General features: G+C 38.3%; 6 protein-coding genes and 1 pseudogene across 6 annotated transcripts in view; 4 read left to right on the forward strand and 3 right to left on the reverse strand.

The window, feature by feature from the left end:
- The window catches only part of LOC116646268 (olfactory receptor 51A4), a 934-nt gene extending 757 nt beyond the window's left edge, over window positions 1-177 (forward strand). The window contains 1 exon segment of the mRNA XM_032426854.1: window positions 1-177. This exon segment is cut by the window's left edge and continues 535 nt beyond it. Coding sequence (XP_032282745.1) covers window positions 1-177 — 177 coding nt within the window.
- A 10,052-nt stretch (window positions 178-10,229) lies between these two features.
- On the forward strand, window positions 10,230-11,232 carry LOC116646269 (olfactory receptor 51G1). Its single transcript, XM_032426856.1, has 2 exons — window positions 10,230-11,055; window positions 11,099-11,232. The coding sequence occupies exons 1-2, from the start codon at window positions 10,230-10,232 to the stop codon at window positions 11,230-11,232; spliced, it is 960 nt and encodes a 319-aa protein (XP_032282747.1).
- An 8,058-nt stretch (window positions 11,233-19,290) lies between these two features.
- Window positions 19,291-20,232, forward strand: LOC116646543 (olfactory receptor 51G2-like). The gene is given in 1 exon segment (XM_032427371.1): window positions 19,291-20,232. A coding segment is annotated over 1 exon segment (942 nt).
- Window positions 20,233-29,538: 9,306 nt separating this feature from the next.
- On the reverse strand, window positions 29,539-30,479 carry LOC116646288 (olfactory receptor 51A7). Its single transcript, XM_032426873.1, is given in 4 exon segments — window positions 29,539-29,750; window positions 29,753-30,161; window positions 30,163-30,387; window positions 30,390-30,479. Coding segments are annotated over 4 exon segments (936 nt in total).
- Window positions 30,480-49,845: 19,366 nt separating this feature from the next.
- LOC116646581 lies at window positions 49,846-50,783 on the forward strand (annotated as a pseudogene).
- Window positions 50,784-56,215: 5,432 nt separating this feature from the next.
- Window positions 56,216-57,243, reverse strand: LOC116646317 (olfactory receptor 51T1). Its single transcript, XM_032426918.1, has one exon. It carries the CDS (start codon window positions 57,197-57,199, stop codon window positions 56,216-56,218), a length of 984 nt encoding a protein of 327 aa, XP_032282809.1. The 5' UTR covers window positions 57,200-57,243.
- Window positions 57,244-64,585: 7,342 nt separating this feature from the next.
- On the reverse strand, window positions 64,586-65,527 carry LOC116646270 (olfactory receptor 51H1-like; the record flags this gene model as incomplete). The annotated part of the gene is given in 3 exon segments (XM_032426857.1): window positions 64,586-65,137; window positions 65,139-65,344; window positions 65,347-65,527. Coding segments are annotated over 3 exon segments (939 nt in total), but the record flags the coding sequence as incomplete, so codon positions are not given.
- Window positions 65,528-72,089: the final 6,562 nt, after the last annotated feature.

Consider the following 72,089-nt stretch of genomic DNA (forward strand, 5'->3'; position numbering starts at 1 on the left):
ATCAACCTTGCCACTGTCCATCGTTTTATCAGACATGTCTCACCTCTCTTCAATGCTCTCATGGCAAATGTTCTTTTACTTGTGCCTCCAATGATGAATCCCATCATGTACTGTGTGAAAATCAGGCAAATTAGAGTGAGAGTTCTAGCAAAATTATGTCAGAAGCAGATAGAATAGTCATATATTGGGACGCCTGGGTGGCTCAGTTGGTTAAGCGACTGCCTTCGGCTCAGGTCATGATCCTGGAGTCCCGGGATCGAGTCCCGCATCAGGCTCCCTGCTCGGCAGGGAGTCTGCTTCTCCCTCTGACCCTCCTCCCTCTCATGCTCTCTGTCTCTCATTCTCTCTCTCAAATAAATAAATAAAATCTTTAAAAAAAAAAAAAAAAGAATAGTCATATATTGTAGAAAACCTATCTTGGGAATGTCTTAGATAAGAGTTTAAAGGTGAGTTGAGAAAACCTAGTATTTGCCACAAAAAATCATCAATACTTTTTTCTTGTTATTATCATCAGATTTATTTTATTCAAACTGAATACTGAATAAGGACATAAAACAAGAAATAGGAAGTATGCTTTCTGAGGTTTCCATCCCAATTAAAAAAAAATGAAAATAGATGTCTCATGATGTCATCTCTGAAAAAAGCAATAAATTCCAATCAAGATAGTGATATGGTAGTTTATCTTTCTACCAGAAATGTATTTCTTAATCCCATATTCAATCTATCTATACTAAATTCTTTTGATTCTAGACCCAAATTACATCATAATTCATCTCCTCATTATCTCCTTTTTAATCCCCCTAGTGTGTCACCAGCATTTCTTTAGTAAATCATTTCAATAACCTCCATAGTTTCCAAATGTCTACTTTTGCTGCTTTCTAACTGATTTTCTTTTTAAAAGAAAGATGGAATGATATACTGTCTCTTTTAATTCTGCACTCTAACTTCTTTGGGATTAGAATTAAAACTATAAACACATACTAAAAATCTACACATGTCCATGGCCCTCTCTATCTCTCCAATATTATCAGATAAACTACAGCTACAGTGGCCTTCTAAAAATTTGTTGAATTTACAAATATTTCTGTTTCTTTCAGGTTTTCACATCTGACCCTTATTCTTAGATGCTTTTGTCCTCAATTTCATTTAACTTTATTATTCACCTTTTTAAAGTTTCAACATAATTTCATAATAGATTACCTGAGCTCTCAGTTCAAAGTATGACCCTCCTTTTTAAAAATCTTTTTATTACTTGTTTATTCTTTATTCTTCATGATACCTATTATTATTTGCAATTACAGATATAGCTTATGGGCTTTTTATTTCTACTTTCTAAATAGAGTGTGCTATTAATGGGAGGAAAGACCATATCTATTTTTTTTTATATCTCTGTGCCTATTATCTATGATAATTCTGGCACAGAATAGATCTCCAATAAATAACTGTTAACAAATGAATGTGGAAATGAGGTCATGTTTTATAAAGGGAATTGTTTGTTGAACAGTTCAAAAATACTCCATTTAGATGGGATATAACTTTCTTAAGTTGTTTATTTCAAAAGTAGGCATAGCACAGATGCTCACGGATTTTGAAAGTAGGAAAAAATAATATGGGATTAGGGAGGAATTTTTTGTTTTGGGTTTGATGGATGACTAATAGTCCAAATTCTCCTCCTAATGTGACTTAAAAACCTTGTGGATCATAGAAAAAGTTTCTTACATTTTCTTATCCCCACTCATTGACCCAAGTCCTCTCCACCACCCACACCAGTTCTAATCTCCTGCACTTTTATCCTCAGGTAAGTAGACAATTTCCAGCAGTGATAAATGCTTAGGATTTAATAATCAGCCTTTAAAGGGATAGTATCTCACAATTAATGAAAAACTTTCAGATACAAGCATTGCATTTGAAATGTTAAAATATGCAAAATATACTTCTAGGCATTTTCAGGCACACATTCTATTTTGATTCTCACAATACCCAATTTTATAAATCATTCTTCCTATTTTTCCATTGAAGAGACTGAGGTTCTGAGAGATTATCTTACTGAATTCCACACACACAGGAAATCAAAAGCTGGGAATCACACCTTATCTTTTATACCCCAGGATACCACTATTTGGCTACATTTTAGCTTTCACATTTAGCATTGCATCTCTTTCCACAATTCTATCATCGGATCTGGGAGCTAAGTGCTTCTGTGTCTGAGGTGCATAATTTTCCATAACCTCACAGATGTAGCCATGGGCACTGAGGGCTATAGCACAACAAAGCCCGTGTTGACATACTTTATTAATTGTAAGAAATGGAAGCACATATTTTCCCAGTGTGAAGACAGGCAGCACAAAGAAGGCTTTGACAGTGTCCGTTAATAAGAAGAGGGATAATAAAATGGATTTGAAGGCTATTAAATTATCATGGTTTATTGTATAGGCATGTCACACTCAGCACAATTTATGTTTCAGGTTGTTTCTGACCTCCTTAATAAAATAAGACAAAAGCAAGATAAAGCTACAAAAATGCCAGCAGGGTTAGGGGGACTTTATGGTCACCCTGATAATTTCCACATGTTCCTGGAGGAATGAAAGCCTAACTCTGGGCCTCCTAAAACAATGGTTCCCAACTGGGAACAATTTGGCCACCAGAAGACATTTAGCAATATCTCGAACAACCATTTTTGGTTGTTGCAGCCTGGGAGGTGAGGTGTGTTATCAACATCTACTGGGTAAAGATTAGGGATGCTGCCAACCCATTCTACAGGACTCACTCTACAATGCACAGTACAGTTGCTTACCAAAAATAACTATTCAGCCCAAATATCATAGTGTCGAAGATTATAAACCCTGGTCTAAATGTAACTGTCAAACAAGAAATGGCTACCCCATGGTTACCCAGATTGCCTTGAGCTAGACTACACAGCACTTGGGCATGATCTGCTGTCAGGGAAGTCCCTCAGAAAGGCACTCAGTGGAAGACTGAGAAAACTTCTGGAAAAGCAAAAGAATCCACTTTTAAGATGCTGAAAACCCTCTTCCTTTACAAGAAGAAAGAGCAAAGACATATGGAATGTATATAAACCTTATCAAGGGACAATAGTTTAAAGATTTTTAAAAATTGTATGTTTTATTTTTTGTTGTTTTTGTTTTGTTTGTCTATTGGATGTTGGCCAATTATGATAAATTTGGGGAAAACATTGCAAGGGATGGTACACTGTATAAAATTAAAAGGACAAAAAAGGGCCATTATTTCCTAGATGTATTATGCCTGAGAATCAGGCAGAACGAATATGTCTTTGTGATACTACAGTTACATGAGCACATTACTGTAATTTTCAAAATAGATGACTATTTGCCTGTGTAGCCTAAACATCTTAGTGTTATTAGGGCCCTTTCTTTAGCATATTTTCCTCAAAGATGACCTTATAAATTAAAACCTCAAGCAAATTGGAAGCCTACTCCTTTCTAGACTTCAATTCTGATGTGCAGAAGTGAGTGCCCAGTTGCATCAAATCAAAGACAGCACTGATTGTAAACTGCATTCCAATTTCAGAGATCTTAAAATGTGAAGAATGTGCATCTTAGAATACATAAAATATATTATTATTTATATACAGAAGTTGTTCCTGGTCATTTTGTCTAAGGACATTTTCAGACTTATGCAGGTTCTGTAAATCTTAAATTCATCAGTGGCAAGAGACTCAGAAATAAATGCCTCCATTTCTTGTACATGTTTAGAAAATAATTTCTTTGCAGTGTTCTCTTTTTCTATCTTTTTCCCTCTCTCACAGGCACTCTGTTTCTATTCCTGCATGACCATTCATCAATCAGTTGTTGTTATTTTTTTCCCTGAGATTCTTCAATTTCAGTTGGAGATGTTCTACATTTCCCTTTTGCCATCATAAGCTGTTTGATAAGTTGTTGATCAAAGAAACAGTCCAAGATTCTCATTATAACTGCATATTAAAGTGCTCAGTGAAGACACATTTAATTATTCAAAAGCCATTTGTTAAATACCTACTTTGTTTCAGTCACTTTACTACATGCTAATGAAAAAATGATTAATGCGATGAGAAAACATTCTATAATACATTTCAATTCATTGAGTATAATCAACCAAGTGAATTTAATTGTAGTATAAGCACTGTCAGCTGGTTTTCTTTTTTGTAATGCAACTCACTTAAGTTTGGTTGCCAAGGCAACCACTTCAAAGAGACAATCCACTTCAAAGATAAATGTATTGACAACCACTGAACTAGATAAATGCCAAGCTATCCACTCCAGTCCAGCCCTCACTTCTACCCACCAGGCTCCTTTGTTTTAGAGATCTTGATTGATTTCCGTAAGTGACCATTTGGGCCACTTATTTTTTCTCTACCTGCAATGTACATTCTGGCTCTTATGTTTTATTTTTTTTCCTGCCGCATGAGATTATTTTATTAAAAAACTCAAAGGAGCAGACTGGCTCTTATGTTTTAAAATCACAAATAAAGAGTGAGCACATAAAACCCTGAGCCCCAACAAGAGCAGAACCCCAGTCCTGTGCCATGTGCTGGCAAATGAGCCAAGAACAAAAGTTGATAAATAGCTGTTGAATATCAATAAGACCTCCAAGCTCTTATCATACTCAATTTTCTCTATCTGAGTTTATATTATGAGCTCAGGCCTAGATCCATGTCCCCTGAGTCAACCCCTTAGAAGAGTTTCCAGGAGGTGTGTGGTGTTATTCTCCAAAGAGCTCTTGCTTGTAGCCATCTCCAAGGACTCTCTTGGCTTCATAAGATATTGTCTACAAAGCACAAAGGGGAGTCTATACATTCTTCCCTGATTCTAATCTCTTCCTTTCCATTGACTTTGGGGTGGAGTGTTACATTGGTTTAAAAAAAGTCACAAAGGAGGTAAGATATAAATCTACTCTTTCAGAATATTTGACATCATTTGCATTCCATTCTCTATCTCTTTGGATCCTGAAAAGATGGGCTAGATGTTAAAACAAAAGTAAATCAGGGGGTGTCTGGGTAGCTCAGTCAGTTAAGTCTCTGACTCTTGGTTTTAGCTCAGGTCATGATCTCAGGGTTGTGAGATCGAGCTCCAAGTGGGGTTCCGCACTCAGTGTACAGTCTTCTTGGGATAACTCTCCCTTCTGGTCTGCTCCTCCGCCAGCTCTCTCTCTCTCCCTCCCTCCAATAAATACATACATACATATATACATAATACATACATACATGCATGCATACATAAAATCTTTTTAAAAAAGGCAAATCAGAAGATTTGCTCATGGAAATTGAGAATCTTTCAGAATTACCAAAGAGAGATAGAATGTACATGCTGATGGGAGTCTATCCAAGGAAATTTCAGAAATCCCCAGTCTGAATGAGATGTATGAGAAGTGTCTATATCTCAAATATTGCATGATTTTTTTCTTTATGTCCCAGTGGCAGATAGATACAGGACCTTGGACAAATTATTATACCTCGCTAAGATTTTTTTTTTAATCCATAAAACAGATAAAATTATAGCATAACAACATAAATGAGAAAATCTACCTAAATCATTTAGCAGGGTGTTATATTACTATATAAAACTTTAAAAATAATAAATATATGATAAAATAATTACACTTATGGATGCTTGTCATATACACTTAAATTAAATCTCAGTAATACCTAGTTCTAAAAAAAATATTCTTCAAGACAGTGGTGAGACCAATGGCAGAATACAAATGGTCAGTCTGTCAGTCTGTCATCATAAGATAATTTTGGTCAAATCTAGGAGTCAGAAAAGCAAGTAAGTTCTACGGCTCAGATAAGAGTTTCAGAAGATGGGCAAACTCATAAAATGGTGGATATAATGTACTTATTTTCAGCCTTGGTCTTTCTCTTGTGTCCTAAACACTCATCCTTAATAAGATACAGATCCCAACGAAACCAGGTCCTTGGACAATACTGTGGGTGTTCACTCATTTGGAGGTTGAGAAGAAGAGCAAAATCCAGCAAAAAAAGCAGCCAGTATGAAACTGAAACACTAAGAGATTATACTTTCTTAAAAGCCAAGGTTCTCCCATGTTCTTAACATTCTTGGAAAACTCTTAAGAGTCAATTCTAACAGGTAATTAAAAATGAAGGAGATTGTGTGGATGATTGCATGGAGAGTTAATAATGACTGATCATTAAGAAAACGGGGGGCAAAAACCAATAAAGTTAATGACTTTGGAAAAGACAGACACTCCTTTGGACGAACAGCCAAGGAATTGTGTTTTCATATGTTAACAAGCACAAATATTTGTTAGTAATGAGCACCAAATGAGGAATCTAAAGGAAAACAAAAGGTCAAAATTCACATATACGTTGTTTCACAAAATAAATGAAGTTTAGTCTAAAAGGAGACAGCTAATGGAAGAAAGCGTTACTGTCTTCAACTCTGGGGAATTACATTCAATTAAATAAACAATTATGAAGCTGCAACTGTGTTTCACTAGTAAAAATGCGAGGCACTGGAAATGCAGTAGTGACTGTGTGCCCATGATTCCCTACCCTTATATTCTAGCCGTAGGAGAAGACAGATATCAATCAGGAACTAATGGGGGAAATAATAAAGAAGTTATTTTGTGTAAATGGAATTATATTCTGTACCTGCAGAGGAAAAAAAATGAATTACATATAACACTTTGTGATAAAATGAAAAATATGGGACAGATTCCAAACTGGTTGGGAAACAAAAACAGTAAGTGTAAATTAGGCCCATTGTTGGCAAATTAGAATAACACTCACTCTACTAATTATTTTAATAATTGTGTTTACTGAGAATCCATTAAGTATCAGCTATTCTGTTCAGGTGTTCCCTCCAATTGTTAAAATCAATTCTGGAAGAACTCGATATACATGCTGGTAGTTAAAATGGGTTGATGAACTATTTTAAGGTATTAAACTGGTATTTGGAGTACAAGTTTCTGAATTATGACCCAAACCACATGTGTACTGAACAGAATATACAGGGAATGGCCAATAGTAATTAAGAAACTCATAGTTTATGACTGAAGGCCAAGGTGGACCTTTCTTCTCCCTAAACTCAAACCAAATTACACTAGCCAATAACTCTAAAACATGTCTGATTGTACCAGGCTCTGAATAAAAAGAAGAGGGAAGAGGTTCCCTTTTTAGAATATAAGGAAATAATTTTTCTGGCAGGTTAATTTTTCCTAGGTTGCATGGTCACATGGTTAGAAAGTATCAGAGATAAGGTTGGAATCAGCTTTATCTTTTATCTGAATCTGAATCAAAACACACTCTCTCTTGCAATACTGCACACCAAGCCACCTAGATCCTTCTTATCTAGTTTCAGAAAATGATATCTAGAACTAGAAGCATCCTAACATCTTGAAGTTATCCTTTGCCCACATACAGAATTGAAGTTTCTCAGCTTCCCATGGCCTCCGTCCTCAGCTAAGCATCTTGAGAAATCTTCAGGGAATTCTCAGCCTCAGCAGAGGTCCCGTGGGAGAAGCTGCTGGGCTCTTCAAAAAGACCCTGTATTTTAAGCAGATAATATTCTTGTAGCTGTGTTAGCACTCATCCTGAGTTCTAACTGGTCTCTCCAGCTTTTGGTATGCTCCTGTGTATATTGCAAGAAGAATCTGCAGATGGTCACCAACACAGATGCTGATAATCTTGAACACCTTTGTGTGAAACTATATGAGGAATAAGTCAGAGGAAGTCAGAGTGTCATTGAAATCACTGCTCAACACATCTCTCCTCTTTTCTGCCATAGACATTAGGATGACATCCCTGTAACCCCAATAAATTAAAGGAAGGGAGGATCAAGGATGTATGATATATTCTAGCCAACATTTCTCTGATCTGTTAATCTGGAGGTGAGTGCCTTGGAGAAGAAAATGTAGTCACTGCACTAAAAATTATGGTTTAATCCCTACTGCATCTCATCTCTTTTTTCCAACCACTCACTTATGCATTTATTCAGCAGACTTTATTAGGTTCCAAATCTGTACCAGGGTTGCAAGTCTCTAGTCAGTCATACAGCAATTCCATCTCTCCTGTGCTAGTTATGGCTTGCATTTGTTTCCCCTCCCATATCTGGCACACTTGCCTCTTACCCACCCCCAAAATATAATACGCAAGTAATATATTTGGAAGGCAAGATAATAGCAGGGTGAGAGATACAATGGATGCAACTCTTCACTAAGCAGCAGAATGATCTTCCCTGTCTGGAGATACAGGAGTGAAACACATTGCCTCTAAATGTTTCTTCTCTTTCACAAACTCTGAAATGGCTCAATATAAGATGCATGGAAACCAGCTTCACTGTGAGTCTGCTGGCTGAAAAGCTACACATATATTTAAACTCTTGTTTGCATCTCCCCTTAACTGATGGGAAAATTCCCCCTTCTTTCTTATCATTCCTTTTTAAAAATTCTGTTGCTATTTTCTGTCTTGGTATCGGAGCGAGATTGCATTGTCCCCTGTGCTGCCCACAGCCTACCCTGCAAATGCTGTGATGGTCCCTTTTCCTTCACAGCTCGTCTCCTTCCGGTCTCCACCTCTCTTCTTCATTCTCTTTCCCTTTTCTAACTCTGGCTGGAATCACAAAATAAGAGGGGTTTTATTATTATATTAATTATTGCATTATTATTTTATTATTCCTTGCTTTCATTAACACACGAATGGCAAAAGCTGGGTACAGGGTTTTCTTCTGTCTTTATCCTCACTCTTCAATGTCCCTTTACTTTACTGAGAAAAAGAAAAAGAAGCCTTCTGAAAGAGTACCCTGAACTCCCCATCTGTCCTCCTTAAAATATCCTGGTATCTTCACTCACCCTCTAAGATTTTCTCTTAGAGGAAAACTACAAACAACACTTTTTACTTATTCCTCCCCACCCACTGATAATTTCAGCCCTTATAATCTTTCTCCAATCTATCAAAATATTCTCTAAACAACTGGCGATGACCTCACCATCATGAGTGCAATGCCTTTTTAGAAACCCTTTTTCTCTTTTTGTAGTCACAGTGGTGACGTGACTTTAGTGATATAATACACTGCTATTTTTGTTATGTTTCCCTGATTCTCCATTCTCTGTCTCTTTTAGCTCTTTTAAGCTTTTTATGCATGTGATAAACAATATACTAGTCACACTGTATTAATATACATAGAACCCATTATAGTGTAATTGAATAATTAATTATTCAATTATAATTAATAATTGCAATTAATGTAATTGAATAAAAGTTCTGAAGGCAGAAGTTAAATAGAGCCCAGTTCAAGTATTACACAGACAGACCTATACCTGTGTGTCATATTGATCCAAACCCCAAAGGCATAGCTTACTCTGAGAGCCTTAAGGTTTAGTTTCCTCATTATAAGCTAAAGATTAGAGGCTTTTCCTGACCATTTTAGGTTTCTCTTTGTTATTTCTGTTTCAGATCTGATGCATCCTCATCTCTACATCTAACCCCAGCTTAACTGCCCTGATGTTGGAAACTCACATCTCTTCTGATAATCTCTCAGAACTAAGCCCCAATGTGCCCTTTCCTAGAATTACTTGTTTTCTGAAAATCCTGTTTCTTCTCAGAAATTTCTCAGTTCCAGACTTCAGATTTGCACAACATAACTTGCATCCTTAGTCAACAAAGGTTTTTACGTAGATTCAGGAAAGGCATCACTCTGGTCACAAGTTACAAGTTCAAAGAGTTCAATAAACATTTACTCAATGCTTCCTCTGCATTTCCCTGCAGGCTAGGCATTGTGGAATAAAGCACAATCCCCAGCCAAACTAAAAATACATTTGAAGGCATATTATATGCACTTGATCGTAGTACACAATTATGCAAAATGGTGTACAGTACTAATTCCCTACATATATGATACAGATTCTGAATTCTTTAGTGATTAAATTGGATTTTTCTCAGGGAGGAGCATATGAAAAAGGTGCCATCTGAGATGACCTCATTAAACTGCTGAGAGTCCCAACATTGGCAGACATACCACCATAAGGCTAAATCATATGGCATCCACAGACTACAGAAATCCCCTGTAAAAGTCCCCATCTTAGGCCCCCCAAAAAGGCTAATAGATCAAGTCCCCTAATTCTTTCTCATTTTATCTGCAGGCCCTTTCTCTCTCACTGGTCCCAGGACACTTTGGTGAGTGAGAATTCAGTTCTGTCACTTTCCAGGAATCCCATTCTCTATTGTAGGTTGGTGAATCCAAGATTGTAAAGCCATGACAATCTCTTATAATAGCAGCCTCCAAAAAGCCACTTTCTTTCTAACGGGCTTCCAAGGGCTGGAAGATCTCCATGGCTGGATCTCTATTCCTTTCTGCTTCATCTACTTGACAGTTATTGTAGGAAACCTTACGATCCTCCACGTCATCTGTACTGATGTCACCCTCCACGAACCCATGTACTATTTCTTGGCCATGCTGGCCCTGACAGACTTGGCCCTTTGTCTATTCACACTGCCCACTGTGTTGGGCATCTTCTGGTTTGATTCCAGAGAGATTGGCATCCCCGCCTGCTTAACTCAGCTCTTCTTCATCCATACCTTGTCTCTGGTAGAGTCTTCAGTTCTATTGTCCATGTCCATTGACCGCTATGTGGCCATCTGCAACCCACTGCGTTACTCCACAGTCTTGACACCCACATGTATTGTCAAGATGGGGCTGAGCTCAATGCTTAGAAGTGCCCTGCTCATCCTGCCCCTGCCATTCCTCCTTAAATACTTCCAGTACTGCCACTCCCATGTGCTGGCCCATGCCTATTGTCTGCACCTAGAGATCATGAAGTTGGCCTGCTCTAGCATCATTGTCAATCACATATATGGGCTATTTGTTGTGGCCTGCACTGTTGGTGTGGATTCACTGCTCATCTTCCTCTCCTATGCCCTCATCCTCCGCACTGTGCTAAGCATTGCCTCCAGCCAGGAGCGACTTCAAGCCCTCAACACCTGTGTCTCCCACATCTGTGCTCTGCTACTCTTCTACATTCCCATGATTGGCTTGTCCTTTGTGCACCGCTTTGGTGAACATCTGCCCTGTGCTGTACACCTCCTGTGTACTGTGTACATATATATATGTGCTGTACACATATATATATATGTCTTATGTGTATTTGCTGGTACCACCTCTCATGAACCCCATTGTCTATAGTATCAAGACCAAGCAAATCAGCATCCGCGTTGCTAAGAAGTTTGAGTTTGTAAAATCCCTTAGGGGTTTTCGATAGGACTGGAAGGGAGGGAGTTTGCGGCATAAAGCCTGTTGATATTTTTAGTTTCCAGTGAATCAATAGCAGATTACCTCCTCAAGCAGCTTCTAGAAACTCTCTGGTGATTCCAGCTGGTGCCTCAACTGCTCTCCAGAAAGTCAACAGTAACCCCCATAGGTGGCTTCTTGGAAAATTTCATCAGTCTTCCAGCAAGTGGTTCTCCACCAACCAGTCTCAGCCTAATTGTGGACCAGATCTGGCCCAGAACAACCTAGTGAACTCTCTGTCATTCAATAAGCTTCACTCACATTCTCTCCATCAACATCCAAACACTAGCTTTGGGGAGGATTCTTACCCTGAAAACTTGTTTCTTCCTTAGAAACTCTCCCTCAGCCCTAGAGTATCTTTTATGGTTCTTTCTTTCCCACTCTTAGTTGATTCCCTGTTACTGTAATCTTTTGTTAATAAATCCTTCTATGAAACTTTTCTGTTAAAAGTACTGTGTGGTTTCTGGGTGCCTGGGTGGCTCAGTTGGTTAAGCGACTGCCTTCAGCTCAGGTCATGATCTTGGAGTCCCAGGATCGAGTCCTGCATTCTGGCTCCCTGCTCAGCAGGGAGTCTGCTTCTCCCTCTGACCCTCCCCCCTCTTATGCTTGCTCTCATTCTCTCTCTCAAATAAATAAATAAAATCTTTAAAAAAAAGAAAAAAAAAGAACTGTGTGGTTTCTTTTCTTCTGATTGGACCCTAACTAACACCCCACTCAAAGTAAGTTTTTTGTTTTATCAGACCTACCCCACATTTTGATCTAGTACCTTAAAGGAACCAGTTAGCATCTAGGAACTGTGACTTGCCAAATGAATCCTATTTCTGTGTGAACTCATACTCTCTGGGTCTCAGACTAATCTCTCCTATGCTTCAGCCAGTTGAAGTTGAAGATTTTCTTCCAGAATCTTCCAGAGGCTTTGCACCACCCTTGGACTCATGTCTATTGAAGAGTTCTTACAAAACTAAATTTCAGAAGGCAGCTTAAAACCAAAGTTGATAAAAAAAATAATAATAACATCCTGTGTTGATGCCTGGATGTACATTCAAAATTCTGTCAGAGGACATACAAGTGTTGGGGATGTGGGAGCATTCTCTAATACGTATACATTTTAACTTTCAAAATAAACAGAACACCCTGTATTTCCTCCCTACCTCCAGCTTTCTTAATGATTATCTGGGAGATAACAATTAAAAATAATAGTGACAATTGTGGCAATAGCACCTAACAATTATTGAGCATCTACTATATACTACAGTCTCAATGCACTTACATGCAATATCCAATTTGACTCTCCTTTGGAAATTAAGATGGCAGAGTCAAAATTTTAAAATATTTTTGTCAGTTATAAAAACTTACTGCAAGAATGTGTTCTCCAAGTAGCAGCTAGGTGACTGCCATGTCCTGATTATTTAATTATTGACACATCAAAATTATGAATTTTCTTTTATACAGAACTATAACCTAGGATCCAGATCAAGAATTGGCATGTTTATTTCTGAAGAATGGCTTCCCAGACACTTAAGTAGGGTAGAAAAGACCTCATAGGAGTTAAAAAGGTATGTCTTATTAAAAACTTCAGGAATGTTAATTGAAAAGCATGCTTATAAGACACATTTTAAATGGTCATGATGTTTACCTAATTACTACAACACTGAATATCAATCATTTTGTTAAAATTTTAACTTCTCAAACTATTTTTATTCAGTGCTATCTTACCATTTAAGATAGCCAATTTCCTCTTAATTCTCATATAATCCTTTTAGATGGAGGTTCAATGAGGTAAGTTACTGTAGCCAATATCACATCTAATAAATGGAAAACCCAAAAACCACATTCAGGTCTGTCAGATCTCAAAACCTAAACTTTCGGCATTGTGCTGTTGAGAGTTTCTGGACTCTACTTTTCCCACATATGCTAAAATTTCAGATCAATGGGCACCTATTTTCCCTCAGTAGAGACAAAGGAAAAAAAGGATATGAAATAGCATGGCATGTTCCTGGGAACTATACATTGTGGATATTCTGTAAAGATAGATGGGCAACAACTTTATTCACACAACTAGGGTGCACAGGAGGAGGAATGTTACTTATTTTCTTTCTAAATCATCTGTCTTCTGCATAAACATCTGCCAACTAATTGTCATGGAAAAATTGCAATAACAACAATTTAAAAACCATACTGAAATTAAAAAAAAAGACAAATTTTTGCATCAGTTTGTCTAAGTCCAGTGCAATAATATTCTCCTTAGGTCCTTTTAGTCTCTCCTAGCTGGTCTCTCCTCCAGCCAGCATCTTTATGTTCAAGGTATTCCCTTACATTCTGCCTCTACCTTGTTTCTTTTCCCTACTCTTTTCTGGGCTAGGAGATATGAGCTTTTTTTTTTTTTTTTTGGTCTCTCCCCACATCGTATCCCATTTTTCCCTCATAGAAGCTGAATAGCTAAGATTTAAAGAAGGCAGGATATCTTCCCTGTAATATGATCAAACTCTATGCTCTTTCTAATCAAAGCCGTTCAAAGATTAATTCAGTCTCTCTCTCTCTCTTTCTCTCTCTCTCCATAACATCTGAGATTCAAACCTATTTTCTTCCAAAACATATCTAACAGTACTTCTCTTTTCTCAGTGCTTGGACTCAGAGGCTGTAAATAAATATTGCTTGTGTGTTTTTATGGAGGGAATAGGAGGAGTTATTTCTGTTATAAAATATTTGTTAAATAGGTGAAACACTGGGTGATAAGATGCATGGATAAACAGATATTATGGGCTGAATTGTGCCCCCTCCCCCCCAATTCATATGTTGAAATCCCAACCCCTAGTACCTCAGAAAGTAATTGCATTTGGGTAAGGTCTTTTAGGAGATAATTAAGTTAAAACGAGGCCTTTAGGGTTGGCCTTAATCCAATATGACTCATGTCCTTATAAGAACAAGAGACATCAAAGATATGCACAGAAGAAAGGCCATGTGAGGACACAGAGAGAAGGTGGCCATCTGCACGCCAAGGAGAGAGGCCTCAGAAGAAACCAAACCTGTCAACACCTTGATCTTGGACTTTGCTGGCCTCAAGACCTGTGAGAAAATAAATTTCTATTGTTAAAGCCACCCAGTCTGTGGTATTTTGTTATGGTGGTCCTAGCAAACTAACAAGAGGTAACTGTTTTTTTGTTGTTGTTTTTTGTTTGTTTGTTTTTTAAAGATTTTATTTATTTATTTGAGAGAGAGAATGAGATAGAGAGAGCATGAGAGGGGGGAGGGTCAGAGGGAGAAGCAGACTCCCTGCTGAGCAGGGAGCCCGATGCGGGACCCGATCCCGGGACTCCAGGATCATGACCTGAGCCGAAGGCAGTCGCTTAACCAACTGAGCCACCCAGGCGCCCCAAGAGGTAACTGTTTTGAAATGAATTCCAGGTTAAAGGTGAAGATGTATTTTTAATTATAGAGGGAATAAAAAATTCTGGAATCAGAATTGAAAACAAATCATAAAGACAAGGATATATGAAAATTCTTAGACTTTTGTGGTTGTCACTAATGTTAGTTTCTGATTCTGCACTACACAGCTAAGTCCCAGAAATCTGCATTTTTAACAAGCATTACAGGTGATTCTGATCCTGATTATCTGGGGACTCTGATTTGAGAAATACTGTTCATAACAATCAAATGTGTCTACAATGTGCTTGACCAAAAATTAAGGGAATGTGGCCACAAGAGGAAGCCCAGAACATTCTAAGGGGACCAATCAGGCCAATTAATTGGAATAACCTCTTATGGTTGGTGTGGGGATCTGGACATTCCTTAATATTTATACCTTTATAATCCCAAATTAGATTCATTAAGCTGGATACTAATTAGGTGAGTAATGAAAACAATGAAATGGCCCTCCCTTCCTCTCTCCAAAATGCCTTGCCCATCAGCTTTCAAAGTCTAAAAAACGGATGATTAACACTTCATATCCCTGTATTGACATATAAAAGTCCCTGGTTTAACTATCCTGCACAGGGGCTCATGTTGCCCAGAAGGCTCTAAGAATGAATTTGTTTCTCCAGTTAGCGCCGGGAAGTCTGGAAACAAAGGGCTGAGTCCTGTGTCTGTGTCGATCAGAGACAGGAAGAGAAAATGGAGTCCCTCAATGTAGGCAGGAGTCAGGAGCATATATAGGGTTACTTGGGGCATCAAGAATCAATGCTATCACAATATTTCCAGGAACTTGGTCTGACTCCTTTCTTGCCCTTTAGTGATGGGAGAAGCATTGAATTAAAAAGCCCCTTTTAATGTTACATAAGGTTATATATACCCAGATACACACACCTGTCACACCTGATGTGCTTAACTATACAGTTATGATACATTATATATAAAAGACTATCAACAACACCCACTATGCTTTTCTGAAGTTGTGGAGTTGTTCAAAATTTCATGAGATCTTTAAAAAGTAGCTACAGTGTGTAACATCTTCCCATGTAGGTATCTTATAAGACTATTCTCTTCTCCTCTTTCCCTTATCCCCAGAGTATAAGATAATGAGGTCTAGGGAGCCAGTCCTAGTAGGGAATTCATTAAAGATTCTTGAAAGAATCTCAGTGGGGACCTCAGCAATTTCATAAAAATCAGGGAGTTCAAAATCCACCCTCCAGTCTCTCCATATCCCTCAGAGCCTCTAGTTTTAGCCTTCCTTCTCCCCTGTTGCAAGGCCCAGAGGCTCTGGGCCTAGCTTTGATAGGTGAGACAGGTGTCTGGTGCTGAGTTGTGGAGCCAGGAGGAGGTCCCAGAAAGCTCAGTCTGAGCTCTGGAAAGGGAGAGGATAGAAGGGCATTTGAGGCACAAGAAAGGCTATAGAGGGTGCCTGTGGAAGGTGGTGACCACTGCAGTCAGATCTCACTGACTAAACCCAGGTCTGGTTTTAACACTAGCTTAGCAAAGAGACAGCTGCTTTCTCACACTCATTCACTTCCTTGATTTCCTGCCCAGAGAGTGGCAGTATGGGAGTATTACTGAGACCCAGGGAGACAGACAAATTAGGCAGACAAAACTGAGATGCAGGAGTGAGATGAGCTATAGGTTGGTGTCTACCCCTTAGCCTCAGACACAAGGTTAGCAGAATCAGGAGTTATTTCTAAGAAGCAGAGACAGAGGGGTAGGAAGTAGAGTGATCCTCTAAAAGAAAAGCTTGTCTGCGACATGAAATGACATTTTCCTGAGTGACCACAGAGTCTAAGCGTTAGAATTAGAAGTAGCCATTGAACTTGCCCAAATCCCTCTAGGAAGTATTCTCCAAGAACAACTACAAGCAGGCCATTTGTTAAATTTCCAACTCCCCTCTACCCTAGACAGCTGCTTTTTGAACTGATCAGGAAAAACAATCCTCACCAAATCTGATAATGGATACTCTGAAGACCTTTAAATAAGAAGACCTTAGAAGAGTTACCTCACTAAGACCTCCCCAGTCAACAGGCTAAAGGTGATCTTTCCCTGGCAGATAACTCCTGGCTTCACTATTTTGGATTTTCTTTTATGTCCAGGTCCCTCCCTTCAACTTATTCTAACTCTCTCTCTGATTCCTATTCTGCCCTACGCCCTTTAAAATGTGAGGCACAAACTGATTCCAAAGAGAGTCCATCTTGAGCTAAAAGAAGGTGGGGCACAAAGACTTTTGATATTTCTATCATTTGTCATTCAATCTTCACCCATTTCAAGCTATCTCAGCTTAAAAAAACTGCCTGAGGGGCCCCTGGGTGGCTCAGTCGTTAAGCGTCTGCCTTCGGCTCAGGTCATGATCCCAGGGTCCTGGGATTGAGCCCCATATGGGGCTCCCTGCTCAGCGGGAAGCCTACTTCTCCCTCTCTCACTCCTCCTGCTTGTGTTCCTTCTCTCGCTTTGTCTCTCTCTGTCAAATAAATAAATAAAATCTTAAAAAAAAAAAAAAAAAGAAAAGAAAAGAAAACTGCCTGGATATATTAACCTAAATGCTTCCAGATTTTCAGAATGTTCCTTGGAGCTCCAGAGATTTAAGTTTGAATTCCAGCTCTGTCAATGATTGACGGTATGACTTTATGCACATTATCAAATTCTGTAAGCCTCTCTCCTCATTTGCAAATCAAGGTAATACTACTAACTTGCAAGGTTTTTCTAAGGTCTAAATGGTATTTCTTTTGCAATGCTCCTAGTACAGCATCTGGCAAACAGTAGATGTTCATCAGGTATTATAAATAAACTTTTATATTATTAAATAATGTATATTCTTTCTTCATTACCCTACTTCGTTTTCATGTCAAAACATTTTCTGCCTTAAGTTTTCTGATGTATATTGTTAACCACCATGTAGCTTGCCTGTCCCTGACAGGTAAGTTTATCACAGCTCTTCTGAATTCACTTTGATGAATGATGTGGTGACCACTGATCACGGCCGAAGCAGAAGCTGAGGAACAACACACAGGAGCCAAGCTGACCTTCAAGTGGAGAGTGAGTTAATGACACTGGCTACAAATTTCACTGGTATTTGGAATGAGGAAAAAGTGAATACATATATATTTGTGTGTATGTCTCTAGTAAGTTTATTAATTTAGCTAAAGAGTAAGCACTTTTTTGGGAGGTTTATTAAGCCCTTGATTTTATGCTCGCTGCTTCTAGTTGACAGTGAATTGTCCTCTATGCAGGACGAAAGTGTAATGGTTGTTGAGATCCTGGAATCTAGAGAAAAATCAGATCTTGGTTCAAATCCCATTTTGGCTCTTTCTTATATCTTTGATCTTAGAAATATTAATTTTCTCTAAACTTCTGTTTCGTCATCTATAGTATGGTACTATTAATAGAACTTTATTCACAAGATTTTTTAAAATATACACCAAGTTAGTCACAGCTAACTAAATAAATTTAACTTTTATTCATGCATAAAAAAAAGTGCTGAGTGCCTACTCTGTACCCAGGCACATTCTAAGCACTGTCTTTACAGAAGTAAACAAAGCAAAACCTCTGCCCTTTTTGAGCTCACATTCTAGTGGAATTATTAACTGGAAGTGGGCAGATTAGTGTTCTGAAAGTCAGGAGGCTTAAACTGACATAAGACCTCTGCCCAGTGACTGTACTTTCCTGAGCCTTCATTTCCTAATCTAGAGAAGAATAAGTCCTACCAGCATTATTGCCTTCTATTCTGTGGACTGTCATGGACTCTGTCTTGCAACTGGGGGTGTAGCCATGGTTGATGATGCTTCAGTCTTTCCTCCCACCTAGGTTCATAGCAGTTGAATTCTAGATCTCTAGGGAATGCAGGTTGCTGACTAATAGGAGAATCAGAGCTTTGATATGACACTTCAACAGTCAAGAATAACTTTACAAATAGTCATTCATTCACTCTCCAGTTCTTACTGGAATTATGTGAGCTGAGTAGTACATATGAGCTGTCTGGATCAAGCTAGGCTTCCATAACTGGAAGATCAGATGAGAAGGTGAGTGAAGGACTCATCTGTGTCTATAACACAAAGGTGAAGAAAGAAAGAAAGAAAAAGAAAGAAAGAAAGAAGAGAAAAAAGAAAAGAGGAATGAAAGAAAGGAAGGAAAGAGGAAGGAAAGAAAGAAAGGGGGAGGAGGGAAGGTAGAGAGGGAGAGGGAGGGAGTAAGGAAGGAAGGAGGTAAAAGAATAGCAAAGGAAGTAAAGGAAGAGAAGGGAAAGGAAGAGAAGTTGAAACAAAGGTTGGAACGTTAATGAGAGTCCTGGCAGAAGAAAGGCGAGTGAGGAGTGTTTACTTAAAGATCTCCTCAAAAGGGGTAGGCAAGTTTAGGTATAACCAACAAGAATAGTGAAGATTCTCAGACCTCTTAGTTTGAAGGAGAAAGAAAGAAAAAAAAAAATTCTAAAACAATGTTCAGAGGATTAAGGGGCCAGAAGGAAATGACCTCTGGAAGAGCTGTACAGTTCTGGGTCTAGTTGATTCTAATGTTTTGTTTGGTTTCTAATTTCTTCCCAGGTACAACCCCTAGCTTTTTCTGAATTCATTTTAAGAATTTGGGGAATCCAACTTTCCTCTTCCCTCCACACACAATGACTTTGGGATCCCTGGAAAGCAGCAGCAACATTTCCTCCACCTTTCTGCTCAGTGGCATTCCTGGGCTGGAGCACATGCACATCTGGATCTCCATCCCATTGTGCTGTATATACCTGGTTTCCATCCTGGGCAACTGTACAATCTTTTTTATCATTAAAACAGAGCCCTCGCTCCATGAGCCTATGTACCTCTTCTTATCCATGCTGGCTGTGACTGACCTGGGTCTATCTCTTTGCACCCTCCCTACAGTGCTAGGCATCTTTTGGATTGGGGCATGAGATATTGGTCATGATGCCTGTTTTGCCCAGCTCTTTTTCATTCACTGCTTGTCCTTCCTGGAGTCCTCTGTGCTACTGTCTATGGCCTTTGACCGCTTTGTGGCCATTTGTCGCCCCTTGCACTATGCTTCCATTCTCACCAACACGGTCATTGGCAGGATTGGCCTAGCTTCCCTGGGCCGCAGCGTAGCACTCATTTTCCCATTGCCTTTTATGCTCAAAAGATTCCCCTACTGTGGTTCCCCAGTTCTCTCACATTCCTATTGTCTCCACCAGGAAGTGATGAAATTGGCCTGTGCCGACATCAAAGCCAACAGTGTCTATGGCATGTTTGTCATTGTTTCAACAGTGGGTATAGACTCACTGCTCATTCTCGTCTCCTATGCCCTGATCCTGCATACTGTGCTATCCATTGCATCCAGGGCTGAGAGATTCAAAGCTCTTAACACCTGTGTTTCCCACATATGTGTTGTGCTCCTCTTCTACACTCCCATGATTGGCTTATCCATTATCCACCGCTTTGGGAAGCAGGCACCTCATCCGGTCCAGGTGATCATGGGCTTTGTGTACCTTCTATTCCCTCCCCTGATGAACCCCATCGTTTACAGTGTGAAGACCAAACAGATCCGAGATCGTATAACCCATGCCTTTTGTTGCTAGCTGGGTCTTGTCTTAGAGGCATTAATTCATTAAGTGTACCCTTACTCCTCTATCCTTTATAATATCCAATGTGCATGAAATGGAGGAGACTGTTATTTATTTACTCAACAAATACATAAAGGAATGATCAAGAAGTCACAGCTCTTGCAGAATTATCTCTGCTCTGGTGGGGGGGAAACACAATGCAGTATGATATGGGAGATTTCATTTTCCAAAAATTGCCACAGAGGTATTTCTAATCCTACATTCTCCTCCAGAAACTTGTCACTCCCCCTCATCAAGAGATGAAGTCCATTTTTTCTCTCCTTGTAACTGTGTAGGCCTTTCTACAGTCATGTGTTACTTGTGTTGCTCAAAGTAAAAATAAGTTGATATAGGAGCAAAAAGAGAAATATTTTCTTCTAGCTGGGAGAACAGAGTGTCAGGAAAGATTTCCTTGAGTTGACACAGTAGCCAGCCATAAGGAACATATTGGAGTGTGGCAGTCAGACTGGAAAATTATGGTCTTATCTGAAGGAATAGAATCTGCAAAGCTGAGGCAGAGGTGAGAGAGAGAACAATGCATCCAAAGAGATATCTTAAGTTGTTTTTGTCGTCATTGTCCTCTAGCATGTCAGGGAAAAGTAGAGAACAGGGGGGTTGGAGGAAGGGGAGGTGGTAAGTAGAAAGAGGTTGAGGCTCTGGCCATATCAGAAAGGTCATAAACCAATGAACCAAAAATAGATAATTCCTTATACCCTTTTATCTGTCCATTACAATTTTGCCACCACTTTGCCCAAGAAAAAAAAATATCTTTCAAGACCTAAATGTGAGACTTGAAACCATAAAAATCCTAGAAGAGAGCACAGGCAGTAATTTCTCTGACATCAGCCACAGCAACATTTTTCTAGATATGCCTCCTGAGGCAAGGGAAATAAAAACAAAAATAAACTATTGGGACTACATCAAAATAAAAAGCTTCTGCATAGTGAATGAAACAATCAACAAAACTAAAAGGCAACCTACAGAATGAGAGAAGATATTTGAAAATGACATATCTGATACAGGTTAGTATCCAAATTATATAAAGAACTGTTGCAAATCAACACCCAAAAACCAAATAATCCAATTAAAAATGGGCAGAAGACATGAACAGACATTTCTCCAAAGAAGACATACAGAGGGCCAATAGACACATGAAAAGATGCTCAACATCATTCATCATCAGGGAAATGCAAATCAAAACTACAATGAGATATCACCTCACACTTGTCAGAATGGTTAAAATAAAAAATACAAGAAACAACAAGTGTTGGCAAGAATGTGGAGAAACAGGAACCCTCTTACATTGTTGGTGGGAATGCAAACTGGTGCAGCCACTGTGGAAAACAGTATGGAGGTTCCTCAAAAAGTTAAAAAGGGAAGTATTCTATAATCCAGTAATTGCACTACTGGGTATTTACCCCCAATATACAAAATCACTAATACAAAGGGATACATGCACCCCTATGTTTATGACCACATTATTTACAATAGTCAAATTATAGAAACAGCTCAAGTGTCCATCAATGGATGAATAGATAAAGAAGATGTAATACACACACACACACACACACACACACACACAATGGAATATTATTCGTCCATAAAAAATAAAATCTTGCCATTTACAACATGAATGGAGCTAGAGAGTATAATGTTAAGTGAAATAAGACAGTCAGAGAAAGACTAATTCCATATTATTTTACTCATACGCAGAACTTAAAACACAAAACAAACAAAACAAAGCAAATGGGAAAAAAAGAAGAGAGACAAACCAAGAAACAGGCTCTTAACTATAGAAAACAAACTGATGGTTACCAGAGCGGAGATGGGTGGGGGGATGGGTTAAATAGGTGATGGGGACTAAGAGTACACTTATTGTGATGTGCATTGAATAATGTATAGAACTGTTGAATCACTATATTGTACACCTGAAACTAATATAACACTGTATGTTAACTATACTGGAATTAAAATAAAAACTTAATAAAAAATTATCTTTTGAGTAATATATGTCAATATAGTATTTGTAATTTTGTCTTGGAGGTATCTTTGAGGAAAGCAAGTCTGGATAAAATGCTATTAAGTAGGGTTTGAACATCTAGGGGGAAGATTGAGGATGTCATGTTCCTGCACAGCACAGGATCAAGAAAGGGAGTAGCAGAGGGCTAAAGATAAAACCTCTATTACAGGGTTTATGTGGAGTGAGTTCTCATTTGAAGTTGGACTTAATCTGAGGCTATCTGGCACACCTGACATTTAACTCTTGACAGGTTATGCCTTCCCAACCAGTGTCTCATTCTGTCTGACATAAGAAAGCTGTTTCTGCAATGATGGGGTATATGTGAACCTTGAGTGTTATATGAGGAAGATCCAAGGGTACTTATGCAAAACAAATAGAATAAAATAGAATATATGTGTGAGTGTCATGGGTGGTTTGCATTTTGGGTGTCTGGGTACACACAAAACTTCAGGAAAACCATAAAGCCACATGCCTCTATTTCTATCAGTACTACTTTAAGTTTAATATTATCTATCACTTGAACTACTGTGTCTCTTCTGTTTTCCCACCTTCCAGTCTTTTCAGCTTTATTGAGGTATACTTGACAAATAAAACTTGTATATATTTTAGGTGTACAATATGATGTTTTGATATATGAATTGTGAAATGATTATACAATAGTCCATAATTGTGTGTGTGTGATAAGAACACTTAAAATCAATTCTCTTGGGGCACCTGGGTGGCTCAGTTAGGGAAGTATCTGACTCTTGGATTAGTCTCAGGTCATGAGCTCAGGGTTGTGGGATCCAGCCCCACATTGGGCTCTGTGCTCCACGTGGAGTCTGCTGGAGATCCTCTCTCTCCCTCTGCCCCTACCCCTGCTCATGCTCTCTCTCTCTGTCTCTAAATAAATAAATAAAATCTTAAAAAAAAAAAAAAGATCAACTCTCTTGGCAAATGTTAAGCATACAATACAGTATCATTAATTATAGTCACCATGCCATATATTAGATCTCCAGGAAGGAAAGAATGAAGATTACTTCCTGGTTTGAGTTTGGAAGAATTAAGTGTATGAGACTTCTACTTAGTGAGATAAAGAATACTTTATAAGGAACAGGCTTAAAGGGAGGAATTAATTAATTGCATTTTTAAGATATTGAGCTCTAGTTGTCTATGTAACACAGAGAGTGTGTAGTGGTTAAGAACTCCAACTCAGGAATAAATCGGCCTGAGATGAATCCAAATTACATCACTTACTAGCTGTGTGTCCAGGAAAGTTTTTTTTTTAACCCCTACAAGCTCCTACTTTCTCATCTGTCAAATAACGATAGATAATAATACCTCTTAATGGGTTAACAGAGGAATAAATGAAATAAGGTACCTTATATTATGTAAAGCATTTGGTACAATATATGGTACTTAGTAAATGATCAATAATTGTGAAGTATTTTATTATTATCATGATTCTCATTAAAAAGTAGAATCAATTAGGCATTTGGATCTATGGCCCTGGAGTCTGGAAGAGAAGGCAATGCTGTGGAAATAAATTCATGACCTGGAGTTATATATTAAACCTATAATAAGGCAAGACTACTCTCATTTACCTCTCTCAAAGAAAATTTAGAACTGGAGTCATAAACTCAAATCCCTGTGAAGGTCACCTAGTAAGGTAAATGAATGAGGAAAAATTGTGGAAGACAAATAGCAAGTGGTAGGGTCTGATCTCCTGGAAACCCTGTCTTAAGGGACATGACTACTTGGCTCCAGAATACTGGGCTGATAGTACTATATGTGCTGACTTTTAAAAAGAAAATAAAAATCTGGTCCTCTGCCCTTTTTAAAATCAGATTATTCAGGGGGTTTTCTTGAGGCTGAGTTGTATAAATTCTTTATGTATTTAGGATATTAATCCCTTATCAGACACATCATTTGTAAGTATCTTCTCCCATTTAGTAGGTTGCTTTTTTGTTTTGTTGATAGTTTCCTTTGCTATGCAAAAGCTTTTTATTTTGATGAGGTTCCAATAGTTTATTTTTGCTTTTGTTTCCCTTACCTGAGAAGACACCTAGAAAAATGCTTCTACAGCTGATGTCAAAGAAATTTCAGTCTATGTTTTCTTCTAGTTATATGGTTTCAGGTCTCACATTTAAGTCTTTAATTCATTTTGAGTTTATGGTGTAAGAATGTGGTCCAGTTTCATTCTTTTGCATGTAGTTGTCCAGTTTTCCCACCATTTATTGAAGAGATTGTCTTTTCCCCATTGTATATTCTTGCCTCCTTTGTCACAGATAATTGACCATAAATCACTATGTTGTACACTTGAAACTAATAAAATGTTGTGTGTCAACTATACTAAAAAAAATTATAGGATTAGAAATAATCAAGTATATTATTGTATATGAATAGCACAAAGTCAAAATGTTGCTTTGGAAGAATATTTGATAAAACATGAAAATAAATTCTTTACAATGTAACATAAAAAATATCCAGATTCTTATGTAAAATATCATGGGGTTTTTTAAAAGATTTTATTTATTTATTTGACAGAAAGAGACACAGCGAAAGAGGGAACACAAGCAGGGGGAGTGGGAGAGGGAGAAGCAGGCTTCCCGCGGAGCAGGGAGCCCAATGTGGGGCTCGATCCCAGGACCCTGGGATCATGACCTGAGCCGAAGGCAGACGCTTAACGACTGAGCCACCCAGGCGCCCCTAAAATTTCATGATTTTTAAAGATTGAGAACTAGTTCAGTTTTTAAATAATTCACAGTTATATGGATGAAATAAAGCCTTATTCTGTAAGCTTTGTCCTGTGGACCACCACTTCGCACATCTGGCCTACCAGCATCCCCCAAACAGCCAATTTCTCTCATTTGTTCTTTTTCATTTATATCCTGGACAATGATGTAACATAAGGCTTTAGACCAAAGGCAAGTGGCCCCAAAGAGACCTGAGCCCAGTCCTCAGGCCTGCAATTTTAGTAATCACTCAATTTCTCTAAGCCATAAATTTTGGACAAGAGTAATATCTATTTCAGATATTTACAACAAAGATTAAATGAGATATTGTGCATAATATATTTGGTACAGTATGGACAAATAATACATCATCAATTAAGTGTATACAATATATTTGCCTTTCAGATATATGACCTAATCTCTCCAAAGCACTAAATTAATCTATCGAAGATCTTATTCCCTCCTACCAATCTGACCACACATGAAAGAGGGTGAAATCCCAACACCTTCCTTCCCTCATTGTTCATGGCTTCAATTCTTCCAGCTACCACACCCAGGACCAACCCTACAGTGCCCTCACCTTTGGAAGTCTAGAAAAGAGGCTTAGGTCCGACATGTTCTTTAACCCAAAAAAAGTAATTCTCTTTTCTTCCAATTTCTCCCTTCTTTTACCCCATTGGATTTTTTTTCAGAATTTTTGGGGGCTTATAATAATATCTACTTTAATAAGTTGAAGTTAAGACTCAAAACAAATGACTGTATGGAAATATTCTGAACTTCATTTATAACCATTTCAGTTATCATTTGTTGTGTGGCCTTAAGAAAGGCATTGCATTTTTATGGGCTCTGGTTCTTTATTTGCAAATCAGAAACTTGTAATCAATGAATTCCATGGCTCCTTCCCATTTGTAAGAGTCTTTGTTCTCTGGCTATTGTCTGTTTATCCTTGCCTGAGTTTTCATCAGGCTTACAGCAAAGAGGTCCAGCTCTTTTCAGCCTCTTGACCCAAGGTAAGGCAGAAAAAGACACAGCAGCCAGATCGTGGCTGGGGGGGTGGGGATTCTTTAGGGCCATGAACTTTGTTCTTTACCGCAGTTGTAGTAAGAAAGAATAGGAGTGTTTTAAGTGAGTGGATAACATAAGGTGTTTTACGAAAGGTCACTCTGGCTGCAAAGTGGAGAATAAACTGGAGGGTGAGAAAAAAGGAAGGGTCCAAATTAGGAGCCGATAAAAAAGTTCTTGCATAGGAGGATGGCGATTTGGATGGGAATTATGGCAAAAGAGATAGATCAGGAAAAATTGATAGATGGTTGGGAGAAAATCTTCTATAGGTCTTCATGTCAGTTTGGATGTGGTAAATAGTGAGATAGTGGACCCTGGTGTAAGAATAGATTTGAGTTGAGAGAAATAATAGGGGAGGCAGTTCTTCACCTTTCATAAAGCAGACAGCAAAGTTCTGGTAGACATTATAGCCTTTTCTTTAGGCTTGGCATGATTGTAGGACAGGAACTGCCTGAGGAAGGGGTCACATGCTCTAATCTGTAGTGATTGACACGGTATAATTTCAGGCCTCTGTCCACAGAGATGTTCAGGATTTTTTTTTTAAATAATTTATTTCTTGGGGCCCCTGGGTGGCTCAGTCGTTAAGCGTCTGCCTTCGGCTCAGGTCATGATCCCGGAGTCCTGGGATCGAGCCCTGCACGGTGCTCCCTGCTCTGCGGGAAGCCTGCTTCTCCCTCTCCCACTCCCCCTGCTTGTGTTCCCTCTCTCACTGTGTCTCTCTCTCTCAAATAAATAAATAAAATCTTTTAAAAAGAATTTACTCCTTTATTTCTATATCTTAATCTCTGAAATTTATGAATATATTACCATATCTGGCAAAAAACACTCTGTAGATGTAATTAGGGTTAGATACCTTGAGATAGGGAGAGCATCCTGGATTATCGGGGGGCCCAATCTCATTACATGAATCCTCAAAAGCAGAGAACCTTTCCTAGTTATGGTCATTTGAGAGTTATTTGAGAGAGAGAGAACACACACGTGGGGAGGGGAGGAGGGAGAAGGAGAGAGAAATTTTAGCAGACTCATTGCTGAACCCAATGCAGAGTTTGATCTCAGGACCCTGAGATCACGACCTCAGCTGAAACCAAGAGTTGGATGCTTAAACAACTGCACCACCCAGAGGCCCCAAAATGCTCAGGGGTTTAAGCTTAGGAAATGAGCAGCAATTTTATTCAATGATGGTCACTCATGAACTCACAAACTTATCAACAAATATTGAGTGCTTCATTGTCCAAGTATGTGTTAAGCAACTTGGATGCAAAAATAAGTAAGTCTTACAAACATTTGTAGATCACAGGATTTACACTTTGGCAAAAGCAAACAACCTTAAAACAAGTAAGAGTTAATGCTTGTTGAAATTATGTTGTAGAAATCAGTACACTGTGAGAGGGAACAAAATTCAGACATGAATTTATTATACTTGGAGCAGAAGGGCGTCAGCCAAGTATTAATAGAGGAAGTATATTGCTACCGAATTGTTAAATGGGACAGATTCAAAGAGTTGAAGAAATGTATTTTTCTTAGCAGAATAATATTCCCCCAAAAGATGTCAATGTCTTAATCTCTGAAATTTATGAATATATTACCATATCTGGCAAAAAACACTCTGTAGATGTAATTAGGGTTAGATACCTTGAGATAGGGAGAGCATCCTGGATTATCGGGGGGCCCAATCTAATTACATGAATCCTCAAAAGCAGAGAACCTTTCCTAGTTATGGTCAGGGGAGATGTGACAACGGAAGAAAGGCACAGGAGATGTAATATTGCTGGCTTTGCATATGGAGGAAGGGAGCCTTGAATCAAAAAATGCAGGTGGCCTCAGAAGCTGGAAAAACTCCAGAAAGAAATGCAGGCTTGCCAACACCTTGACCTCAGCCGAGTAAAACTCATGTCAGACCTCTAACCTATAGAATTGTAAAATAATAAATTTGTGTTGTTTCAAGCCATTAGTTTTATGATAATTTGTTATGCAGCAATAAAAAACTAATACAGCATTCCTGACATAGAACACACCATAAGCAAAGGATTAGGTATAAGTAACAGTGTAATGTATTTATATTACACCAATCAAGTGCAAGACAGAGTATTAACAGACAAAGTAGTATTTAATAATGGAAAGCCTTTGTGCAAATATGGAGGCTTACCATTATCTTGTAACTTATTGGACATCTATTGAAGGATTTTAAGTGTGGCGACAGTTACATTTTTAAAAGATCCCTCAAACAGTTCATCTCAACATACAGGATGATGGGATAATCCAGGGGTAATTTTAAATCTGGACTAAAACAGCTGCAGAGGGAATCAATGAATGAAAAAAAAAATATTTGAGGTAGCTTAATAAGGAGGATCTTCACAGTTTGATGATTGAAACTTGTTTAAAATATATGTTTATTTATTTATTTTTAAAGATTTTATTTATTTATTTGACAGACAGAGACACAGCAAGAGAGGGAACACAAGCAGGGGGAGTGGGAGAGGGAGAAGCAGGCTTCCCGCTGAGCAGGACCCTGGGATCATGACCTGAGCCAAAGGCAGACGCTTAACGACTGAGCCACCCAGATGCCCCAAAATATATATTTACTTCCATGTCTACAACTAAGTATTGTTGTCTTACAAATACCTTTCTAGTCTTGGCAGATAAACAGTATGCCAGCCTCCTCTTTCAGCTTGTCTGTCTCCGAATATTCAGTCACATATGTATGTACACTCGTTGTTTAGTGGAATTTGTGAATGTCTTATAAACTATGTTTGTTGTATAGCAACAACAAAAACAACAACAAAAAGCAACCTAAATGATTTTATTCTGTCTCTGCCCCTTCCCAGAATCACTTCATAGTGGGATTGTTGCTGCGGCCTCCTGTCAATGCCCTCTTCATCTCTCTCAATATCAATCCATCTTGCTCATGCTTTCAGACATGCCATTCATACCATTTGATTTATCATGTTAGCTGTTTGCTGTAGAGATTAAATTGTCTCCCCAGTACCTCCTGCATTTAGACTTTTCAAGGCTTTTATAGGTACTCCAAAATCTGATTCACTCACACTATTCAAAATTATCCCTATTTGCCCAATCATACTCTTTATTCCAGCCAGACTAACATCCTTTATGGCTACTATGTGCTAGTTCATTTCTCCTTGATAGTATAGTGAGTGTACATTGTAAATATGTAAATTTAATAAATGCTGCTTGAGTAATGATCTCAATCTGTCCAATTTTATCCATTATTTAAGGGATGACTCAAGCCCAACTACTCCATTATATAGTGTTTTGTTTCAACTACTCAAAATATGAATTAATCCTCTGTGAATCATCATCTATCACCTGATTATTTCATCTTTCTTGTTCAATAATGTATTCTTGACTTTATTGTAAATTCTTTTTGCTCTCCCACAGTCCTCCACTAGATAGTGACCACTGTGGCACTGAAATAGGTGCCAATTCACACTTACCAGTTGATAATTTATTACTTCCATATTCAAATTTTTATCTCTTACATATGTTAAGCAACTTTCCCAAGACCTTTTCCCAGATTTGTTGAGTTTTTACACAATACACAATGGGGCTCATTAGGGGTAGCAACAACAAGAATATATCTGCAACAGGGATTACAACTAGAGGGCTTTTGTGCTTGGCAAAGTGGTGCATGGCAGCCAGGGTAATGATGGGTACATAGAAAACGAGCATAGCACAGATTGGGAGACCCAGGTCTTGAGGGCCCTGAGCCTTTCTGCCAGAGATGCAATGCTGAGTACTGTCTTCAAGATCAGCATATATGACAGAAAAATTAATGCCAAGTCCAGCATAGTACAGAGAGCAACAAAGAAGCAATAGATAACATTGGTCTTGTTGTCAGAGCAAGCCAGCTTCATGGTATCCTGATGTAGACAGTATGAGTGGGAAAGGAAATTCTTCTGACAGTATTTTAATCTCCTTAGAGTGAAAGCAAATGCAAGCACTAAGAGAATGCTCCTGATGGCTAAAATCAATCCCATTTTAGCAACTCTGCTGCTAGTGAGGAAAGAACTGTATCTCAGGGGATTATGAATGGCAAGAAAGCGATCCAAAGACATAACTAGCAGCACTGAGGAGTCCATGACAGTGAATCCAATGGATGAAGAATTCTTGAGCAAAGCAGGTATTGGGTGAAATTCCCATGGAATTTAACAAGATGATTCTCAGCATGGTAGGAAGGGAGGAGAAGGACAGGCCCAGGTCAGAGATGACCAACAGGGCAAGGAAATAATACATGGGCTCATGAAGTGAGGGCTCTGTCTTAATGATAAAGAGAATGGTGCTGTTGCCCGTGATGGCAACCAGGTACATGAGGCAAATGATGGAATGGAGAGCCAGATGTGGGCATGTTCCAGTCCTGGCATTCCAATCAGAAGAAAAACCTGGACCTCAGAATTATTGAAAGAAGACATGAGTGGGAATAGGAGCTTTTTAGCCAGATCTGAAATCACATTTATAAAAAGCAGTCACACTTTTGGGTAAAATTCAGTGTTGTGGAGATAAGCAGCTCTTTTATATGCTATGCTGAGAAGCATATTTGGCATAATAGTAATAAAATGCAATTTTCAACATTTATCAAAAGTCCTTAAACATGTTTATATTCTCCAACATGGGAATTTCACTTATAACAATTTATCCTATGGTGGTGGTTTTCCAACACTTTTAGCCAAATATGAAATCATCATATCAAAACAGAGCTGCTTTGCTTGAATCAGTGATAGGCATTCAGAATCTTTCTCACTGTTTTCCACATGATCTTTAGTAGTTCTCTCATTGCTTTATAACAAGATCCTGACTTCATGTAAAAAAGTTAAAAATAATAGTCTAAGAAAATAATCAAATATCCCTGAAAATATCTACACTATGGTAAATATTAAATGCTAGAAAGTAAATTTATAGACTAATATGAAATGAAATAGTTCCTAGCTCAAGCATCCATGCACCACACTTCAGGTTATCGTGTTATTATTCCAAGGGAAAGTATAGGAAGCATGTTCATCATATCTCTCCTGATCAAATTATCTTCTATTTTATATTCATGACTGAATTAGTCAAAGAAATTCTAAATGAATAACATCCAATCATTCAGTTTCTCTTTGTAAAGTAAAAATTTTAAATCCACCTATATATTAAACTAAACCCTCATTTTATTGTTAGGTCTCTATTAAAGAGTTCACAAATTGTATTTTCCAAGGAAAAATATACAATCTTTCAACTTATTACAAACTTGTTGAGCTTCGGAATATCACGATGTTGAATCATCACCATAAACTGCTGGACAAATACACATATCTAAGATAACCACCATCAATCCCATCTATGTTTAGTAAGCATGATGAATATATACATAAGTAAATGAAAATTATTAAATTAATAATTTCAATTGCAAAAAAAATGGCCAACTGAAAAATGAAAGGAGAGCCAGTAGAAGGTTAGAGTTTACACACAATGCGAACCTCATTCCCCAAATTTTTTATAAGTTAAATGGCAATAGAAGAAAAATCAGTCTTCATTGGAAAATATAGGGGACACTGGAAATTATTGGGCTCCTCTAAATTGAAGTTTGATTGTGAATTGATATTTTATTTTGTAATTCTCTAGAGGATAACTACAGAAAACATAATATATAACAAGCAGTCCGCTACCAATATATTTGATATTTTCTGGGTACTATCGATGCAGATTTGTTTTGTCAGCTCATAAATTGAGCTGCAAATGCTAGACTGGGAGCTCCTAAACAGTTTGACATGTCTTATTTGTCTCCAACCATGGCAGTAAGCCTAATGCCAAGCCCAAAGAGTGTATATTTTGAGGATGGTAGTAGATTTTCAAATACCATGAAAATCATTCTGTATCTAATCTGTCAGACTGCCCAGTTAGCAAATTTTGTTCTGATCCCTCTTCCTCAGGAGTCATAAGAAAAGTCCTCATTTCCAAAAACACTTAATCTTTATACCCTTTTCTTTTCCTCTTTGGCTGAGGTCTTTCAGAGAATACTTCTGTTGTGCATCCTTTACAACAGTTTCTACACTATTTTATAATGTACTATTTTCATGTACCCCTCCCCAACCCAACCCCACCACCACCACATACACTGACTGCTAAATACTGAAAGGCACAGAAGAGATTTTTTTTTAATTTTTTATTGTTATGTTAATCCCCATACATTACATCATTAGTTTTAGATATAGTGTTCCATGATTCATTGTTTGTGCATAACACCCAGTGCTCCATGCAGAACGTGTCCTCCTCAATACCCATCACCAGGCTAACCCATCCTCCCACCCCCGTCCCGTCTAGAACCCTCAGATTGTTTTTCAGAGTCCATCGTCTCTCATGGTTCTTCTCCCCCTCCAATTCCCCCCCCCTTCATTCTTCCCCTCCTGCTACATTCTTCTTCTTCTTTTTTTCTTTCTTAACATATATTGCATTATTTGTTTCAGAGGTACAAATCTGTGATTCAACAGTCTTACACAATTCACAGTGCTCACCATAGCACATATCCTCCCCAATGTCTATCAACCAGCCACCCCATCCCTCCCACCCAACCCCCCACTCCAGCAACCCTCAGTTTGTTCCCTGAGATGAAGAATTCCTCATATCAATGAGGTCATATGATACATGTCTTTCTCTGATTGACTTATTTCACTCAGCATAACACCCTCCAGTTCCATCCATGTCGTTGCAAATGGCAAGATCTCATTCCTTTTGATGGCTGCATAATATTCCATTGTGTATATATACCACATCTTCTTTATCTAGTCATCTGTCGATGGACATCTTGGCTATTTCCACAGTTTGGCTGTTGTGGACATTGCTGCTATAAACATCAGGGTGCACGTACCCCTTCGGATCCCCACATTTGTATCTTTGGGGTAAATACCCAGTAGTGCAATTGCTGGGTCGAATGGTAGATCTATTTTCAACTTTTTGAGGAACCTCCATACTGTTTTCCAGAGTGGCTGCACCAGCTTGCATTCCCACCAACAGTGTAGGAGGGTTCCCCTTTCTCCACATCCCCGCCAACATCTGTCGTTTCCTGACTTGTTCATTTTAGCCATTCTGACTGGTGTGACATTGTATCTCACTGAGGTTTTGACTTGGATTTCCCTGATGCCCAGCGATGTTGAGCATTTTTTCATGTGTCTGTTGGCCATTTGGATGTCTTCTTTGGAAAAATGTCTATTCACATGTCTTCTGCCCATTTCTTGATTGGATCATTAGTTCTTTGGGTGTTGAGTTTGACAAGTTCTTTATAGATTTTGGATACTAGCCCTTTATCTGATATGTCATTTCCAAATATCTTCTCCCATTCTGTTGGTTGTCTTTTGGTTTTGTTGACTGTTTCCTTTGCTGTGCAAAAGCTTTTTATCTTGATGAAGTCCCAAGAGTTCATTTTTGCCCTTGCTTCCCTTGCCTTTGGCGATGTTTCTAGGAAGAAGTTGCTGCGGCTGAGGTCGAAGAGGTTGCTGCCTGTGTTCTCCTTTAGGATTTTGATGGACTCCTGTCTCACATTGAGGTCTTTCAACCATTTGGAGTCTATTTTTGTGTGTGGTGTAAGGAAATGGTCCAGTTTCATTCTTCTGCATGTGGCTGTCCAGTTTTCCCAACACCATTTGTTGAAGAAACTGTCTTTTTTCCATTGGACATTCTTTCCTGCTTTGTCAAAGATGAGTTGACCATAGAGTTCAGGGTCCATTTCTGGGCTCTCTATTCTGTTCCATTGATCTATGTGTCTGTTTTTGTGCCAGTACCATACTGTCTTGATGATGACAGCTTTGTAGTAGAGCTGGAAGTCAGGAATTGTGATGCTGCTAGCTTTGCTTTTCTTTTTCAACATTCCTCTGGCTATGCGGGGTCTTTTCTGGTTCCATACAAATTTTAGGATTATTTGTTCCATTTCTTTGAAAGAAGTGGATGGTATTTTGATGGGGATTGCATTGAATGTGTAGATTGCTCTAGGTAGCATTGACAGCTTCACAATATTTGTTCTTCTAATCCATGAGCATAGAACGCTTTTCCATTTCTTTGTGTCTCCTCAATTTCTTTCATGAGTATTTTATAGTTTTCTGAGTACAGATCCTTTGCCTCTTTGGTTAGATTTATGCCTAGGTATCTTATGGTTTTGGGTGCAATTGTAAATGGGATCGACTCCTTCATTTCCCTTTCTTCTGTCTTGTTGTTGGTGTATAGGAATGCCACTGATTTCTGTGCATTGATTTTATATCCTGTCACTTTACTGAATTTCTGTATGAGTTCTAGCAGTTTTGGGGTGGAGTCTTTTGGGTTTTCCACATAGAGTATCATATCATCTGCAAACAGTGAGAGTTTGACTTCTTCTTTGCCGATTTGGATGCCTTTTATTTCTTTTTGTTGTCTGATTGCTGTGGCTAGGACTTCTAATACTATGTTGAATAGCAGTGGTGATAGTGTTCTGCATTCCTGACCTTAGGGGGAAAGCTCTCAGTTTTTCCCCATTGAGAATGATATTCACTGTAGGTTTTTCATAGATGGCTTTTATGATATTGAGGTATGTGCCCTCTATCGCTGTACTCTGAAGAGTTTTGATCAAGAAAGGATGCTGTACTTGGTCAAATGCTTTTTCTGCATCTATTGAGGGGATCATATGATTCTTGTTCTTTCTTTTGTTAATGTATTGTATCACGTTGATTGATTTGCGGATGTTGAACCAATCTTGCAGCCCAGGGATAAACCCCACTTGGTCATGGTGAATAATCCTTTTGATGTACTGTTGGATCCTATTGGCTAGTATTTTGGTGAGAATTTTTGCATCCACGTTCATCAAGGATATTGGTCTGTAATTCTCCTTTTGGATGGGGTCTTTGTCTGGTTTGGGGATCAAGGTAATGGTGGCCTCGTAAAACTAGTTTGGAAGTTTTCCTCCCATTTCTATTTTTTGGAACAGTTTCAGAAGAATAGGTATTAATTCTTCTTTAAATGTTTGGTAGAATTCCCCCGGGAAGCCATCTGGCCCTGGGCTTTTGTTTATTGGGAGATTTTTGATGACTGCTTCAATTTCCTTAGTGGTTATAGGTCTGTTCAGGCTTTCTATTTCTTCCTGGTTCAGTTTTGGTAGTTGATACATCTCTAGGAATGCACCCATTGCTTCCAGGTTATCTAATTTGCTGGCATAGAGTTGCTCATAATATGTTCTTATAATTGTTTGTATTTCTTTGGTGTTGGTTGTGATCTCTCCTCTTTCATTCATGATTTTGTTGATTTGGGTCATTTCTCTTTTCTTTTTGATAAGTCTGGCCAGGGGCTTATCAATCTTGTTAATTCTTTCAAAGAACCAGCTCCTAGTTTCATCGATCTGTTCTACTGTTCTTTTAGTTTCTATTTCATTGATTTCTGCTCTGATCTTTATTATTTCTCTTCTCCTGCTGGTTTTAGGCTTTATTTGCTGTTCTTTCTCCAGCTCCTTTAGGTGTAGGGTTAGGTTGTGTACTTGAGATCTTTCTTGTTTCTTGAGAAAGGCTTGTATTGCTATATGCTTTCCTCAGGACTAACTTTGCTGCATCCCAAAGATTTTGAACAGTTGTGTTTTCATTTTTATTTGTTTCCATGAATTTTTTTAATTCTTCTTTAATTTCCTGGTTCCCCCATTCATTCTTTAGTAGGATGCTCTTTAGCCTCCATGTATTTGAGTTCTTTCCGACTTTCCTCTTGTGATTGAGTTCTAGTTTCAAAGCATTGTGGTCTGAAAATAGGCAGGGAATGATCCCAATCTTTTGGTACTGGTTGAGACCTGATTTATGACCTAGGATGTGATCGATTCTGGAGAATGTTCCTTGGGCACTAGAGAAGAATGTGTATTCCATTGCTTTGGGATGGAATGTTCTGAATATATCTGTGAAGTCCATTTGGTCCAGTGTGTCATTTAAAGTCTTTATTTCCTTGTTGATCTTTTTCTTAGGTGATCTGTCCATTTCAGTGAGGGGGGTGTTAAAGTCCCCCACTATTAATGTATTGTTGTCAATGTGTTTCTTTGTTTTTGTTATTGATTGGTTTATATAATTGGCTGCTCCCATGTTAGGGGCATAGATATTTACAATTGTTAGATCTTCTTGTTGGATATACCCTTTAAGTAGGTTATAGTGTCCTTCCTCATCTCTTATTACAGTCTTGGTTTAAAATCTAATTTGTCTGATATAAGGATTGCCACCCCAGCTTTCTTTGGGTGTCCATTAGCATGGTAAATGGTTTTCCACCCCCTCACTTTCAATCTGGGGGTGTCTCTGGGTCTAAAATGAGTCTCTTGCAGACAGCATATCGATGGGTCTTGTTTTTTAATCCAATCTGATAGCCTGTGTCTTTTGATTGGGGCACTTAGCTCATTTACATTCAGGGTGACTATTGAAAGATAGGAATTTAGTGCCATTGTATTGCCTGGAAAGTGACTGTTACTGTATATTGTGTGTGTTCCTTTCTGGTCTATGTTACTTTTAGGCTCTCTCTTTGCTTAGAGGACCCCTTTCAAGATTTCTTGTAGGGCTGGTTTTGTGTTTGCAAATTCCTTTAGTTTTTGTTTGTCCTGGAAGCTTTTTATCTCTCCTTCTATTTTCAATGACAGCCTAGCTGGATATAGTATTCTTGGCTGCATATTTTTCTCATTTAGTGCTCTGAAGATATCCTACCAGTCGTTTCTGGCCTGCCAGGTCTCTGTGGATAGGTCTGTTGCCAATCTAATGTTTCTACCACTGTAGGTTATATATCTCTTCTCCTGAGCTGCTTTCAGGATTTTCTCTTTGTCTCTGAGAGTCGTAAGTTTTACTATTAGATGTCGGGGTGTTGACCTATTTTTATTGATTTTTGAGAGGAGTTCTCTGTGCTTCCTGGATTTTGATGCCTGTTTCCTTCCCCAATTTAGGGAAGTTCTCTGCTATAATTTGCTCCAATATACCTTCTGCCCCTCTCTCTTACTTCTTCTTCTGGAATCCCAATTATTCTAATGTTGTTTCATCTTATGGTATCGCTTATTTCTCGAATTCTGCCCTCGTGATCCAGTAGTTGTTTATCTCTCTTTTTCTCAGCTTCTTTATTTTCCATCATTTGGTCTTTTATCTCACTGATTCTTTCTTCTGCCTCATTTATCCTAGCAGTTAGCGCCCCTATTTTGATTGCACCTCATTAATAGCCTTTTTGATTTTGACTTGCTTAGATTTTAGTTCTTTTATTTCTCAAGAAAGTGTTTCTCTAATAACTTCCATGCTTTTTTCAAGAGAAGCTAGTATCTTTAAAGTGATGATTCTGAACTCCAGATCCGACATTGTACTAATGTCCATATTGAGTAGGTCCCTGGCAGTCAGTACTACCTCTTGTTCTTTTTGTTGAGGTGATTTTTTCTATCTTGTCATTTTGTCCAGAGGAGAATAGATGAATGAAAGAACAAAATGCTAACAGGGTAACAACGTCCCCAGAAAATATACTCTAAACAAATCAGAAAAGACCTGAAGCAGTGGGAAAAGAAAGGGAAACAAAGAAAAAAGAAAAGGAAAAAAAGAAAAAGACAAAGATAAAGATAAAAACAAACAAAAACAGAACAAAACAAGAAAAAAACAGAATACGATCAAATATGATCAGGCTGGGGGCGCCTGGGTGGCTCAGTTGGTTAAGCGACTGCCTTCGGCTCAGGTCATGATCCTGGAGTCCCGGGATCGAGTCCCACATCGGGCTCCCTGCTCGTCAGGGAGTCTGCTTCTCCCTCTGACCCTCCTCCCTCTCATGCTCTCTGTCTCTCATTCTCTCTCTCTCAAATAAATAAATAAAATCTTTAAAAAAAAAAAAAAAATATGATCAGGCTGGTGCATAGATCAGTACCACACACTAGATTTTGGGTGTATTTTGGTCTGTTAGAAGAAAGGGTCTCCCAAAATTTTAAAGAAAAAAAAACTTACATATGTACAAAAATAAGGGTTGATATGATGAAGGGATGGAATATGACTGTAAAGATGAAAATTATAAAAAATTTTATAAAGGGAATTGATAAGAAGTTGTTTGAAAAAAGAAAGAAGAGGATTTAAAAAAAAAAGAAAACAAAAAGGGAGAGAATGTGATCAGGCAGGAGAGTAGAAAAAACCATACACTAGAGATTTAGGGTATATTTTGATCTGTTAGAAGAAACTATCTCAAAATTTTAAAGAGAGAACAACTTACATATATATGCCAAAAATAAGGGTAACTACTATGAAGGGATAGAATATGACTCTAAAAATGAAAAATAAAAATGTTTTTTAAAAAGGGGATTGATAAGATGTTGGTTGAAAAAGGGAAAAAGAAAAATTCAAAAAAAAAAAAGTTAAAAAAAAAATTAACTTTGAAATCTAAAGAATCATGGTAAAAAAAAGCCATGGATTCTATGTGCAGTGTTCCCCTAGCGCTGAAGTTCTGCCATTCTCATTGACCGGTAAACTTGGTCTTGGCTGGCTGTTCTTGCTGACCTTCTGGGGGAGGGGCCTGTTGCTGTGGTTCTCAAATGTCTTTGCCAGAGGCGGAATTGCCCTGCCCTTGCCTGGTCCAGGCTAAGTAATCTGCTCGGGTTTGCTCTCAGAAGCTTTTGCTCCTTGCAAGCTTTCCGTTCGGCTTTGGAGGAGGAGAGTGAAAATGGCGGTCTCCCAATCTCCGCCCTGAGGAGCCGAGAACTCAGGGCCCCGCTCCTCAGTGTGCCCCCAGAGAAAAGCAGTTAGTCACTCCCGCCTCCCCGGTCTCCGGCCGCACTCTGTGCTCACCCGGCCTGTGACTGAGCATTTCTATCTCTGGCACCCGACCCTGAGTGGAGTCTCCAAACCCAGCAGATCCCTGCGGTGCACTCTCGCGCCGCTCCCCCAGGGAGGGGGAAGGGGAGTCTCCCCGGATCTGCCACTTGTTGGGTCCCTGCTGGAGGAGCAGTGGCCTGACTGTGCCGTGGATCACAGTTTATGGCAACCCCAAGCTGAGAGCCCATGCCTCGGCTCCGTCTCTGCAGCTGGTTTCCCCGCTCCGATACCTGGGAGCTCTGCCTCACTCAGGCACCCCCAGTCTTTCTGTGACCCCGAGGGTCCTGAGACCACACTGTCCCACGATGATTCTACCCCCCGCTTAGCCACTGGAGCGATGTCCCTCAGCGTAGCTGACTTCTAAAAGTTCCGATTTTGTGCTCCATAGCTCTGTCACTTGACAGAAGCGGCCGACGGAGGCCCCCTCCCCCGCCATCTATCCTCCCAAATATCGCCTCGGATTCACTTCTCCACACGTCCTACCTTCCAGAGAGTGGTCGCTTTTCTGTTCAGAGAGTTGTTGCTATTCTTTTCTTAGCTCTCTTGTTGAGTTTGTAGGTGTTCAGAATGGTTTGATCCCTATCCAGCTGAATTCCTGAGACCAGACGAAATCCAGGTCTCCTACTTCTACACCATCTTGCTCCGCCAACCCCTCCCCGCAAATTATCCTTCTAACCAACCAAGATTCCTCCACACCCCTACAGGCATTTTTACTGAAAGTCTACACACACACACATACACACACACACAGAGGGAGAGAGAGAGAGACAGAGAAAGAGAGAGAAAGAACTAAAAAGATATCCTTCATGCTAATCTCCATCTAAGAGTCTATTCTTGAATGAACCCTACCTTAAATAGCGTCAAAAACCAATAACTTCTGGGAGAGATGGATTTTGGAATTTCTTTTTAATGGAGAAGGTAAGTAAATGTATTTTATATGTTAAAGAACATACCCATGGACATTTCTGAGACAGATAAATAATGTATAGAAATCTATCTCTTTTGTTAAAATGTCTATATTACCCAAAGCAATCTACACATTTAATGGAATCTCTCCCAAAATACCACCAGCACTTTCCACAGAACTAGAACAAACAATCCTAAAATCTGTATGGAACCACAGAAGACCCTGAATAGCAAAAGCAACCTTGAAAAAGAAAAGCAAAGCTGGAGACATCACAATTCTGGACCTCAAGCTACATTACAAAGCTGTAGTGATCAAGACAGTATGGTCCTGACACAAAAATAGACACATGGATCAATAGAACAGAATAGAAAACTCAGAAATGGACCCTCAACTATATGGTCAGCTAATCTTCAACAAAACAGGAAAGAATATCCAATGGAAAAATGACAGTCTCTTCAACAGATGGTGTTGGGAAAACTGGACAATTACATGCAGAAGAATGAAACTGGACCACTTTCTTACACCATACACAAAAATTAATTCAAAATGGATGAAAGACCTAAATGTGAGACAGGAAACCATCAAAATCCTAGAGGAGAACACAGGCAGTAACCACCTTGACATTGGCCATAGCAACTTCTTACTAGATCTGTCTCCTGAGGCAAAGGAAATAAAAACAAAAATAAACTATTGGAACTTCATCAAAATAAAAAACTTCTGCACAGCAAAGGAAACAATCAACAAAACTACAGGGCAACCTACAGAATGGGAGAAGATATTCACAAAAGACATATCTGATAAAGGGTTAGTATCCAAAATATATAAAGAAGTAAAATTCAACCCCCCAAAAACAAATAATCCCTTAAAAATGGGCAGAAGACATGAACAGACATTTTTCCAAAGAAGACATACAGACAGCCAACAGACACATGAAAATATGCTCACCATCACTCATCATCAGGGAAATACGAATCAAAACTACAAAAAGATATCACCTCACAACAGTCAAAATGGCTAAAATTAACAATACAGGAAATGACAGGTGTTGGCAAGAATGTGGAGAAAGGGGAACCCTCTTATACTGTTGATAGGAATACAAATTGGTGTAGCCACTCTGAAAACCAATATGGAGGTTCCTCAGAAAGTTAAAAATAGATCTGCCCTACACTCCAGAAATTGCAATACTAGGTATTTACCCAAAAAAATACAAAAATATTATTCAAAGGGATATATGCACCCTGATATTTAGTAGCATCATCAACAATAGTCAAATTATGGACAGTCCAAATGTCCATCAACTGATGAATGGATAAAGAAGAGATATATACATACACACACACAATGGATTATTGTATATATACAATATACAATGGAATATTACTCAGCCATAAAAAAGAATGAAATCTTGCCATTTGCAATGACAAGGATGGAGCTAAAGACTATTAATTCTATGCAAAATAGGTCAGTCAGAGAAAGACAAATACTATATGATTTCACTCATATGTGAAATTTAAGAAACTAAACAAATGATCATGGGGAGAAAAAGAGAGAGCAAACCAAGAAACAGACTCTTAACTATAGAGAACGAACTGATGGTTACCAGAGGGGAGGTGGGTGACAGGGGTGGGTGAAATAGGTAATGGGGATTAAAGAGTGCACTTGCTGTAATGCTCATTACAGGTGTTGTATGTAAGTGTTGAATCTCAATACCAAGTGTTGTATGTAAGTGTTGAATCACTAAATTGTATACCTGAAACTAATATTACACTGTATGTTAACTAACTGGAATTTAAATTTAAAAAAAATCTATTTTCTCCTTATTTTTAATAATATAATTCAAAGACTTTTTTGTCCCTAATTAGAATGTGGAAAAATTTTAAATACATTAATTTATGTAAAAAATGCTAAAGGAAGTTTTCTAAGCTAAAGTAAAATAAAACTAGGTGGAAACTCAGATAAACAGGGAAGAATGAAGAATGCTCAAAAGAATGAATACACGAGTAAACATAAAATATTTTTTTTCTTTTCTTAATTTCTGTACACGATAATTTACTTTTTAAAGTAAAAGAATTACAATGTACTGAGAGATTTGTAACATAGATAGAAATATGTACTTGGCAATAACTGCATACAATTTTAAAATGAGATAAATGGAAGTATACTGTTAAAGGTTTCCTAAATAAACAAAATCTTTTAAAAAGGGAGGGGGGGTGCCTGGGTGGTTCAGTTGGTTGTGTCTGCCTTAAACTCAGGTCATGATCCAAGGGTCCTGGGATTGAGCCCTGTGTTGGGCTCCCTGCTCAGTGGGGAGTCTGCTTCTCCTTCTTTATCCCCCACCCCACTCGTGCTCACTCTTTCTTTCTCTCTCTCTCTTAAATAAGTAAATAAAATCTTTTTTAAAAAAAAGTTTCTTGCATTATCTGTGGGGAAGTATAATAAATTATTATATTTATTAATATAATAATTAATAGTTTAAATTAAAAATTTGCATACCATAATCCAAAGAGCGACTACAAAAAACAAAACCCAAAAAGTATAGCCAAAAACCCAACTGAGGAAATAAAATAGAATACTGAAACATATGTGAATTGATTTGATTTAAAGATTTTTTAAGAAGTGAGTAAAGCTATATAACAGAGAAGAGAAAACAGATGAGACAATGAGGGAACAAATAAAACATGATAAACATAAAACTAAATGTATTAATAATTACATTAAATATTATGGGCTAAAGACCCCAATTACAAAATAGCACCAGTCACACTGGATTAAAAAACATGCCAATTATAAACGTTTGGTATGAAATACAAAGACACAGATAGGTTAAGAGTAAAAAGAGGAAAGATGTACCATGCATACCAATATATATGGTGAATGTGGCCACATTATCAGAGCATATGCAGTTTAAAGCAAGACATAGCACCAAGAAAAAAGGAGACATTTTGTAATGATAAAAGGGTCAATTCATAAAGTCATAAAGTTATAACAACTTGAATGTTTATACATCTAATAAGAACGCTTCAAAATACACAAAGAAAAAGTAACAACTAAAAAGAAAAATTCATAATCAGATTTGGAGATTTTAGCACATCCTTGATTGTTACTTGGTTGCATGTGTAGGTAAAAATCAGAAATCTGTGTCTTTCTATATGTAAGTTATATTGCAATAATAAAGACAGGAAAAAACACTTTTCACCCATGAAAAAAAAGAAGAAACAAAGAAATGGTGAACCAAAAATAATATATCAATTAATTTGGAAGTAAATGATTTCTTGGAGCCTCAACTGCTTTCCCTAATCTCTGGGGCAGGCTCTCCTTGATATGTGCAGGTCTCCAGAATCTGTGGGACATCCCAGTCTGACCGTTTCATGGCCTTGTGGGAACCAACGAGTTAGAACTATGGTCCTGAACCAAGCCCTCTTCCAGGAATTCCTAGGAAATTTCTCAGGGAATTCATTTGTTTACAGAGGGTAGCAGAGCTGGAGGAATTGTTGTCCCATGAGTGCAAAACTCAGAAGACAGCTCAAAAAGTCTGTAATCTATAGATAAAGGTCTTAGTCAACAGATGTGGTACACTGAGGCTGAGAAGCCTGTGGCCTAAAGTCATTTCTGTTTCACTATGTGGTCAAATGGTAAGTGCAATGGGGCCCAACATAATTGTGCCTTATAATATGGCTTTGTATCCTGAAATGTGCCTGAAACTTGAGTACCCAAAGAACTGGGTACTGTGCATAAGGGGACTGTGAATGAGGAGCACTGCGTGGAAGCTGATATAAGGAGGGCTAAGAGGTGAAAAATAATTTAATTAATTAATTAGTTAATTAATAAGATTGCAAAGGGGGAAGGGAATGGAGGGAGCTTTTCTCAGAGCAGTGTTTGCCTGACAAGAGGGGAATTTAACTTAAATTTGGAGAAGAAGCTATGAAAATTTAAAATGTACTGAATCTTCTTTTAGTCATCCACTGGCACTGTTCACTTCACCCATCCGTGGTTCATCTGAGAAAGCATCCAGTTGTTCAGGCAGTTAGACAAAATGCTAGACAGAGTGAGAGAGGGACTGGGAAATAGGAAAACCAGTCTGATGAAAGCATAAAATTTATCTGGCTAGATAAAAACAGAGAGGGAGGTAAATCATAAGAGACTCTTAACTATAGTTCTAAGGAAGCTGATCTGAGGCATCTTCAGGTCACAAAGTGACGCCCTCGGAGAGCCTGCGCCCTTAGCGTCTCTGCTTGTGTTTCTCACTTAGAGGAACCCAACAGCAGCGCTCACGTGGACGGCCCGCTCCGCTCTGGGGTGTGGAGAGCGAGCCCCACCGAGCCTCCTCCGCGCCCCACCCCGCCAGCGAGGGGGCCCGGCCAAGCGGGGGGAGGAGGGGCAGACCTCGCGGCGCAGGGGTTGGCCACGCCTGGCATCTGTGGACAGCTCGTGTGGTGCCCTCTCTTTGTACAGAAACATTTTTGAAAAATTCTTTTCAATAAGAAGCAGAGTCCTCTCCAATTTTTCAACCTGATGTGATAAAATAATTTGATTTTGTTCTAGATTTCCTGTAGCTGTGAATTGTTCAAACGTGTCTGATTCAGGATAAAACGTAAACACGTCCTGCTGTTAACAATTTCTTGTGGATTTTACTGTTTTGCTTTCAAATAAAAACTTTTTTTAAAGACAAAAAAAGAGAGAGAGACTCTTAACTATAGAGAACAAACAGGGTTGCTGGAGGGGGGAATGGGTGGGGAATGGGGTAACTGGATGATGGGTTTTAAGGAGGGCACTTGTGATGAGCACTAGGTGTTACATGTAAGTGATGAATCACTAAATTCTACTCCTGAAACCAATACTACACTATATGTTAACTAACTTGAATTTAAATTAAAAAAAAAAAAAAATTATCTGCCTAAGCAAAGAATGGGAAGGCAGATATCCCAGTTGAGTCAGGCCATGGGTAATAGGGTCTAGTCTCCAGACTGGAATTACAGGAAGGGCTTTAGTGTTGGAAGAAAGAGCAGCTGAGATGACATTATAGTCTCAAGTTATTGGAAGAACTTTGGAACAGGGACCAGAGGACAACCTAGTTAAATTAAATGAGTCACAGGAGATTGGAGAGGAAGTAATATAAGGAGCAGTAGAAGGTAGTGCTTGGCATCTGGCAGGAGAATAAGACACACTTGGGTTTGAATTCCAGTTTCATCCTTTACTAGCTGTTTCTTTCTTTCCTAATTCATAAAACAGAAATAATAATAATACCTCCCTCATGGGGTTGCTCTGAGAATTAAATAAAATGATGTACATAAAGAGTTTAAGGTACCATTCATCTAAGAGGAAGTATTCCTGGATTTTAATTCTTATCAGTAATAACATTTAAGACTTTCTCTCAAGACAGTCAATTTACTGAAGAAATATTTCAGTAATGTCTCTGCATGAGGCACGGTACTTGAGAAACAAATGCATTGGGCCCTTTTTGATAACTATTGTTGCAGGATTTCTCCACCTTTAGTGCCTGCGGTTCTTGGTGACGCTGCTTCGAAGAATGAAGAGGTAGACCAGATGAAGAGTGGTGGGCAGCAAAGCAAAGTTTATGGAGCAATAGTACAAAACTCCCAAAGAAGGAGGGGACCTGAGAGGGTTGCCCTTGGAGTTTCTAAGTGTGGGGGTTTTTATGAGCTCTTTTGCAGAACTACCTTAAGCAATCAGGGTGTGCTGAGTCATGCCAATCAGAGCTTTGGTCACATTATCTATCTACCTATTAGGTTAATGTCTATGTGCCGATGGTCTTTTTTTTTTTGCTGCAATCTGGGGGCTTATGTCTTAACTGCCCCTTGCCCATGATACTGACAAATGCTTTGGGGTTAATTGACTTATTTTAGGACATTTTGCTGAAGTCATTTCTGCAAAGGCTGCAAAGCAGAATGGTAGTGCGGCCCTGTCTAAGCTATAGAACAGGATATTAGTGTTGTTTTATTTTAGCTGTCCTGACTCCATATTTCCTTGTTGGGGACCCTGGCCCTGACTACCTAACTGTCCAACTAACTCCTAACACTATTGCTGGTAGATTTATTTTGTTTCAGACTGATCAGGGCTTTGCCAGTAACCATATCTTCAAAGAAATTCTGCTACTTTGCTATCTCCTGTTCATCAGCAGGGCTGTGAGGCTTCACAGATATTTATTTCCAAGGTCACATAAAAGTTGAACAAAAATTTTGAAAGCAGAAATATCTACATGTAAAAATTGTCTAACACAATGTTTAACACATAGTAAAAGTTCCCAGTGCTTTCTTTTTTCCCTATTTTTAAAATATCTACACCTCTTTTCCCCCCTCAGCTTAAGAACCATCTCTTATCTTCCTCACCCCTTGATCTGGCTAAACAGGTACTGATTACATACTTTTGCCTTTACTGTTTCACAGTTGGTTCTATTTGCTGGATTTTGCTCTCAACAATCTCTATTAGCCTTTTATTTCTCATCTGAAGCAATTTTGTCAGAAATGAAATTGAAATGACTTATGTTGATTAAAATAGCTGTGGAGGTAACTCTATAGGGCACTGGAACTGGGATGCGATAAAGTTCAAGGCTTCAACCTTTCTTGCCATTTATATTACTTATTACCAACACTGATTTTTTATGTCTTCCATCAGAATGCAATTTCCTTGTGATGTCTTCAGTTTTTAAATTTATTAATTAACATGAGATAGGAAGCATGGTATAATTGAAAAAGCTTGAAATTCAAATGACATTGGTTCAAACTGTAAGGAGAAAGAGTCATGGGTCCCCAGAAAAAGAAAGACAAGATGCTGCATTCATGACACTAGAGAAGTCATTTTAGGCCCCCAGCTATTTTCGTGGGATCTACACCCTACTTGGCCAAGCACACTTCTTGCTAAGAACTTCCTAAAGAGTTGTCAGAATTACAAAGAAATGCAAAAACCTCAGTAGTTAAGGACTTTAAGGGAACAAAGGAAATAATGCAAAAACCAACAGTCTCTATGAGGCCAGGAAATAGCCTGACCAAATCAGGGACAATCAACCAGTGATAAAGCTCTTAGTGCTATTTCAAAACAGAGCAAGACCCTGCCTTCTTTACCCAAGATAAGGAGCCCAGTCAGTTTATACCTGCTCTCAAAGCTTGTCCTTAAGTCCCTTCCCTTCCTCTGACAGTTACCTCTGCTTCTTTATAATGTCCAAGTCTCTGCCTGAAAAAAAGCACAAGCTTCGCTGACTTAAGACAAGATGCATGCATGGGCATGTTTTCTAAGTACTCCTGCATCATTTTATGCCCTCCTTTACGTGCGATGACAAAACTCCCCTTTCTGAATATTCATCCTAAACCCTAAATAAAAGGAACCCACTCACCTCTGCTGGGTAGTCACTGCTTTGGAAGTTACTCCCCTTGATCTTATTTGCTGCAAATAAAGTTTCCTTGTGTGACAACTCGCCCTGGTGTAGTCTCCACCTGTTACTCACCAAGGAGCAAATTCATGTTAAGGTTACAACACCTTATGTCTGTTCATAACAATATACGTTTTTTCAAGAAATTAGTCTCTCTATGCTCCCATTTTCAAATTTGTCAATCAGGAATAATAATACCATATGAGGATTAAATGAAGTAGTAAGTATAAAACATCCAGCATAATTCAATAAATCCCTCCTGTTTCCCTATTTTCTCTTTCAATCCACTCTACTGTTCTTCCTTTCTTCTCTAGACTTTAGAATATGGGGATAAAATGAAGTATTATATCTGTCTTTCTATGAAGTGATTTATTTATGCATTTATTAATTACCTAATGACATACACAAAGGTTAATAAGCTATCTTGACAAGTGTATTTTTTAAGTATTTTATTTATTGCCCTTAAGTTCAATTATTTTAATATTTTATAAAGAATATACTTTTAAACTAATGCTAATCCCAAGATCTTCTAATAAAATGTATTTTCAAAATACAAAAAAGAATTTGTTACTTTAATAAATCCACTGATATTGTCCTTAAAAGATTTTTTTCATTTATGTAACAAATATTTGAGGATTTACTGTATGCCAGAGATAAACAAACTGAAGTTAATACTGTAACTGGATTTGAGCAAGGGAATAGAACAGGACCGAGGCAGCTAGGGTATTCAGGGAAGGCCTTTCTGAGGATGTGACTTCTGAGAAAGCTGTTAGAGCTGAGGAAAAGGCAAGTATATTAGGGAGATAGCAAAGCTGCTGCAATGTTTGAGGATATTTAACAGACAAATATTTAGGGGCATAAATGCTTTGTGAGTGAAAGAAACTAGTCACTGCAATATTGTGATTTATAATAAATATATTTGGTCTTCATGCCTGTTTTTGGCATTGATTTCCCTTGGAATTTGCTGTGTGATGAGAGAGAGAGAAAGTTGTCTTTTCTCATGTTAATGTGGTAACTTTTGGACCTCACCCAAGACTGGGGGCTGGTTGTCTGGGGAATCAACCAGGTGATAAAAGGGTTGGAATTCTCAGTCCCATCCCCTGACCTCCCAGAAGGAGAGAAGAAGATGAACTAATTGAAAAGCTTGTGTTTCTGATTCCTAATAGGCAAGAGTGCTCTGACAAAGCCCAAGCTTCTCAATTAAACCTCCCTTCTCTAGGCAAAGGGGTAGAAACCAATATGCTCGGTGTATCGTGGAACCTGTTGTCCCTGATTAACTTAATTCCATAAAGAAAGAGACAACTCTCAGGGTGCCTGGGTGGCTCAGTCAAGCGTCTGCCTTTGGCGCAGGTCATAATCCCAGGGTCCTGGGATAGAGCCCAACATCGGGCTTGCTGTTCAGCAGAGAGCCTGCTTCTCCCTCTCCCTCTGCTTGCCTCTCTGCCTACTTGTGCTCTCTCGCTATCTCTCTGTCAAATAAGTAAATAAAATCTTTAAAAAAAGAGAAAACTCTCAAAGGTACATAGTGAGATCAGTTGTCTATAAAAACAAACAAACTACAGTTGTAGAACATCTATTTACCTTATGGTGTCAGAAAAAAAAAAGGACAGAGAATACCAGTCTCCCTCATCACCAACATACTATGTCTCTCACCTTGCCACCCACCATGGCTGGCCTATAGTCCGAGTCACTTTGTGTTTATGAGAGTATATGTTGGCCTATAAAGCAAGTCTAAGAAAGTCTCTCTCCTCCCATGCTCATGGATGGAGAGCACTGATATGGATTACTCATTTTAAAGACCATTCTATCTGCTTCCATACAAGAAAATGGGATTTTCCACTATACTATAAGAGAGGGTTAACAGTCAAGCACACACGACCTATTTTCTGTCCTTTCTTTGTACCTCTTCCTATGGAGAGCTTGTGAGTAAGGTCAGCTTTAGAAGCTCAAGTCCTGGCCTGAAAAATGTTTGGAGGGAAAGACTATAGAAATTGGAGAAACCACTTAGTATCTGCTCTCTTAAAAATCTACTGATGGCAGTTTCCAGCTTTTTTTTTTTTTTAATTCTGGGCTCACTCTAAACCAAGCAAAAAGTGTTATCTATGGTTCAGCCTAACTGTATAAAATTTTTCATTGGATTGGGGTTGGGGAGGGGCAAATCCTAATAGAAAAGGGGGAATTTATTTGCAGGTCACTGCTCTTTATGTAGGTGTTTTTTTCTGAGGACTTTATGGAGAAATGTGATTGGTTAAGATAGTTCCTATATTCTTGGTTCTCCTTACCGATTAACATTATCTGACTCTATTATCAATAGCTTGTTCAGAAGAAATACTTCCTTCTTTTATTTCTTGATCTGAGTCTTTCAAAATTGCATTTCCTTTTTTTCTTTTTTTTTTTTTTTAAGATTTTAATTATTTATTTGACTGAAAGAGACACAGCTAGAGAGGGAACACAAGCAGGGGGAGTGGGAGAGGGAGAAGCAGGCTTCCCGTGGAGCAGGGAGCCCGATGCGGGGCTCGATCCCAGGACCCTGGGATCATGACCTGAGCCAAAGGCAGATGCTTAATGACTGAGCCACCCAGGTGCCCCTCAAAATTGCATTTTCTTTATGTCTCAGACAAAAGTGCTGAAAGGAGGGAAATGAGCATAATAGACTTATGTTGAAAGTGTCATTTCAGATCTGGGAATAAATACTTTCCAACTGATGCATCATGCACACTCTCAATTCCTCTAAAATTGAGATCACCACCTTCTTCCTGATTGGAATCCCAGGACTGGAGCATGTTCATGTTTGGATCTCTGTCCCCATCTGCCTTATGTACCTGGTGGCCATCCTTGGCAATTGCACCATCCTCTTTGTGATCAGGACAGAGCCCTCACTCCATGCCCCCATGTACTATTTCCTCTCCATGCTGGCTGTCTCTGACCTGGGCCTTTCCCTCTCATCCCTCCCTACTATGCTGAGGATCTTTGTTTTCAATGCTACAGGAATTTCTCCAAATGCCTGTTCTGCTCAAGAATTCTTTATCCATGGATTCACAGATATGGAGTCTTCAGTGCTCCTGGTCATGTCTTTTGACCGTTTTTTGGCCATACACAACCCTCTGAGATATAGCTCTATCCTCTACCAATGCCAGAGTTGCCAAAATGGGCCTGGTGTTTCTCATTAAAAGCATGCTTTTAGTGCTCCCATTTCCTTTCACTCTCAAAAAATTGACATATTGTAGGAAAAGCCTTCTTTCTCACTCTTATTGTCTGCACCAGGATGTCATGAAGCTGGCCTGCTCCGACAACATGGTCAACTTTTTCTATGGTTTCTTCATTGCCCTCTGTATGATGTCAGACAGTGTGTTCATTGCTGTGTCCTACATATTCATCCTGAAGACTGTGATGGGCATTGGATCCCATAAGGAGCGGCTCAAGGCCCTCAACACCTGTGTCTCCCACATCTGTGCTGTGCTCATCTTCTATGTGCCCATCATTGTCTTTGGCCTCCATGCACTGTTTTGGCAAGCACAAATCCCCAGTGGTCATGATCCTCATTGCTGACATTTTCTTGCTAGTACCACCTCTGATGAACCCCATTGTATACTGTGTGAAGACACGGCAAATTCATGAGAAGGTTTGGGGAATATTACATCTAAAATGAAGGTATGGGAAAAAGTAAGGCAAGGTCAGCCAAGATCAGAGAATAAAATAATATATTTCAGATAGCCACTGATAGTTAACAACAAGATAAAAACAACTATGGATATTTTTTCTTATTATGGATATTTATTATGCAAAGTATTATGGATATTTATTCTTATCTTCCTTAACCATTCTTATAATCACTACAACATATGAGCTGGGCACTGAGGTCTGTGAGCCTAGGACTGACATGGGCATTGACAGGTAAGTATGGAATAGTTTTGCAATACTATTTTTTAAAGATTTTTATTTATTTATTTATTTATTTGACACGGAGAGAGAGAGGAGTTTTGCAATACTATTAAAATCATGAATCAATATACTGATTTGGAATTTTAGTTACACTATTTATTACAGCACAAGGATAAATACACATGGGAGTAGAGCTTGTGCCCCCTTATAGAAAATGAATACTAAAGGAACTGGAAGTTAAACGATGTTACCCCAATCCAATTATGGATTTCTTTCAGGCAGTCTTCAGACATGTATCTGTTGAGGGGTCTTCAGTCTATTTAATGCAAATCCTTGATTTTCCATTTAAGGAAAGAAGTATATTGTCAAATGCAAATTGGTTAAAAATTTCCTCTTTGCTCTTTCCTTAGTAATCAAATAGAGACAATCAGTGATTCTCTTTTATGTTAGAGCTTTCATAGCCTTGAATTATGACAATAAGCTCTCTCATAACATTCTTTAAGACAGACCAGATTTTTTCTCCATATTACAACAGGGTTCCAAGAAATTATAGTTACTAAAAGGAGAAGAGAGGAACAATTCTACTATTGGTAGAAAACAAGAAAGCTAGTAGTTCAGTAATTTTTAAAACACTGATATTCTTGGGGCGCCTGGGTGGCTCAGTCATTAAGCGTCTGTCTTCGGCTCAGGTCATGATCCCAGGGTCCTGGGATCGAGCCCCACATCGGGCTCCCTGCTCTGCGGGAAGTCTGCTTCTCCCACTCCCACTCCCCCTGCTTGTGTTCCCTCTCTCACCGTGTCTCTCTCTGTCAAATAAATAAAATCTTTAAAAAAAATAAAAAAATAAAACACTGATATTCTTTACCACTTTAAAATAATGGATCTCATGCTTGTTTAAGCACTTGGTATTTTGAACTATGATATATTCAATAACACTAAACAAGCTAGCAGAAAATATGACCATATATTAAGCAATATAAAATGATATTCATACATATATGGTTCCATTTTTAAAAAATAGTCAACTAAATTAGATTGGCTATCTCAATATACTCTATAAAATTCATTTGTTTCCTGTTCATCTTTTATTTGTGAGTACTTCATAGCAGACAGAGGTATAAAACATAAAATTTAGAATAAGTCAACCAAAACCCTTAAAAAGTTTGTACTGTGAATTGGGAAAAAAACTATTGGTAATCAATTTCAATGTTTTATTGCCTCAGTTGAACTCACATATAGTATTATTTGTTCCAAAGAACCATTTTTGAAGAAGTTGTTCTCTGATGAATAAACATTCATATACATTTTATGTCCCCAGGTGAGTTAAACTGAGTTCTTATTGTTCAATAGCTGACCTTGTCTAGATGCTCATAGTTTAGTCAAGACAAACTTTTGGGCTTCCTCCCATGTTGTTTCCAATTATGTTCTTAGTTTACCTGTCTGTTTTTCTTACTTATATTTTGTTTCCTTAAAGAAACAGTATACATCAAATTTGTTGGCATATCTCCAGAGTTGTACGCTGTATATAAATGACATGTGGATAGTAGTCTGACACATCTCCCAACTTGTTTAGAAAAAAAGACCACACAGGCACACATACAAAAAAAACCTTTGACAATTCAGGATATGATAATAAATTACAAGCATACAGAACATCTAAAATGATTAAAAAAAAAAAAAACTATTGCCAAAATCAGTAAGGAATAACTATAAATTTTAAGTCAAAGAAGGTGCCCTGATAAATAGTTCATGTCCTGTGTAGCCACAAGGAAAAGCAAACAGGTTGTCATGAGAGAAACAAGGCAGAATATTTATCTTCCATTCTTTAGTATTTGCCCTCAACTCAGAAATTCAGATCTTTGCAAGAAGAAACTGCTCAAGTCATAAGGTGTCAATAAATGTTTTTCTGGATCATAAGAGTGAATAGGCTACAATCTGTTTTCCTCAATTATAATAGAGGTTTAATGCATTTCCAATCAAGCTTCCAGTAATATTTCATTGAGAATGTACCAAAATAATTTTAAAACAGATTTTCAACTGTCAACTGGGAATGTAAGAAAAAAATAAATAGCAACTGTAAAATAGTTTCATAAGATAGAGAAATTTATTAAACAGCTATAAAATTGTGTGTAGTTTGCTCAACAAATCAATGGGAAGAACAAAGAAGAATAAACACACTGCAATATACTCTAAATGATATGAAAATAATATATAATTAAAGAATATCAGAACCTCATTGAAAATAGGTTATTCAAATAATAGTGGTAGAAAAAATTACAACCTACTTTAGAAACCATATTTGTGTGTGATCTTTTGTTACACACAAAAATAAACTAAAATAGATTAGGAATTAAGTACAAAGATAAGTTTTTATTTAAATTCCAGTTAATTAACATACAGTATAATCCAACGTTCACCAGGTACCAGACATTGGGCTATATACTTACTTGTATAAACTCAATTAACTTTTGCAAGAATGTGGGAAGGCAGATTTTATTACTTCCTCCTTTTCATGGATTAAGAAGCTAAAGCTCTGAGAAGTTCAACAATTTTTCCAAAAACAAAGAACTATAAAGTGTTAGGAGCTTTATAAACCCAGATAGTACATTTCCAGAGCCTACAACCTCATGCACTACACCAGACCAACTATTATTTTGCTTCTTTCTAAATTTAATAATTCATATTCTAGGAATCTAAGAACATAATCAGAGGTGTGATCAAATATTTATTTATAATGTATATCAAGGATTATTTTCTATGATAAAAATACATAAACTACTGAAATATTAAGTAATAAATAACATAAACCATGATATACAAATAATAACAAATATTATTCACCTATGAAACACAGCATCAACAACTAAGTGGCATTTGCTAAGCATTGTATTAGATGTTAAGGATTAAATGAAACTTAAATTTAGGCTTGCTATCAAGGAGCTTACAGTCTGGTGGTGGGGAGATCAAGGAAATAAATAATTAAATTCACTGAGGAAAGTGTGGCAAGTTTAAGTACACATATAAGAAAGCAAATAAAAGACTGGTAACTGGCCTATTTTACTGGAGAATCAAAGGAGAGAGCTTCCTAGTGGAAGTAAAGTCTAATATAAAGTCTAATATAAAAATCTGATATATTATTAACAGAAAATGATAAATAATATCAAGCAAATAAGTAAGATATACATTTTGAGTATACACTAGTATCCTAGTTCATAAATGTATGTGTGTGCAGGGGTACCTGGGTAGCTCAGTCATTTGAGCATTCAACTCTTGATTTCTGCTCAGGTCATGATCTCAGGGTCCTGGGATCAAGCCCTGAGTTGGACTCCATGCTCAGTGGGGAGTCTGCTTGAGGATTCCCTCTCCTCCTCCATCTGCCCCTGCCCCCTGCATATGCTCTCTCTCTCAAATAAATAAATAAATCTTTAAAAAAAAAAGTATGTGTGCACACATATGTTGGCTACTAAAAAAAGATTCACTTATATATCATAAAATCTCTCATTAGTAGATTGTGAATGATTTTTGTTATCTTTTTAATCACAAAATTTTAATTATATATGTTATATATAGGTGTGTATAAGTATACATTTATAATCAGACATTTATAATCAGACATGACATTTATAATCCGAACAACCTCCAAATATATTAAATACATTCCTTGAAATAACAACAAAACAAATTCATGTCCTATTAACAATTGCTAGGGGGATGAAGAAGACTGATAAAAGTGTTTTTGGTATTGAGCAGGTGAGTTGCCTTTTGAGCTAGATATGAAAAGCACATTTGGAATAAAAAAAGATGAACACAAATGCAGCAGACTGCCTTAAATATTGACCATCATAAAACTGGAAGAATGCTTGCACATTTCTACAACTGTTCAACTAAAACTCTTGGAATTCAGAATTTTCTATACTCTAAAAAGGCCCTACAACCCTGAGGCATTACACTAGCTTGAGCTGAACAGAAGGCCGGGGCAAACACACCAGAGTTTGGAAATGGTATCCCCTGTCTGCCAGGAGTAGGAAGTTGATATAGGGAGAGGAGACAGGTGGCTCAGATCAGAATATCTGCTTGTTCTCCTGTGCTCAGACATGAATTATCCTGAGTGAAACAAAGTTTCATAACTCTGTGAAAGAAAACAGGAAAATTCCAACATCCTATCAACTTGATAGTGAGGTTACTTCTTGACAAAACAAATATTGTTAAGAAAGATACTCCAAAGATTTCCTACTAAGAAGCATCAAAGTCACTGTGCAATTCTACAATGACAAGTACACCAAAAGGTCGAGAAGCCCAACAGATAGGTAAAAAATTAACTACCCAAGAAACAAGGGCAAATAGAAAAAAAGGTGCTGTCCTGAGGCAGAGCTGACACGGAAGAGGTGTTACAGAATCAGAATCAGGAACTGTATTTAGATTATCTAGGCAATGGGAAAAATAACGAAAGGCAATATGTGACTTTAGATATTGGACTCACTGGAGGTGTAACAAGTAGCAATTAGTTCTGTGACAGTTTCACTTTTGCTAAGGAGAGAAAAGATTCAAGAAAAGATAGATGTTTGGGGAGTGCATCTGTAAGGAGATGGGGCTCCCTAGAGGTGACTTTAGGAACTGAAACCAGTGTGCAAAAATTTCCTAGTTAAATTACACAGTGCAATGTGCATGTCTTTGCACACACATAACTCTTTCATTTACCAGGTCAAGGAAAAATCTGTGATGCCCCCTGGGAAATTTGACCGCAGAAATGAATGATTTTTGGTCATCTGAGCGCAGACAGAAAATTATAGTCATTTATTTTTGGCCTAAGAATTATCATTTTTAAGCAGATAATTAAATTGTTCAACCAGAATAAAATGATCTTATTTTGTTTTTAATGTGCATTTATTTTTGGTCAAAGAGTTACCATTTCTAAGCAGATAATTAAATTATTCAACCAGAAGAAAATGATCTTATCATGCTTTTAATGTGCACAGGAGTTCCATGTAATTGTTTTAAATGTTTGAGGGGCAAACACAATTAATTTGGTTTTGAACTATAGTGTTGTTTTGTTTTGTTTAACTCTTCAGTAAGTTTAGGGGACATGTATTCTCCTCTTTCTGCTCCAGTGATTTAATTGAAACTGCCTTAGTAACCAAAATGCCTGAGGATGGCACAGACCCAAATCCCTCTCCTACTTAAATGTAACTTACCTCCCCTTCAATCCCACCGTCCTCTAAGATGCCTCACGCTGGGGCCCCGTGAGCCCTTAAACTGGAGCAGCTGGAGCATAGCCTGGCGGATCGCCTTGGTCTTCAAGCTATAAATGATAGGGTTCAGTACAGGTGGTAAAATCAAGTAAACATTGGCCAGAATGCTACAGACCACTCTTGGGGTGGAGCTGAGAAGGCGGTGTGTAAAGGACAGGCTGATCATGGGCACATAGAAAACAGTGACAGCACAGATGTGACAGACACAAGTGCTGAGAGCTTTTTGTTGCTTCTTAGGGGCCACGATTCTCAAGACGGTTCGGAGAATCAGAACGTAGGAGAAAAGAATGAACAGCAAGTCAGTGCCAGTCAGGTAGAGCTGAAGAAACATGCCCCAAAAATTGTTGATCCAGGAGCTGGAATATGTGTATTTGATCATATCTGGGTGGTAGCAAAATGGGTGGGAAAGCTCTTTGCCTGAATGGAAAGATACACTCTTCAAGACTAGAACCATGGGAAAGGTGAAAATAACTTGCCGCAGGCAGATGACCAGTCCAATCACCAGGATTATCATGTCTGTGAAGACAGTAGCATACTTCAGTGGGTTACAGATAGCCATATAGCGGTCAAAGGCCATGGCTACGAGCACTGAGGACTCCAGGAAGGAGAAGCCATGCACAAAGAACATTTGAATGAGGCAAGCTTTCAAGCTAATCTCCCGGGCATGAAACCAGAGAACCCCAAGCACAGTGGGAAGGGTTGAGATGGTCAGACATAGATCAACCGTTGACAGCATGGAGAGGAAATAGTACATAGGCTTGTGGAGACTCCTCTCAATGATGGTGACAAACAGAATCATGCTGTTTCCCAAGAGGGCAATGATGTAGAGACAGCAGACAGGGATGGAGATCCAAACGTGAGCAAGTTCCAGCCCAGGAAATGCAGTGAGTAGGAAGTTTGGGGAAGATGATGTGGTGTTATTAAAAATTACCATGGTGGATTGAGAACACACCCTGAAAAGAGAGACAACAAGGATAATGTTTGTCATAGTGATCATTTTTTCAAGTTCTAACTCATTTATAAACTCTTCCCAAATTACACAGTTGTTTCTCTATATTCAAAGCCCCCAGTCCAGTTATGGTACCTATCACATAATTCCACAGTATCGAATTTTTCTTGTCAAAACTTGGCCCCATTTTTCTTCCTCTACCCTCTCCCAACTATAACCATCAATCTCTTTAGGCTCATCCTCACCCTACTGCCCAGACTAGTCCTGAGGCTTGAAGTAGGAAATGCATATAGGCTTATGTCATACACATGCACACACACCAACAAAACAACAACAACCACAATTACAATTGATGGGTCTTTGCATTAAATCTCCAAGCTGTATAAATTGCTTAGGAAACAATGGACAAGCACACGAGAGCCACTGGGCATGTGTGATAGCATACTCCATAATGTCCTTGCTGGAAGCTGGTCTGGGATATTGTATCCAGAAGTATCCTTGTACTTCTATCATCAGCCACACCCTCCTAGTAGACTCTATTAGAAGTCTCCTTTTGGTATCAGGGTTTCTTTGTTCCTTTTCCTATAGTGGAATAGTCCCTATAATTTCTCCCTTCCCCACTCCACATGTGTATGGGACTTGAATTTATCTTGCGTTCTAATTCTGTTTCTCCATGTACTTCTCCAGGTATACTGAAAACAACTAGGTCTAGATCTCCTTTTCTTCATCTTACATCCTGGGATACTTGTTTCTACTCCTTTCCATGGATAGTTAAAATTAGCATGTGACTTTGGACCAACTCACTGTGAGCAGACTGCTCTAATGAATTCTGTGAAAAATCCTAAACAGTATTCTGGAATACATTTCGGGCATCCTAAGCTAGGCAAAGTAGGTAAGCCTAGACAAAACTCCAGTATGAAATTCATGGGAAGCACTCAGCAACATGTGATGAGTGACTTTGTAAAAAGCACGGGTGGGATGGAAGTAGGGACTAATAACTAAAAGGGAATCACTGCAGGACATGGAAGGCTGAGGTGACATCACAAGTTGGAATATCAAGTAGCTCACTGAGTGAGAAAGTACATAGAAGGGCAGCTGCACAGAAAAGAGAGATGGTGTTATAAAGGAGGCAGAATCTGGAATCCATATTTAAGATGACCATTGCAATTCTATTTAGGACTTGTTCACTGAATGCTGGTGCCATCATCGCTGATTTTAAAATTTGTACGTAGGGCATTGAATCATCAATGAAGAGCTAGCAAGGAATGATATACTCAGCCCATGTGTTGTGTGGATATGGCCAGCCATAAGTATTCTTATTTTTCAGTATGTAGGTTTGCTGTCTTGTGTCTGAGTGGATGCAAGTAATTTGCTAGTACCAGGCCCTGTCAGTTGCTATATAAACATAAACATAAATATAAGGGATTGTTGGTTATTTTCTCCCCCTCCTCCAGTCTACTGAAGATGGTGATAGAAAGGACCACTTGTTACTCCAGAGGGGAAAAGAAAAGACTAATTGCTTTTTCTGCTATAATATTTAATATTATTATATTATACATGGTTGAAAAAAAAACACTAAGAATCAGGAAAACTAATGCCAAATGAGATATGGATTACAAACATGCTGGCTTATGTCAGCCATTTAGACTCTAAATGATTATTTTAATGTCAGTTACTGCTGATGGCCAGGGAAACAGAAATGACTAAAGAACAGTTTCTGCATTCAAAACTCCCTCAACTCGGTGGAATGAATAGTGTCAGAAGCCAAGGCAAAATATTAATGAAGGGCTATTACCACATGGGGACACACGGGAAGACTAGCCAGACAGGAAAACAGAAGGCTGTTGAGATTTCTGTTTCATTCTTCTTCTTCTCAACCTGATGAACACAGATATTAAGAGTGAATCTCTACCCAACAATTACTATGTCATCACTGGTGAACTCATATGAGGGAACTTCAAGGTTGAGAGGTACAGGCCCTTCCTGATCCTGCCAGAAGTATCGTGAGTGTGACCCATGGCAGGGGTGGTTAGAGACCTGGACTCAAGTCCTAGGCTCCTTTCAGTCTTCACATCACCTCAGAAGACTTATAAGCATGCCTTCTGTCCTTAAGTTGGTTGATTTGAAATATTTAAGAATTGCTAATAATGTTTTTGCAAACATTAATGTGAAGTAAATTGAATTTAATGTTGAATGCTTTCAATCAGTCACCTAATAAAGCCACTGTTAAACATTAAAAAAAAAAAAAAAAAGAGTGAATCTCCTCTGTGAAAACCTTCCAAGAATCTCTCTGCAATACCAAATCACTCAATCTATTGACTCTCCTTCAATAGTACTTTATGTATTTTTTTTTTAAAGCACTAAAATTCTATTGCTTGATCACATTTCTTTCTCCCTCTAGAATGCTGGCTCTCTGGGAATATAAAACATATGTGTTCATCTTTGTATTTTCTCTAGAGACAAGCTTAGTGATTGGTACATGATAAAAACTCAAATAATCTAATTTACATTAGATGTATTGATGGGTAGATAAATAAATGACAGATGATAGAGCTATGGATAAAGACTAGATGAGAGAAATATATATTGAGCCTGGAAATTTTGAGGGAAGGATGAGCCTAGCCACTAGGGAAACTAAGGAGAGTAATATCCTCTCACTGATTGGAAGAAGGAGGGTAGGTTAAGAGAAAAGGAGATGAATTAAGAACCTCTGTATATGTCAACATTTACTAGCCATCTTATATATAATTTTATATAATCCCAGGAAAAATGGATATAGATGTTTTTATCCTATTTTAAAGAAAGGGAAGTGGCCTAGCAAGATAAAACAGTATAGCAAAGGTAAAATAGATACAGATTCAAAATTCAAAACCAGATTTACTAACTCTAAGGTCCATTATTTTTCATTAAACCATAAACCATTCAGAGAAGCTAAGCTTATGAGAGAAGTTGAGTAGTTGGACAGTGTGATTTCTTTCTTTTAAAATATAAGAATTATTTATACTCTGTTGTATATATATGTATATAATCATATATATGTATATATGATTTAGAGGAGCAATAGAGATGAGAAATCAGTAAAAGAGAAAACAATGTCCTCATGGCTTATTTAAAGAAGAATATTTGGGACATCCATGTGTGTTTAGAAATATGTGTGAATGTTTCTATGTTTATATTGTGTGTATCTCTCTGTGCTGGTATATGTAGAGAGGAGTTTTGGAATGGAAGAGTAATTGAGAGATAAGGTGATCATAAAACAGATTCCAGTTATCTTCTGTTCTTTGAATTGTATCACATAAAGGACCAAAAGATGACACTGGATGATGTGAGGGGGTAGAAGGAGAGGAGACAATGGCTCATTTTGCTGCTGGAGAACATATTTCCTATGGAATGTAGATATGTGGACAGGAGAAGGAGCAGAGGGCTTCCTCTCTGGTCCAGTGAACTCATATACTCTGGAACCAGTTGTAGGATAAAGTTCAGTGCCTCAGTTCATCAAGGTTTTCTCTGCATTGTCCACTAACCAGAAAAACAGGCTAGTGCTTTCTATTTTCAGTTCTCCATCTGAATAGTCAGAAAGTAATGTCTACAAATTCATATACAAAAGCCTAGATTATATGACTTGGATTAGATCCACCCAACTCAATAATTTAGTGATCCACAGGTCAACATCCCTGCTTTCCAGCATCAATAACGGTAAAAAGCAATCCATGTTATCTACCAATCTCAAACCTTCTGGTCATTTCTCAACACTGAAATCTATTCTCTTCACAATCTGGAACCTGCCCTGACAGCTCCAGGATATGTTCACCAGAAGCCTCTGCTTCTCTGCACCACTTCATACTTGGACCGTTCATTTGACTCTTAATATTGAGGCATGGCTGATATTAGTAATTTATATAAGCAGATGTAATCCTCTTTATCTGCCTGGAAGGTGAGTTCCTCAAAAGTTTGGGCATTCTTGTGTTTCTAATGCTAGCTACTAAAGTAGGATCTGGAATAATAGACAGCTTCAATTAGTAAGGTTTACTGACAGCTGAATGATCTTGTCCGTAAGAGAGTTCTGGTGATGGGTATTAAAGAGGGCACGTACTGAATGGAGCACTGGGTGTTATACGCAAACAATGAATCATGGAACACTACATCAAAAACTAATGATGTAATGTATGGTGATTAACATAACATAATAATATATATATAATATATATATATATTATATATATATATATATACTGAAAAAAAAAAAGAGAGTTCTGAGTCTCATCTTCTTTTCTCTTTATCCTTCTGTTTCCTCCTGTCCTCTGTCTCCCTATCTCAGTTTTATCCAGGCTCCATTACATCCGTCCATTTCTTCACCCCAGCTGACATGTAGCCCCCATCATTCATTGCTCTTCTCCCTTCCCTCTTTCTCCTAGCATTTCTCACCCCTTCATCCCTTTGCCTCCTATCCCTTTCCATTTACACACTCTTCTTACCTGTTCACATCAGCAGGAAACACCACCAACTTCTCTTCAGACCTATCACCAAGCAAGGACTAAACCAGCTCCCAAGAATGGGGGCTTTATAGGAAAATTAGTAGAGTCACCAGGCAACAAAGAGCTATCTTTATTAGTGAGTGTACTGGGTGGAGCAAGAATTATGGGACCCATAAGAATATGTTCCTCTATAACAGCTCAGACACATCTCCCTGACAGCTTCAAACCCTGCTCCCAGGCCCAAGCAAACTCCATACATCAGGAGCTGTAAGCATAGTCCTGGCCCTGGGGGCTGACAGTAATGGGTACCTTCTAAAACTGTCTGCTTTGGTCCGATAACTACAACCATTCCTCTTCACCCTGCCTTAGGCTACAGAGTCTCAGCCAGGGAGGCTCCCTGAATGTCAGAGCAGGATCAGGAGAGTGCAGATAAGTCCTCCCTCTGTTCTCTGCTCCAGTATATACTATTCTTAACAGGTCTCATTGTGCCCTGGCCATTCCCATGTCTCTCCTCTTACCCAGAAGCCCCTCCTAAGAAGCCAACCTATTCACTGAGTCACATTTGCAGCCCACCTACCCTTCTAAGCATAATTAAACTAGCACTTGATGAAGTCATGATACATGCTAAAAATTGCACTACACCCTTTAAATGCATTGTTGTATTTATTCATTATCAAGTTTACGGGTTAAGTATTATTCTCCATTGTTTCACAGATGAGGAAACTTAAACTCAGAGAGGTTTAGAATAACTTTACCCATCTAAAAGTTAGCAAGTTACAGAGTTGGCATTCAAGTCCATGTCTAACTTACTCTAAAGCTCTTACTCTATGCTATACTGCCTCCTATAGTCAACTGCTTCCACTATAGCTTCAGAAAATATGGTTGTAATATATGTTCCTCTATCCATCCATTCTACAGATTGCTTGCTTCCCAACTGTATGCCCACATCCGGTTTAAGCCTCATTCTGACCAGAATCTACCTCTCCATAGTAGGCCGTGAATTAATAATTCTGACCATGTATAATAATCTCTGACTTTCCAATCCTCCTTGAACATTTTCCGGTCCATACCTTTATATGTTTATTGGGCACACTGAGCGAAGATATCTATCCCAACAAGTATCTGGAGAGATTAATTAACTCCATAAAATTACACAGTAAGTAATGTTCATATCTATATGTAAATACCACCCCTTTCCACTGGTTCCCACCAGCAAAAATGAATGACTCTGGAAATTTCAAATGAAACTTACTAATATTAAATGAAACAAAGAAGTTTGGAAGCATGAAATCAATCTTGATAAAGTACAGTTTTCACTCATTTGTTAATTCAAAAAAATTATATATTGAGTGTCCATCATATGTTCTGAACTACATTAAGTACTTGGGAAAGACTGAAATAAAGTTAAAAGGGTACCTGTTCTTATAAAGTATATAGACTAGCAGGGAAGATATACTATTAGTAAGTTATGGTGCAGTATGAGAAACTGTAACATAAGTAAAGAAAGGCATGTCAGAAGAGCTTTCTGGACAAAAATGAAGTCTAAATTAAAATCTAACGTATATGTAGGAGTTCCTATTCTTCCAGCACATTGACTGCACCATGCTCTCATACTTTACCTGCCATTTTCTTTTTAATATTTTTCTCTCTTGCTTCCAGCCTATTGTACATACACACTTTATTTTTATAAAAAATACTCGAAGAACCAGGCACCTGGGTGGCTCAGTCATTAAGCATCTGCCTTCGGCTCACGTCATGATCCCAGGGTTCTGGGATTGAGCCCCGCATTGGGCTCCCTGCTCAGCCAGGAGCCTGCTTCTCCCTCCCCACTCCCCCTGCTTGGGTTCCCTCTCTCGCTGTCTCTCTCTCTGCCAAATAAATAAATAAAAATCTTTAAAAAGTACTCAAAGAACATATAAACACAAAAGGCAAAAGAACAGGAATGTCTGAATCCCAGAGTGACTATAATGGAGCAAAAACAACCCAGAGTGACTATAATGGAGCAAAAACAATCTGGGGATTTTTCTTGAAAAAACTGTTAATGACATACAATGGAATAGTGTTCAGCAATAAAAAGGAATAAACTACCACTACACACCACAACATGAATGAATCTCACATGTATTACGCTAAGAAGCCAGACATGGGAGACTACATACTGCAGGGTCCATGACACTCAAAAAAGAGAAATTATAGGCATGGAAAACAAATGAGAGCTTGCCAGGGATTGGGTACGGATGCAAAGGGGTAACATGAGGGAATTTTGAACAGTGATGTATTTATTCTATATCTTGGTGTCACTGGTGGTTACAAGATTCTATGTATTTGTCAAAAGTTGATTAGAACCATATACTAAAAAGCGTGAATTTTATTGTACATAAATGTTGATAAGCTGTGGGGTGCCTAGCTGGCTCAGTTGCAAGACTATGTGACTCTTGATCTTGGGGTTGTGAGTTTAAGCCCCACAAGGGTGCAGAGATAACTTAAAGAAATAAAATTTTTTTAAAATGTTGATAAGCTGTTACATACCATTTTAAGGATAATTCATATCTATCAAGCTACCTAAGATAAATTATTGCTTTCATCAAAACCATTATACAAAGGCATATTATAACCCATTAGATTTGTACTATTCAATACAGTAGCTTCTAGCTACATGTCACTACTTAAATTTATATTTCAATTAATTAAAATAAAATAAAATTTAAATATTCAGTTCCTTGGTTGTACTACCAAAGTTTAAAGTGTTCAATAGTTATGTGTGGCTAGTTTAATTAATGCATTAAATAACAGAGATTTAGAACACTTCCATCACTGCAGGAAATTCTATTGGACAGTGGTACATTTGATGCTCTTCCCTGACTTGATTGCATCTACACAGAACTCATAGATGCCATTAAGGGCCAATCCTATCCCCACAGAACACTCGGACAATCTGCTGCCAGATCTGCTTGGTCCTAACAATGTACACAATAGGATTGAGCACAGGAGGAAGCAAAAGGTAGACATTGGCCATAAGAGTGTGTACTATTGGTGACAAATGTTTCCCAAAGCGGTGAATCAGAGTCATGCCAATGAGAGGCACATAGAAGAACAATACTGCACAGATATGAGAGAAGCAGGTGCTGAGAGCCCTGAGTCTCTGTTCTTGGGAAGCAATACCCAGTACTGCCTGGAGGATTAGAAAGTAAGAAATTGAAAGGATCAAGGCATCCAGTACAATGATGAAGATCACAGCCAGCAGGCCATAGATGCTATTGCCACAGGTGTCAGTGCAGGCAAGCCTTATGACATCCTGGTGGAGGCAGTATGCATGGGAAAGGATATTGGAGTGGCAGAAAGGTAGCCTTTTGATGAGGAAAGGCACAGGGAACACTGCACCCACACTTCGTAGCAGGACTATTGCTCCAATCTTGCCGATGACTCCATGACTGAGAAAGGTAGCGTAAGTGCAAAGGGAAGCGAATAGCCACAAAGCGATCAAAGGCCATGACAACCAGAACACCTGATTCTACTGCCCCAAAGGTATGGATAAAGAACATCTGAGTGATGCAGGCATCAAGGGTTATTGAGCGCCAGTTGAACCAGTGAACACTAATCATGGTGGGCATGGGAGATAGTGAAAGGCTGAGGTCAGTGGCAGCTAGCATAGCCAAAAATAATACATAGGCTCATGGAGACTTTGCTCAACCTTGATGACAACAAGGATGATGACGTTGCCTAAGAACGTGGTACTGTAAAGAAGGCAAAGGGGCAAGGTCATCCAGAAGTCTTTCTCTGGCATTCCAGGAATCCCAGTCATGGTAAAGTTCTGGTGGTTATCAGTAGTTTGGTTGAATGGTTACATAGTGGAATGAAGGTCTGACTGGGCAAAAAGAGAAGAATTCATTAAGTCAAAAAGCTTCAGTTAGAATCAGTGGCTATAAGTATTGAGATAGTAGCCATAAGAAGGAGTGACTTCAATATTATTCTAATACATTTATGTTCACAATCTGATAGAGAAACTGATTGTCCTACCCCATGAGGCAATAAATCAATGACCATTATATGCTAAAATATACTTAGGAGAAAGAAAAAAGAAAAAACTTCAATCAACATCTGCATCCAATAGGGATATAATTCATCCAGAAACATCAAGGAGTTAGCTGACTTGTTTCCTTGCTAAGAAAGAATTTTATATTGGACATTTATGTGGGTAATGACACTGATGCCAATAACCAGAAAGGAAATGTTAGCAAGCACAAATGTGACAAAAGGGTTGTTCATAAACACAGATATGTAGATGTGTGTGTCTTTATCTTGACTGTGATCTTAAATTGTGGTGATTTAGACATTATGCTCATTGGGACTCAATTTTCCACCTGCATGATGTGGGACAGAGGAAGAAATATACTCTTTAAGGTCTGTAAAGCTCTAACCTTCTGCATTCCTGGGAGTGTGTGGGTACTAAAAGGACCTGAGCTTGCAGCAGGTGATGGAGGGAGAAGTTACTCTGGCTGCCAAAAAACTTTAGAAGGACCCATTATGGTAGGCAGAATAAAGATCTCCAAGGATGTTCAAATCCTAATTCTTGAAACCTATGAATATGTTAGCTTACACGGCAAAAGAGATTTTGCAGATGTGATTAAAACTAAGGATCTCAAGATGAGGAGATCATCCTGGATTACCAAGGTAGGCCAAATCTAATCATATGAGTCCTTAAAATTGAAGAAATTTTCCCAGCTGCAGAGAACCAGAGAGATAGCAGCATGAGAAAGACAGCACGACTGGTGAAGGTGAAGGAAGGGGACAGAAAGCCAAGAAATATGGGTAGCCACTAGAAGCTGGAAAAGGCAGTGGAATGGAATTTTCTCTAGAGTCTTCAGAAAGGGATGCAGACTTGCTGACGCCTTGATTTCAGCCCAGTAAGGGTCTTGTTGGATTTCTGACTTTAAGAACTGTAAAAAATAATTATATGTGTATTATAAACCACTATGTTTGTTGTAATTTGTTATGGAAAAAGTAGAAAACCTTACCCAGAGGGGCCAGAGTAGAGTTGCTTTAGCTCCTTTTCAGAAATATTCCAACTCTTCTCCTTCAGTCTTTTACTCAGGCCCTGTCTTCTTCTTTGGTAAGAAATGAAATGAATGAAATGAAATTAATTCCACACATAGAGGATTCCAAAAGACAAGGTCCAAACATTTTTCAGATTGGTGAAGTCAATATCCCTGGTGTTAAAAATTCAACTGGGCTTAAGTTTCCCTGTCCCTCCATAGAGACTTCCCCTTCTCCGCATTCCATACTTCTTTGAGGCTGTTCTAGTAAACTCCACCTTGAGTCACCAGTATCTGTATTTCCTACTCTGAGTAAAACCTAGATAGACCTGTGAGCCATTCTAGACATTAATGCCTAACACTTGCAGTGACAAAGATCAATATTAAAATCTTGGTGCCACACAGCCCTCTTCTATTTCAATTATTTGCTATTATCTTCAGGAAGATATATCCAAATGTGCACCTGAGCTAATCACTTTTTGGGCCAGTCTAGCCACAGTTGATAAGGGTTCAGGATTAAACGAAAGAATAGGACTATCATGGCTCTTATTGTTTGAGTTATGATGCTAATGAGAATCTGATGGAGAGTCTCCCAAATAAGAATGTTACACACACACACACACAAATACAAGCAAAGTTCTGTATAAAAATTAAGTGAATTCATATATTATTTAAGAGCATCTCAGGACCCATGTTAGAGAAAATGGAACAGGACCCTGGGTCACAACAAGGAGAAAAGTCACTAGACAAATTGCAAGGGGCAGAAAGCTCTGGGTGCTTGGGCATGACTAGAAACCAGACAGAGTTACTCCAAGTTTCTTGTAAGTCAATAGTTTAGTTCTACACTGTCCAATATCATAGCCACTAGATATCTGTGCCTATTTACATTTAAATTAAATTAAAACATCAGTATCTTAGTTTCACTAGCCACGTTTCAGGTGTTCAATAACTTCATATGGCTAGTGACTATTGAACTGTGTGGTACAAACATAGAAAATTTCCATAATCCAAAAAGTTCTATTGAAATTTGAAAAATTGATCCTGCAGACTATAGATTTAAAGGATACCAACATTCTAGCTGACCTCTTGACAAATCTTAGATCCAGTTGGATTTGTGGGTCTTTTACCTATATACTGCATAACCTGTGTCTCTTTACGTACTTTTCTCTGTCTTGTCTCTTTTCTGGAAAAGTGAATAAGAAAATAGCTTTAAAACTAAAGACTCTGGAAATAGATCATCTGGGTTTGAATCCTGGGTCTGTGACCTTGAACAAGTTACTTAATAATCTCTATGCTTTATTCCTTACCTCTTTAAAATTAAAATGAAAATAATAGTATTTACCATGGGATAGTTAAAAGTATTCACTGGAAATGTTGATAGGTCATTTAGGTGAGCACCAGACAAAGAATCAACACTCAATAAAGGGTAGCTACAATCAATGTTCATCTGTTATCTATAAATTTTGTAATGTTTCATTAACTGTGAAAACTGTCTCTGAAGACATTTATAAGCCATGAAATCCATTAATATACTGCTAAGTTTATCTACCTACCCATATATTAGTTATATATTTTGATCAAATTCTATATTACCTAAATCTCTCCATGCCTCAGCCAGTTTAGCCCAACACTGAAAATCTATGGCTTGTAGGTAGTGGCTGTTGCAGTGCTCAAGATGGGACATCTATGGATCTGTGCTCAGTGATTCTGCACTTAATTATGAAGGCTTACTGTAAAGGATTTATTGGAAGCAGGTCCTAGATAAACTAGAGATGAAAGAATGATATGCTAGTAGGAGTCATGAGTAGTGAATATCAGTAAGAGGAAGAAAAGAATAAGGATAATTGATTCTGAGGGACTAGAACCCCAAAAGCAACACCACACTGACCATCTGAGGAGCTCGATCCCAAAGACCAGCACAGTCCTTCCAGAATTCAAGAGAGGGATTACAAACTAGGCTCTTTTATTTATTTATTTTTTTAGAGAGAGCGCGGGGACAGTCAGAGGGAGAGAGAGAATCTTAAGAGGCTCCATGCCCAGAGCAGAGCCCCACATGAGGCTTGATCTCACAACACTGAGATCATGACCTGAGCCGAAATCAAGAATCAGACCCTTAGCCAAATGAACTACCCAGGCACCCCCAAACTAAGCTCTTGATTCCTTAAGATCTAAAGAACTCAGGAAGAGATTTTTATGTTTAATTAACTTACTGATTAATGGCTTCATATTTGTCAAATGCCTACTAAGTACTAGGCATGCCATAGTAATCAGAGGACCAAAGGAGCAACTTCTTTCCTTATCAAAGAAAACATGAAAAACAAGAGCAGAAACAGGAGTGGAATATGTACCTGGGGTTGAATGAAGACATGCTTTACAGAAGGGTCAATATGTCCAGCTTGTATCACCAGCTGCACTCAGCCTAACTCTGTTTCCGTCAATACCAGTGACAGACCATGGACAGAATCAAACCTAAACTTTCCTCACAGCAAAAGGGCAGGAGCTTCTGTGGCTTATGAAGCATATGTGGGGATGGAGGTGGAAGAGAAGATAGGCAACAAGAGTCTTTCTTTTCTATTGCTATGGAACTACAGTTCAATGCTCTTTTCCACCCAGGAAGCCAAGTGGAAGAGCTATTCTCTAAAGGACAGGACCGAGCATAAAATACTCTAAGTGTCTGAGCTGCAGGCTGAAGCACAGTTCTGGCCCTTTGGATTTGTCCTCTGTAGGAGCCATGGACTAGTCTTTCACTTGGGGAAGGAATATATTTGCTATTTGCCTTGAGCCAGGACTGAAGGAAGGGCAAAAATTTGCAGACTCTTGTTTCTCTCATTAGGCTTTGGTAGTAGAATATACTCACCACTGAATTCTTCATATGTACAGTTCAAATTGTTATTTCTATTTTAATGAAAAATGTAAAGGAAATGGAAAAATAATTCTTGCTGAAAAAATTCTTGCTGCAACTGAGGATTCTAGGTTCTTTATAGATATATAAAAATCATGAGCAATCACTTTATATGATGATGTAGAGAAATAATGCAAAAGATAATGGGCAGGCATTTTAAATTATTTCAGTCTTTAATAATAAAAAAATCTAATATTTATTAAATGCTTATTTATGCTTCAGCCTCTGTTTTTACCTCTTTACATATACTATCTCTTTTAATGACTAAAAAAACCTTATTAGAGAAGAACTGTTGCCAATATGCATCAGTAAAATAAGAGTCAGAGAAGTTAATTAACTTGACTCAAATCCCAAAAATAAAATTTAAATCCAGCTGCTCTGAACATTATGCTATGAAGGTCTATTTAGTCCTATAGGAGATGATAAGCTTTAGGCCACAGAGACAATTTCTGCCATCAAATTCAAAGTCCAGACCAAACAGTACACTGGGCTTAACAGACGCTACCTCCTCCACTCCAACTAGTCTGTCCTGACCTCTAAAGATTTCTCTATGAATTGTCCATAACTACAGTCCCCTCCATTCTGTGAAAGCATCCTCAGAGAAAGCACTACCTGGGCCTCAGTTTGTTTCCCAACTCACCCAAAGCCTAGTCTAGGAGATGAGAGTCGTTTCCGATGCTGGCCACCATAGCAGTATAGCCAGAGATTTAAAACCTGCAGGACCCTAATCCAGAATTCCCTCTGAAGTGATCCTCTAGAGACAAAGCATCAGTCTTCATGGAGAAGTCCCCAGGGCCAACAGCTATATAATCTCAGGCTTCTGGGCATTTTGGTCTTCTTTGTCTTGATCTCAGAGGACCTAGTTTTCCCTAATTCAAACCTGCGACCAACCAAATATAGACTTCGTCTCAGTCCTGTGTGAATGGTACCTCACTAGCTATACCAAAATGCAAATATACTTTAGTGCCTAATCTTTACAATTCTCTCTAAAAGAGAGAGAAAGAGAAAGAGAGGGAGAGGAGGGGAGGAAGGAAGGAACGAAGGAAAGCAAGCAAGCAAGCAAGCAAGAAAAAATGTAAAAGAAAAGGTCATTCATGTTTCCTTCTAGTTACTACTTCTCATTCCTTCCTCAGCTTCATAGTAAAGCCTTTCAAAGTTGTGGTCTGTAGTCTCTGTTTCCACGTACTCCCCATTCTCTCCTCAGTTCACTTCCGTGAGAGTTCTTTCCCACATCACTGAAAGCATCTTTGCAGGTGTCTCCAATGGCCTGCTTATTGTTAAACCCAGAGAACATTCCTCACCTTACTCTCCTTTTCAGCAGGATTCAAAACAGTGGAAAATTGCCTCCATGTTGAGTTACTTTCATTTCTGATTTTTTTGTGACACCATGTTTTCCTCCTGCTTTAATTTCCACTCTTCGATATCCTTTGATGGCTTATCTCCCTCCTACATCACTAAATGTTAGTGTGTCTCTTATTTGGTCTTTTTCCCTATACTTTAATCCCACTCTCCCTGAGTGATATTATTAAATCCTATTGATTTAATATCTCCATACGTCGATTACCCCCAAAAGCATATCTTCAGGCCTGAATTCTGTCTTGATCTCCAGACCAATTACTACTTGATAATTCCATGTGGATATCAAATAGGAAACTTAAAATTAGCACAGTGAATACTGTAAAACAAAAACAAAACTTCTTCCTATTTGCTTATAGTTAATTTCAATAAATCACACTAACCATACCACAATCCACCCAGTTACTCAAACCAAAATTCCAGATCTTTTCTTACCCTCTCCCTTACATTTAATCCATTACCATGGCCTATTGAGTCCAAACCAAAATATATTTCACATACTTCAAATTCCCTTCATCTTCGCTCCTACCATGCCAGCAAGGTTACCATGACCTCTTGTAGAATAGAGCAATAGTCTCCTAATGACTTTTTTTTTAATTTGTTCTTTTATTTGTCTTATTTTGTTATGGTGTAATTTACAAATCATAGAACTGATCCATTTTAAGTGTACAATTTGAAGAGTTTTAGTAAATTTATACAATTGTGAAACTATTACCCCAAAACAGTCTTAAAACTTCCATTACATAAAAAGATTCCTTGACGGTGGTTTGAGATCAGCCCTGGGCATGTCTCCAGCTCCAAGAAACCACAGATATGCTCTCTGTTTTCATAGTTTGCCTTTAATAGAAATTTCATATAAGAGGAATCATAAAATATATTGTCTTTTGTCTCCCAGTTAACATAGTGTTTTGAGTTTTATCCATGCTGCTGAATATATTCATAGCTTGTTCTTTTTCCTTCCTGAGTAGTATGTCATTGTATGGGTAAAACATATTTATTTACTCATTTGGTAGTTGAAATACATTTGGGTTGTTTACCACTTTTGACTATTATGAATAATGTTGCTAGAAATATTAGCATATAATCTTTGTATGGACATGTTTGGGCAG

Source organism: Phoca vitulina, unplaced genomic scaffold (genome assembly GCF_004348235.1).
Source record: "Phoca vitulina isolate PV1807 unplaced genomic scaffold, GSC_HSeal_1.0 scaffold36, whole genome shotgun sequence".
In the NCBI taxonomy this organism is placed as follows: Eukaryota; Metazoa; Chordata; class Mammalia; order Carnivora; family Phocidae; genus Phoca; species Phoca vitulina.

What these genes read in the sequence shown, in the direction of transcription:
- LOC116646269 (XM_032426856.1), top strand. Translation starts at nt 10,230, where the DNA reads ATGACAATCTCTTATAATAGCAGCCTCCAAAAAGCCACTTTCTTTCTA. An exon ending in TCTGCCCTGTGCTGTACACC is followed by an intron (nt 11,056 to 11,098) that starts TCCTGTGTACTG and finishes TGTACACATATA; the next exon opens with TATATATGTCTTATGTGTAT.
- LOC116646317 (XM_032426918.1), bottom strand. Translation starts at nt 57,199, where the DNA reads ATGGTAATTTTTAATAACACCACATCATCTTCCCCAAACTTCCTACTC.